The sequence below is a fragment of the Orbicella franksi genome, chromosome 10, assembly GCF_964199315.1.
Source record: "Orbicella franksi chromosome 10, jaOrbFran1.1, whole genome shotgun sequence".
In the NCBI taxonomy this organism is placed as follows: domain Eukaryota; kingdom Metazoa; phylum Cnidaria; class Anthozoa; order Scleractinia; family Merulinidae; genus Orbicella; species Orbicella franksi.
The window spans coordinates 27,387,851-27,459,939 of record NC_138154.1 but is presented as its reverse complement, the minus strand read 5'-3'; the positions used below and the strand labels follow the sequence as shown (position 1 = coordinate 27,459,939).

The window sequence follows — 72,089 nt, the reverse complement described above, 5'->3', positions numbered from 1 at the left end:
CGAGGTCACAAGCCTTATCGGCAAGAAACCCGCCGTCGCCATCAAAGAAAAAGCTGTTTACGCAAGGCCGTCGACACCTTACACGAGGCCTGTTGGAAAAAGCGAAAAAATCCTCCCCTCTCTTGTCCAAGTTCGTTATCTCTACCAGCCCGGCGAGCTTGAAGGGAGCGTGAAAAGAGCCACGGATCCAATCTGGTCTTTGAAAGTTTACAACGTTGAAAGATCTTTCATTAAACCGGATCAGCCCGTTCTCTACTATCTGCGCGACGGGCCCAAGCGCGGCTTCGTGCGCGAAGAGCTGCTGGTTGTTCCTCCGAACACTACTCTTCCTCCCGCTGACGTGAACTAGATGTGATATTCGTTTGGTTCGGTGTGTATCCCGTCGGGCAGCACCCACCGCTTGTCGTAATAAGCGCTCAGCCCCAGCTTCTCCTGCTCGTCAGTGACGATCTGGCCGTCCCGCATCCTGAAACCCCGCTTGGTCGCCATGTCCTTGCTGCCTTCCAACGCTTCCTTGAACCGCTGCCATGACACCTCGTTCTGCGTTTTCGACATCCCCTTTATGCTGAACTTCTGTTTTTCGCCACCCTCTCCGTCGTCGGCGTAATAACACTTCGAGCAAAGGGCGATCATCCGGAGGCCCTCGAACTCAAGCTTGAAGAGACCTGGGGTCCGGCCGCTCCACTTGTCCCAAGCCAGCCACTGATTTTTTTCCGCATCGAATTCTGCCTTCAGCTCTGGCCGGACGACGTCCTCGAGCCGCTCGCCCGAGATCGCCATGTAGTTGCTGTTCGTGTCCATCTGCATCAGCTCGAAATCTCTTCTGTCGACGTACTTGTCGAGAAAGTCGTAGTAGAATTCCAGCATCCGCAGCTTCGCCAGCTGGTAGACGGCGATTCCGATCTGGAACGGCCGCCTGATCGTGATCCGGGGCTTGCGGCTTTCCAGCTCCTAGGCCTCCCCGATCTCGTCGAGGTCTTCGAAATACGCGCTCCGCAGCGCTCTGTCGACAACCTTCTCGTCTTTCGTGTAGATCACGTTCGTTTGCCGCTCCAGCGCTTCGATCAGTTTCCCGTAAGCGCTGTGTCCGAGCAGTTTGAACACTTCGGCGAGCAGCGCCTTGCTTCTGTCCACGTCTCCTGTCCGGCGCGCCTCCGTCACCTGCTCCACGAACCAGGTGAAGATCTTGCCCGCGTCGTACTCGATTGTTCTGGAAACCTTCGTGACAACCGCCCCATGGTTCACGTACCACCGCAGCAGAGGGGCGTACACCAGCAGCCGTTCTGCGGACAGCGCCCCCACAAGCTTTTTTCCATCTCCGCGCTTTCTGCCCGTTCTCGCTAAGTACTCTTTCATGTGTTCCGGCACAGCTTCGGCGGGAACCCGCTTGTTGATGAAAAAGGGGCACATCTCCTCAATCTTTGGCCACAAGCGCTCTGGGATCTTGATGTCGACTTCGGCGAAGCCAAACCACTCCCCGGCTTTCAACCGGCGAATCAGAGCTTCGGCCGCTTCCGCTTGGCGGTCATCTGTGTAGTACTTGACCCTTTCCTTCCCGCATGGCATTTCTCTCAACATGGTCGAGAGATAGAGAGCGCTGGCGTCGTAACCGAGAATCTTTTTGCACAGACGCGGTTCTTCGAACTGATGCGACCTTATCCCTGTGACGCCCGCTTCGTGGTACCTTGTGAAAACCAGGCTCGGTCCGCCAACAACCGCCCTTTTTAGCATCGCGTAAGCCTCTCTGCCGGGGCAATAAAGGTCTGCGCCGCGCTCGATCGCTCCCCGGAGCAAATAATGCAAACTCACCCCTGGCAGGCTCACCGCGTCTTTCAGAATGTCGATTCCTCTCTCGGTGTAGAAGCTTTTCATCTTTTCGAGCGCCTCGAGGCCGTGCTCCACATCATGATTGCTGTAGTAGCGCAGCCAGCCTTTGAAGGTGCATATGCCCTTTTCTTTGAACAGCCACTGGCACCCCTCCCACTCTTCCCGCGTGAGAACGTAGCCGCCTTTCAGCTTTGAATACCATGCCTCGTATTCAGGGAGCCCGGGGTAATCGAGCTTTTCGGGCGCGTCGAACCATTCGTAGGGGAGCCAAGATTTCGCTGCCTCGCATCCGTAGGCTTTCACCCATTTGTCGTAGCTCGTCCCCGGGCCAAGGTAGTTTATGATATCGAGAAAACGGGCCCCCCAGGTGAGGAGAAACATGGTTTTGTTCCCCTTCTTGGCCACTTTGACTTTTTTGTTTACTTCGGCGAGAGTGCTGACGAAGTGGTTTTTGATCACATTCAGGTCGTACGATCCTGAGTTGAAGCCCACGACAGGGACCTGGTTGCACCATTCATTAATTTTTTGCTGCTGTTCTTTTGGCAGCAGGTGCATGTCTTCTGGCACAAACTCCGCTCTCACCTGGTCCTGGATATTTTTCTCGCGTCTCTCCAGTTCTTTCAGGAACTTGCGGACCAGCTCCACGGGGTTTCTTTCGCAGATGTGGGTGGGCTCTCTTTTTTCAAGAGAGTCCCCGACGTTCACGGAGATCGGCACGTGCGCGCTTTCTATCGTTAACGCGCCTGTCGGCTCTTTCCGATAATTTTTGTCGCCATACGCCTCGAAATCGTACAAGATCTCGTGCGGGTAAGTTTTCTTTTGCTTCCTCGGGAGTTCCCCTTTAAGAAACCCAACTTCGCAAGACCAGGCCTCGATAACTTTGTAACCGCTCTTACGCAGAAATGCGATACGGTTCACGGTGGCTTGGTACAGTTGTTCGGCTGTTTTACCGTTTGTAATGACCTCCTGTCGGTTTGGATAACATTTTGGGCATCCGTGGGAGGGGCATCCGTGGTACTGAAACACCGTCCTCGTTTTGTGGTGGTACCCGTCGACGGGAGAAGACTTCATTTTCCCGCCTTCTCGAGGAAGCCATCTCTCGCCCCCATGCCCGCACATTGCGTGGTGGATGTGAATTCCCCGTCGCTTTGCTTCCCGCTCCAGCCACAGCATCGCTTGTTTCGATGCTGAGCCCTTCGGGGGGTACATCACTTTCTCGAAGGCCGTCAGGGGCGCTTCCACTTTTGTCCCCGGGCAAGAGATCACCGTTTCTCCCGCGCTGCAGGTTTCATGGTGGCGCTTGAGATTGCAAGCTTGTGTGAATCTCTGCCCGCAATGGGTGCATGCATAGGTTTTTGCCAGCTTCGCGATGTTTTTTATCAAGAAAGCGTGGCCTTCGTTGACACCTATCGTCAAAACGTTTTTCAGTTTGGGGTTCGGGTTTTTTCTGAGATACCATACCACTTCACCGTCATCCAAACGCTGAGGCTCGTAGACACGAATTCCGAGCCAAGATGAGACGGGCGAGCCCTCATTCAGATGGGCTTCCACCTTGTCGAGCTCGTCCAGAGACGTTTTTCTGAAGTTCGGTGGAATGGCTTTGAGTTTGTAGAAACTCTGGGCCAGTCTTCTTGCTTTTGTGTACAACGATCTGTGCGCGCCCCTCGGTGCACAGCGAGGCATCGCCATAGGCACAGGTTGTCGTTGTACACGTCCAAACATACCATTTCATGGCTATGGGCAAGATTGCGCAGCCATTCAGGCAAAGGACCTGTTCCCACCAACGGCTGCCTGTCAAGCACAACCTTCACGTCAACGTTGAAAAAGTTTTCAAAAACCCACTTCGTGCTGGGCCTTTCAACTCTTTCATTGTCGACACGCATTTCTTCCTGGGTGATAAGCCATTTTTCCGCGTCTTCCAGTTTGTTAAACCACTATGAGCCCTTCGGGTTCGAGTAGTACACAATAATCGTTCCATCCTCAATGTTGCGCAACTGGTACGCGAAAACGTGCCTCAGATAGAACGACGTGCTTACTCTTTCGCGTATCTTCGCTATAAAGTCTTGCGTTAGGTTTCTCCCCAGACCTCTGATGAAGCGCCATCGAATGAAACGCCGGCCTGTTGTCTCTTCCCCTTCTTTCTCTGCGTCATCGAACAGATCCAGAATCTCTCTCTGGTAATCTGTCGCTTTTCGAACTCTCCGCGCAGGGAAGGGGTCGTACTCCCCCAGAAGCGCTTGCACTCCTCTTTGCCTTCTTTGGCGTGGAGGGGCTCTTGGCTCGTAAGGCTTCGGAAAAAGTAGCTTTTTCAGCCGCGCCTGCGTTTCTTGAGAAATTGGTTCATCCAGCACGTTCTGGACAACCTTTCTTACCGCTGGCGGGCTTTCTGCAAGAAGCTTATCGAAATAACGCAATACCGCGGGGTCAATTTTTGCGAGTTCTTCTTCTAGTCTTTCTTGAATGCTGGAAGACATGGTTCCTTGGAATATAACACCGGTTACATTTCTCTAACTGGTGTGTTTCTTTCTTGCAGCTCGAGCAAAACAAGCTGAAAAGCTTTTTTCACTTTTTCTTGTTTGCGGTAAAGACGCTGTTTTAGCGCGCCCCCGCCGCAGGGCTTGCAAAGACGGTAGTCACACGGTAGTCCGACTCCGCATTCTCTGCATGGCTCTGGCGCTCGCATTCCTTTCTTCAGCTGGTAGTTGTGCTGCCCGCAATACGCCCCGTAACAGCGCTTTCCGCAGCTTTCTTTCCGGCCCCGCATCAGCCACCCGCACTTGTTTGCGCTCGTTCCATCCCGGCTCTGGTGGAATAACCCCCGGCTCGCTTGTTTCTAATATTTCGCACTCCTTTGTTGTGAGTAGTATATAGGGAATTAACCAAATACTATTTCAAAGAGGGAGCTGCATTTAACCGTTTCGCAGCCCCCAGGCTCAACCGGCCCGAGCTTGTGAGGGCCGGACTTGATGGTGGGGGCTGCGATAAGGTTAAATAAAGCTCCCTCTGCGAAATGGTATTTGGTTAATTCCCTATATACCACTGTTTATTTCCCAAGTCCAGACCCGGCCGCTCAAAAATCTAACTGAATTCTGTTAAACAAGGGTTAGGAAGCATATAAATATAAAAATACCTTGCGCTTTTTATCTTCCTTCCCACAGCGACTTCGAACTTTCTGTGCTTTGTGCGAATCTCACACTTCATTATGCAAATTAGTTGTCACGCTAATTCAGATTGTTTTCATTCAAAACGCTCTCATGTTGTTTTAATTAATCATGCCACGTTTAAGATACAGGGATCCGACAAAAACTAGAACTCAGAAGCGTTTTAAATAGGTAGCATTGCTGAATTATTAGCAGTGATCCCTAGACGCTATGTGGAAAAGTCAGGAAAACGTGGCCGGAATATTTGCAAATTTACTCACGGTCCATTACTTCTACTAGTCTTGTTTATAGACCGGTCAGTTTGCAAAACTTTTCTAGTGTTTTTATTCTTTCTTTCCATTTTCCACTCATGTTTGTAAAGTAAAACGTACTATTTAGCCGATGTTAAAACTTGAAAATTGATATCAAATCTTTACAGAACGCTGTAATTGAAATCGACAACATCGTGACCTTCGTAATCTCAGCTGCATCGCACAAGCCACAAAGATTTTACCTCCTTATCTGCTCCAAACACTGCAAAGTCAACCAATGTGTATAGGTTCGCAAAGTGTGTTTTCGTTTTAGTAATACTCATTATCTTACACTGAAACCTTCCTTGCTCTTTGGTTATAATGGGATTGCGATGCATTTGGAAAAAACTTCAAAATGAGCATCGACTTGGTGACAATTATTGTTCTCCTAACTAAGTACTTCTTTATTTAACAACGTTTTCGTAACCAAATTACTCAGATCACTCTCATATGTTTTACTATACTCCAGAAGAGCGAGAATCAGGATGATCAAAAAGTCAACACAATGATGAGGGTGAGTTGTGTTGTGGTGAGGGTGTCCTGACCTAAAAGCTATGTGAACTCAGATGCCACTCAGGGGCAGCTAATTTGACCTTTTCTCTATGGAGCAGTGCCCCTATTACCTCTGAAGCTGCTTTCAACACATTACAGCCGGATAAAACACCAAATAACCCTAAAGTGTCTTAGCTGTCGTAAAGTCCATTTCAATCGCTTTCTTGAGAAATGACGTTAAAAACATGCCGTTTTGATGATATACATATAAGACAACATATAACATATAACATATTTTATATGAAGTCACAAGTTTGGAGCAAGTTTGCGCGTGACCAGGACAATTTTCTGTCTTGTTACAATTTTATACATAGGCAAGGTAACTAAAATCGCTGCGCAAGCTCCTTAAATTTGGATCCGACAGGCCGATGCCCCGGGGCTGGGGCCCGTTTCTCGAAGATCCCGAAAAGTTTTCGCACCCGAAAAGCCGTAGAAAAATCTCAAACCTTACAACTACAGAGCTGTTTTTTTTTTCACATATTCCTAATACAGTATGAAGAGAAGTTCCCTTCATACAAGAAGTTTCAGGCGTATATGCCTCTCTGTCTTTAAATACTGATTAACTAAAAATGGCTTTCCGGACCCCAAAAGTTTCTGGTGCTTTCGAGAAAGAGGCTCCTGGGCCGTTGCTCGTAGGGAATATGGTCTAAACGCTTATACAGGTACCACTAATACCTATTCTCGTCCCCAGATCAGCTGCATACTATTTTTAAATACCAGCGTCTTTCACTGTCATTACTGTTGGGTGTTACAACTACATTCTGAAACCATTTCCTTCACTTTTGTAACAAGATCTGCCTTGGTATCTCTAGGTTGAAATGGGAGATCGAAATGTGTACAGATCTCTTTAAGCATCTTCACCTTGAAAGTTGGTAGCCTCGCATCTCTTGCAAACGTGCACAGATTGTAAATATCGTACAAGATTGGGTGGGTCAAGCCTACTATCCCCAGGACAGCTTCCCTTGTTTCTCTCAAATGCTCCCCGTCTACACTAACTTGCAAGCGTACTCCTCTGCTAAATCGTCGTCCTCCTCTGTGTCTGTATCTAGTTCACCTCCACTCATCAACTCTATTCGCTTCAGACTTCCCTGTTTTACGCTTGCAGACAATCTCGAAAAGAAACCTTGAATTTAACACTTCGAGAACAACTCCGTTCTATCAAACATTCTCTCTCCATCCATTGTGGAAGCAGTCTGTGTATCCTTCGCAACCTGGGCTGGATCTTCTTTCTGGCCAGTGTCTTGCCCGATGTTAAACTTCTGTATCAAGTACGGCCTAGCCTTTTGAGAAAATCTCACACTTACGTGTTTCTTTTGAAGTGCCCATCCATTTGCAATCGTGAGGTACTTTTCAGGGATTCTGCCTCCGTCCTTCTTGCTCCGCTTGAACTTTCACTTTGCGAAGTCAATGTCTGGATGAAAAAACTGTCCCATATAAAAATCTAAAACTGAGGTAAACTATTTTGCAAAGAAAAACGATGAAATGTTTTAACGCATGTGTTATGTAACAAAAGGTATGTAAGAAAGTTACAATTTGTTGTACGCACCTGAATCGACTTGAACAAGAACACCATACATTTGATGGCTTTAGCCATTTCAAGATTCACTGAATATCGGCTCTTTGCCCTTTTCTGGCTCCTACCAGGACGCCCTCGATGTGCTGGATACTGACGGGCTGTTCTGGGTCGCCAGAACTTGCCATATGCGCGCCTGTGCTTGGCGCATACGGACATTTGCGCGACAAGCGACCCGTCTAAATCAAAAAGGCCAGCCCTCGCCAAGATAAGCTGTCCCTCTGTTATGGTCTCTCGTGACAAATGGATGGAAGCAAGGTGACTTTCTATGGAGTCACTGCATTGAAGTAAGCTAATGATACCCGATGTTCCTATTGAACCCCACAAAGGTCTGTACGCGTGCGCGATAAAAAGCACGACATTTTGTTTTGAGATAGGTATCCGTTTAATCTGATTTGTCAAACACGGTGGTAAAATTTAATCACGTAAGCTAGGCTTCAGCCAAAACTAACACTACACAACTAGCACTGAAATTTCCTGCCAAAAAAGCCCCTAAAATTAAATTACAAAATTGATGCTAGACGAGACCACCAAAATTAGTTATAAAATTGCCTATTCCTGTTGTTGGGCGGTCGCCTCAACGGGTAATAAAAAAAGCCAAAATTGATTTTTTTTTTTTGATATTGATTCTTGCCGCGCAAACCATTTCAACTTACTAAATATTTAACTTCGCTCATAAATGATACGGATATATTAATCCACGAAAACCTACAAAGTTAAGCCATGTCGCCTTTCAACTGTCAGTTGCCGAATAGAAGATAATAAACAGAATAGAAGCTCATTGAATTGAATGCATTGGTCACAAACTGTCCATTTCAGAGTTCATTGTAGAAGCCTTTCACACGTATTGAAAGCTGAATTTTACATGTTTAAGTATCAGAACCCTCAGGCCCAGTTCAGACGTCGTGCTTTTGCCGTGCCGAGCTAAATTCAGGAATTAAGTTCGACAAAAGCACGGCAGGAGCACAGCGTCTGAATCAAACTTTTGAATTAAGTTCGGCAAGCAATGGAGTTCGACAAGCCTTGCCGTGCTTCGCGACTCTGGCGCGGCAGCGATTCAAACGTTGTGCTTCTGCCGCGCTAAACAAAATTTATAAATATATTAATGTCTTCTGGCGAGGCTGCATTACCAGGGGGAGTTAGGAGGAGAATTGTTACAAGGCATCAGTATATCCTGAATTCGGTTCGACTCTGTCACGACCTCTGAATCAAAGTTGTTTTCCTGCCGTGCTACCGTCGAACCTAATTGAAATTTAGTTCGGCACGGCAGAAGCACGACGTCTGAACTGGGCCTAAGTGCATGCAAATATTGAATTACAAATATTTCTGTTTTAAATCGTCATTAGAAGAAAAGCTAGCTGCAAAAACATGAAAGAGTTTCCCGATTATATAGACCAAGTTTTACAGGCAATCAAATTTGCATAATACTTTGGAGCCGCCACATCATTTGCCAACGATTTCATAACGGCACGGTACGAGGGAACAAATAAGTCACCACTTTCAGCTACTTAAGCGGTTAGTAATTTTTATTTTTGTGTGATCGTTTTTATTTTAGACTTAAGGTGAAATGTAACAATGCTAAAGCGTTTTGAATGCGAACTTGCGTGACAGCCTAATTTGCATAATGATCTGTCTGATTTGCACAAAGCACAGAAAGTTCGAAGTCGCTGTGGGAAAGGAAGATAAAAAGCGCAAGATATTTTTATATTTATATGCTTCCTAATCCTTGTTTAGCAGAATTCAGTTGGAGTTTTGAGCGGCCGGGTCTGGACTTGGGAAATAAACGCCAGCGAAGACAAGCTACTTTCTCAGGTTTTCAGAAAGTGATAAAACGGGTGGTAATAGATAAATTTTCAGGATCCCCCAAAACAAAATGTATCAAAAGTAACGTGCATTTCTTATCCTTGAAGGATCACTCAATGTAGGGATAGTAACAATGTTTTGTTACGTTTGGTGGTCTTTGAGCAGCGAGCTCGTCAATTTAGGCAATTTTCCGTTCTTGGAACGCTCAAATTTAGGCGTTTCCCGGCTATGATTGTTTTGAGCCCTAAAAAAATTATTTTGACGTATTTGCAAAAACTTAAGTCTTTGCATTTACTTATGACCCAAGATAGTTCACTGAGAAAAGTTTGAGGGAAAACTTTTTTCCGACCGTAAATGCAGTGGACCGCTTTTAGAGAGACTGCCACTTAACTTCTGGTGTTCTCGGGTTTGTTTCGCTCATCGTTCGTGAGCTTTATAGCTGTTTTACCTACAACTTCTCTTGATCTGGCCTGATTCGCGTCTTTACAAGGATACAGGCTTGCTTCTTACACAGCCCTTCAGTATTTCCGTTTAATTTGCAGTATGAACATAATATTTACGCAAGTACTCCCTCAGGCTGAATTTTCCTTCTTTTGCTGCAGCCGGTAAAGGTCCCTACTAATAAAGTCTGGCTACCTTCAAGGTCATTAGTCTACATGCAAAACGAAGACAAATGCAAGAAAAAGGGGGGGAAAGCATACGAAAGGAAAGACAAAAGAGCATTGTCGTTTATTATTAGACTAAAATTAGTAAGGTAAAGGTTGAGTCTCCTTAAAAGCAAAGTGGCTCATCAGGCCGGAGCTTATTCCCGATTTCAGTAGAATGAAGGGACAAGGAGTATTCCTACTCCCTTCCTGGATGGGATGCTAGTCCATTGCAGGGTTAACCCCCAAGTATTAAATTCACCCGTGCCCATTTTTACACCTGGGCGGAGAGAGGCACTGTGAGAGTAAAGTGTCTGAGTTTGTCGTGCTGAAGTCAATTACTGCAGAGTCGTTTAATTGTTTTCGGTTTTTGCGTGTTTTTGTGGCAATCATTCAAGCAGTGTTAAGAGGCTCAGCCGACCGAGTGGCAACTATATCTTGCTTGAAGCCTCTCCCTTAACAAAAGATTTGTTCTGTTGTTGAGATCATGTCGTTTTAGTGGGGAGATATGCGATTATTGACCCAATATATCGTATAAGTATTTGCTATGAACTGTTAAAAGATTTTTATGATGATATCGGTCCTACTAGTAGGGCGGTTTCGGTTTTTGGGAGAAAACGAAAGCGGTCTGCTGTTTGGAGGGAACAAAATATGGCGGTTTGCGGAATGTGTGATCCCCTATAATACACCCTCTAGTGAAAGTCCCTGAATAAAGACGTCTGGTAAGTAATATATCAAACACGAAATACCATGTTTGACTACATTTCTAAACACCGAGAAGAGAGCTGATGATAAGACGCGTTAGCGGAGCATTTTTGACAAACTTCGAGGTGCTTGTAAATGTTGTGACACTGTCTTGGGTGTTTGATATATTACTTCTCAAACTCATACATGGACTTAATTAGCATAGATTTTAGCGATTTTACATCTCCGTTTACTAGCTCGTACTCCTTAATTAGTTTTTGTTTCGATTGAGGAGATATATCAAACACTCGGACAGTGTTTCATCGGCTATCCAAACACCTCGAATTTCATCAAACTACTCCGCTGTGCGTCGTATGTTCAACTCTCTTCTCGGTGTTTGGATATCCCGATGAAACACTGTCTCTCGTGTTGGATATATTACTACCAGATTTCACTGCATTTCAGGCAGAGCCAGTGAACGTGATCGGAAATATTATCTTTCTCCAAGCCAAGACAAGTGACGTCCCACCAAAAAGGCAGCCATCGATGAAATCCACGAAATTTTGCCTCCTTCAAAAATTGGGGAAGCAGCCATGTTAACTTTTGACAAAGGTCTTGTTTCTCTTTATCCACATCCCCAGAGTTGTCTTCATATGCAGAATACCCTTACAAGAACTAGCTTGTCTTACGCCTTTCTTATGTTTTCGTTTTGTAGCGGCTTTCTTTGCACCGGCTTTTATGTTTTAAGCTATCTGATGCGGGTGTCCTCCATGCTTCCAAAGACACATCTACATAGATCGCGTACGCAAAGCGGGAGCTGTAACCTGGGCACCAGCCCCTCTCAGCCAGATATCAAAAACATCCCCACCGCGTGCGAAGAGAAAAATTCAAATGGCCTAACAACAGAGAAGGCAAGTTCAGTCAAAAGCCCTATCCGCGGGCTAAGAATTACGATGACAACCGTGCCCTCTGCCTTACCCCCGGCCTTGATCAATTATCTCCCCCTGCCCCCCGCGAGGTAAAAATTGCTGCGCAAATCCTGGGGGCGAGAGACCCGCGAAAGGAGGATTTCGTGCGGCCATTTTTTTTCTCACGGTTTTCTTTCGCATCACGTATGACGTATTGAGCGAAGAGGGCTACTCGAAGTCTAGTTTTTCATGGAGGGGGAATGCATAATGAGCCTAAAAAGCAAACATAACATCAACTTCTTACTTCTGCAAGTTTACTACAAACATAAGAAATATAACATGATTCATTTATTTTTGTCACTGATAGTTACCTGAAGAGCCAAATGTAAAATTGAAAGAGGTAAGCATTCCACATAGTCTCCACTGATATGTGTAGCAAATGTTACTGTTTCTTTTAACAACATTTTTTTTTTCTTGTCAGGTCGGTACTGTTGTCCTTCTTTGTCCTGATGGAGCAGTTCAAAAGAGGAGATTTATCGTAGGGTCACAAATTACGGTGCTTAGTTAAACCTCTCTACTGATCTGCTCCATTTGTAGCTGGCGAACGCCCGTTTTTCACGTGAGATTCATAATTTTTGGAGCCCTCTGTTGTACTGGTTAGTTGTAGAACTGATCCTTCCGCTGTTTTGATTTACTGCGCCTTTCAATAACATGCGGACCCTGAAATTCAAAGCTCAACCGACAAATGCGTTTTTCGCTACCGTCAATCAAATGTTCGGTGGCTCCTCCCACCCTACGACTACTGCCGAGCACTGTTTCGTTGTCTGAACTGTGCTCAACGATTTGATTACGGGGCGTTCGGCAGTAGTAGGAAGCTGGGAGGAGCCGCCGAACACTTGATTGACGGTAACGAAAAACGCGTTTGTCGGTTGAGCTTTGAATTTTAGAGTTCGCATGTTATTGAAAGGTGCAGTAAATGTACCACCTAATGCACATAATAGACAATTTAGACGTGATACTCAAAAGTTAAAACCACTCTTTAGCGCTTAATAGTGAGTAAGTAAGTAAGTAAACACTTTATTTAGTGAGGGTAACACTAAATAGCTAAAAGATAATAATTTTGTGGGCCTCAAAGAATTAAAAAATGGAGATACAAATATCTAAAAACTATAGCTATATATATGTAAAAATCCAGAAAAATACATATTAAAACACTCAAATCAAGCTAAATATTATCAAAGTGGCTGTGAGCCACCGAACTTGGAAGTTATATTATGAAAGGATGTTATGAGGCATTGCTCATTAAGGAACTACTTGTGATGGCAGTCTAGCTTTCGAACAAGCCCATAAAGTCTTGTTCCATTCAGGAGTGTGTTGTAAAATTCGCAAAATGAAAAAGTTTAACGTTAACAAACTGTTTGTAACTCAGGCCTGCGTACACGTTTTACATCACATGTATCTGTGCACCTCTTCCTTGTGCTGTAGTCAAAAACGGCAAGATCATTTTGTTTGGTCAAAAGTGAAGTATAGACTGAACGAAACACTTGAGCCTGCAATACGCCTTCCGATAACTGATGTACTGATGTGCTAATTCATCCATCTTTTCCAGGAAAGATGTCCACAATTTTCCCAAGTTTCCATTTCCCTCTGGGTATGTTGTCCTCTGATATGAGTACGACGTCGCTTTGTTTCAATGGTATCTCTTCCTTGGTACGGGTCCACTTCTGGCGAACAGTTAAGCCCGTAACCAATTAGACCGAAAGTGACTTTGAATTCGCTGCTGGTACCTAAAGCACTCCGAGAGATAAACTTCTGCTTTCCTTGGAGGTGCATCAGGGGGACTTCCCAAATCTCTTCCTATGGCGTTGGTTAAAAAAACGTTGACGGAGAATGGCTAGAGTCGTATCCGGACCCGCATGGCAAGCTCTGACATGAAGGTCCATGATCAATTTCTCTATAACTGGGTCGCCATGTGGTATTATGATTTGATGCTTGGCTTCTTCTGGAATCTGTGCAAACTACAGACGTCCACCAACCACAAGTAGCTTCTTGGTTTGATCAAATTGTGGATCCAACTTAACAATGCGACTCTTCTGATTCACTTGTCCCTTAGTACACAGTTCCTAGATTTCCAGGGAGAAAACAATTCTTTGTCTGTTTCTCAGCCAAGTGAATTCAGATCCCTTTAATTCCTCGACAGACAGCTTCCCTTTCTTTGGCTCCCCACGTAAACGTGACCACTTTAGGATCCATGCAGTTACTCGTACCAAGCGTTTCCAGGTTTCATATCTTAATGCCAGTGCGGGAATGCTTTCTTAAACCGTTGCTAGACAAAAAATGTCATTTACACCAACAGATTCGTTCCTTGCTTCAATAACACACTCCTCTGGAACTGCTTTCAGCACTTCACTAACAGGCCAGTGACTGCGCGGCTGTTGCAACCAATGTGGACCTTTCCATCACAGCTTGCAGTCTCTGAGTTTAGATCCAGGAATTCCCCTTGTGACCAGGTCTGCAGGATTTTCACTTCCTGGACAAAATTTCCACGGGCTCGGTGCCACTCGTTGGTGAATATGTTGAACTCTGTTTGCAACAAATACTTTCCAATTAGAACTTGATCTCCTTATTCACACAAGTGTGATCTGACCATCTGACCAACCATATATTGCGTCCACCACAATTCGGAGAGCTTGAATAACATTTAAAAGCAAAGTTAGACACGGTATTCATGGACAACAGGATTAGTTTAATATTTAAATTAGGATTTACTACTTCAATTTTTATCAATTAGTATTTAGCATGGACTGTTTATTAGTAGTTTATTAGTATTAATTTTTAAATATTAGTATTACCTGATGATTTTTAACCGTGTATAAAGAAATGTTAAATAAAAAATAAAAAAATAAAAAAAATGATAAAAGTCAAGTAGCTTAGCTGTCATGCATTTATGCTGCAAAAAGCTTCTGTCTTGACAAACTGATTCGTTTCACCATAGTTAGTCTCCTCTACTAACTATGGTTTCACCGGTGCTACCCTGACGTGGCCATGACTAGGTTGGAGATTCTTTGGCCATCCTTATCCTCAGCACAGATGTAAACCGCTGTCCCATAAGCTCTTTCGATTCGCTGGCGTCATCAAATCCATGAAGCTCAACTTTATCAACTGAAGATAGATTTCGTAGCAACCACCTTGGAACGTTGATTTGGTCGAGGTTTGCTAGTTCCTGTTTCAGCTCTCCCAAGAGTTCGCGATGTCTGAGTCTAGTGGCTGATCCCAGTCTAGACCTCGAGTCCGCAATTCTTAAAATAGCAACTTTGAAATCATTAGAAATGGAGTTAACAAGCCCATGGGATCGAAGACTCTCAAGTACAAACTGATCAAGCTTCCCTTTGTCTAAGGGTCCTTCTCTGTCAAGATACTGGAAGCGTTTTTTAACATCAGAACGTCATCCTTTGTGTTCCATGAAGTACCCAGTGCTTTTAATGTGTGACATTTTTTCGGGCTTAGTGGTCGGCACAAATGTTGGCGCTCTGTCACGAAGAGGCGTGGTTTCCATAGCCTTTTGAGAATTTGAAGTCCATTTTGTCAATTGAAATCCCCTTTTTGAAAGGAAATTGCAAAGTTTATTCCTTACCTTTACTGTATTGTCATCTTCCGGGGCACCAGTAAGTACATCGTCGACCTACATGTTCTCACTCACTTCCTTAGCTACCGTAGGATGGTCTTACTCGTGTTCTTTCGCATGCTTTTGCACTGTGGCAATGGAGAGGAAAGGAGAAGGGGTATCTCCGAATGTCACTCGGGTCATGCAATAAACTTCCGGTGCTCGATGACGATGCAGATCTTTCCACAGGAATCTGTGACTGGTCTGATCTTTACGTTTGAGCTTGATTTGAAAAAAAACTTTCTTAATGTCTACCATTATCATACTGATCCGATGGCTCCTAAATCTGATTAGAATATGTCCGAGACCTGGCTGAAGTTTGGACCTTTAAGATGACATGCACAGTAGTTGGGGATTGTCCATCATACGTTTTGGCGCGACTATTGAACACCGGAACTTTATTGCATGACCCGAGTGACATTCGGAGATACCCCTTCTCCTTTCCTCTTCATTGCTACAGTGCAAAAGCATGCGAAAGAACACGAGGAAGACCATCCTACGGCAGCTAAGGAAGTGAGTGCGAACATGTTCGTCGACGATGTACTTACTGGTGCCCCGGAAGATGACAGTACAGTAACTTTGGAATGTACGCGCCCAGTAAAACAACGCACACTTGCAGAATTGGACATAGCAATTTAATCCGGCAGTATTACATCGAGACTTATGATCCGACTCTTCAAGCAACAGAAAAACACACACGCAACAACAACTCACCCCACACACACTCGCATATAATTTAAATGTTCTACAGTCTCTTGGGACGTCTCATTGCACGCCCATAATGTGTCCTGTATTTGTCGTCTCTGTCGGCTTCTAAACACACCATGAAAAAGTTAAACAGTTTGATACAGCAGTATATTTTGATTTATCTTATACTTTTACTGCATTCGCCATAGCTAAAGATGAATGTACATAAAAATGTATGATATCATATTTTAACCAAGGGCGCTTTACAACCCTTTGCCCTTCGAAAAATAAAAAGGATGGGAGAAGGCTCTTGAGTCGATGAGTAGATTTTGCCATTCGTCCCTTGACATGGATGATATATCATGCATAAAGTAATCTACGCGTGACATGCAGTTTGCCAGCTCTGTTGGAAAGGTTCTTTGTTCTCCTCGTGTCTCCTTTCCAGTCCTTCCCATCTTCGAAGGGAAAAGCACTCTGAGACGAAGTTGAAGTTTTCTTAATCCGAACCGGAAACTCCCAGCTCGTAATTTCTCGTTTTGTAAACTTCTTATTCAGTTCTTACTCAATAAAGAACACAAATTAAAGAGGTTGTCAATTACGAGATGCTCTGTCATCAAGGCGCCTCAGTAATTCATTCAATCAAATCATGGAAAAACCTTTTGCTCCGATATTAACCTGGCATCATTAAAAATGTTGAGTACAGGAAATAGTGGATATAATCGCACACAAGATATTATAACATGACCAGGGCCTTGGCCAGAAAAAAGTTATGACCGAGTTTGTTTGTTGGTTGGTTGGTTGGTTTGTTTGTTTATTTATTTGTTAGCAGTGTTTGACCTTTCCCCTTCCAAAAGAAAAAAAGAAAAACGGAAAACATGACTAAGGCAAGTGGTTCTGATGACTAACATTCGAATGACTACTATACGATGAAAAAATTATGACATAGGTTTTAGTCACCTACTATATATCATACTAGGAATTTAAACAATAAAGCATCGGTTGTTGCGTTATTTATTTAATTTATTTATTAATCTTTATTTAAACATGGTTTTAAAATTCGTCAGCTTAAAAACCTAATATATACTTAATAGCTAATATCTAATATAATGGGAATAATTAAACAAAAAAGCTGCTTTCCACGAATGCCGTGCCTTAGACATCTCATTTGAGTTGGCGTTTAAATTGCCTCAAGGAGTCTGCTTTCCTTAAGTCGCAAGAAAGGCTGTTCCAAAGAATGGCGCCACTATAGCTAAAGCTATTTTTATAATAGTTTGTGCGCGGCAATGAAACAGTTTGTTCGCAGATTCCCTCAGGTTATTTGCGGTTTCTCGCCTCTCGAATTTAGAACTTAGATATTCTGGAGCCAACCCGTGTAAAGTTATCCAACAGTTTCCGTTTCCCCAAACAATGTTGCAATTGTTATTGCTATTGCTATCGCTATTGCTATTGCTATTGCCATTGCTACTGCTATTGCTATTGCTATTGCTATTGCTATTGTTAATGTTAATGTTAATGTTAATGTTATTGTTATCGCTATTGCTATTATTATTATTATTATTATCATTGTTGTTGTTATCAATATTATTATTCTTATTTTTATTATTATTACTATTTATTAGAAAAACGCAATGGCGCTTCATAATGTATTACAAGTCACGAAGAGGTAAATCTACAGCTCGCCTTTCACGGTAACGGAGTGTAGTTTTTTTGCGAAAGAGTGCAGCTATAGCTGATCTGTATTCTGGGATGCGGATAGCGTATAATATAGGATTGACAAGGGAGTTTGCATAAATTAAAACCCAAAGTGCACCTGTTATATTAATACACTGAGAAAAGGACTTTTTAAATTTACCGCTATAAAGGAGAAAAGCGAACATAACAGCTGGCAGATTCAACAGAAGAGATGCAACAGTCACAATTAACAATGTCATGGTCAGTTTTCTTTCCCTACTGGCTGCACCATGGTGTTGAGGCTGCGCTCCACAACGGACTTTACTAACAATGGATGAGTAAGAAACACAAATGATCAAAAGTAGAGACAAGTTAAATGAAATCTTTAAGTAAAGATTAAGAACTCCATATTCAGATGTACCGAAATACCTAATATTTACCGAAGTAAATGATACCATAAAAACCCAAACAAAGGTAATTAATAGGCCATACACCCATTTTTTTAGCAGGCGATACCTCAAAGGCCGAAATGTCGCATACGCCCGCTCTAAAGCAATAATGGCTATGTTTAATAAAGACAAACCAGGTAACACAATAAGTAGTCTGGTTACTATGTAATCTACCAAATGTACATTTAGATGCCCCTTCCCCTTCCATACATTACAGATTACTCCAAACCGATAGAACAGAACATAGACGCCAGCTCCTCCAACCAACAAATCTGTAACTGCCAAATTTATCATCAAGTACGTGCTACGTTTGCGGAGATTGCGGTTCCTTATAAAAACAATTATCGTACAGAGGTTGAGTGTTACTATGGCAACAGACTCGGCTAAGCCTACGGTCATCCAGGTTATACACTCGGGTGAAGACATCTCAGAGCTCTGTCATTTTCTTGTTGCTGTTAGAAGTAATTACTCGTCTGCCTGTGGAAGGAAGTGACTTTGTTTTGTCAGGTTCTTTTACTTACTGTAGAAGACATGAAATTAACAGGAATTCAATGCTTACATCAATTAATGTGCAGGAAGTCATTTTGGATTTTCAAAAACAGTTTTCAATATGTCTGTTGTTGTTTCTAATTGGCCTTTTTTGTATGTTTTCAGCAATTTGTGTAATCCCCAAATATCGAAAGTTAATGCAAAAAGGCTTGGAGGACTTTTTGGAAGTCCAAACATATTTCCTTCGAGGTCCATGACATGGGACGACGACCTACCATAGTATAAAATGACGCCATCATTTTTTAAAGAGCTGCGATCTTAGTCCGTCATCAAGGATTTCATGATCTTTATGAAACGTTAGGAATTTGGAGTAACATAGTCAAAATCGACCAAATCGGCAAAAGTAGCTATGAAAACACCAAGATCCTTTACCGATGACATATTATACCAAAAGTTGTTGCCAACCAATTTTATGGAAAGGTCACCAAATCTGGAGTTTGATTTTGATGCTTTTAAAGTTTCAAATTTGGTGTGGGCCTCAAAAGGTCCCCCCTCGATCTGAATAGAGATGTCAGTCGAACTTCATTGCATAGAAAAATGCAAGTACAATCGTTTGAACAAGGCCACTGCCAGACAAAAATTGTAACCGAGGCTATATGAAGAAAACAAAATATTTATTTATTTCATTTTTTAATGAATAGCTTTTTACATCGCGTCGAATTAAGTTTAAGGACAAAAATTTTGTTCACTTAAATCAACAATCGCGTGTTCGAAATTCGTTTGATGACTCTGATAGGTTGAGAAAATTTCCGCACGTGTTTCGATTGATTGTTTTCTCAAATTTCAGTTACTGCGGAATAATATTGCTTCTGTCAAGCACCTAAACATCCTTCAAAATTTGAATGGGATGAAAAAGTAAACGTGTCGTAGGCTGTTCAAATCTGCACCAACACAACACAGTAAACACTTTTCTTAATAATGAAATGTTTCAATCAACGTTAAGTTCGCATTTAGTATAAAACTTTCTGATGGAGCAATTATCACAGCACTAGGAAATAAAACATCATCAAACTAAGCAGTAATCAATTTTATTTCTAAAACGCCTTCGAAAACAGTCACCAAAATAAATTTTATTAAATGTAGAAATGAATTCAACTAGGCAAAAAATCCGAATACCAGATAAGATTTGAACCCTCGACCCTCCGTGATCTAGCCGGACGCTCTAACCACTGAGCTGCTGGAGAAATAAATTGTGACCCAAAATAAAACTGACAGCTTATTTAGTTTGAGTTAAAACAGCGAAAACGTGGCAGCTAATACAAAACTGTAAACTGAATTCATCCAGAATATTGCACAACACTATCCACGGTTTTGAAATGTTCAACTGACTTTGAAGTAAAAACTAACGGTCGCGCGACGTCTCGACCGAACTTTGCAAACATATTTACTTCCGCGAACATAAACTCTATTGATAGCGGAGTTCCGGCGGGCCGCCAAGTGGAGCCCCATGCTCATGTAGGAAAGAAAAGGAAACCCATGAGTTAATTTTTTCATGGTTATCATGACTAGCGGTATTGCTCGTGGGCGCGTACGCATGACGGCGACGGCGACGGCGACGGCGACGACGAAGTCGCGCAACATGGCGGCCATACTCCAAATAATAGGTTGACAGAGACATGCAGCCTTGGTTTACCGTGTACTTCTTTGATATTGGACATCCATGTTATGATCAATTGACACCTGCCAAAACAAGGTATCCCCTGACCAGTGTCACGTGACCACATCGCGTGCTCAAGTTTATAGCTCATCGAGGTCACGTATTTTTTGAAGTTGACCGCTGACAAAGTGCGAGTTTTCGATTGGATCGAGGGCTCATGTCAGGTTAACTTGTTGAAAATAGGGCAGGATTAAATTTTCCGATTTATGCAATTGGAAAGAAGAAGCCTGAAAAAAATCAGGGCTTCAACGGGATTCGAACCCGTGACCTCCGCGAATACCGGTGCGATGCTCTACCAACTGAGCTATGAAGCCACACATTGGGAGCTAGGTCAAGTAATTGAGTTCATATGTTCCCGTGAGGAGTGAAATGATGTGAAGTACATATAATAATTTATATTTGAACTGCGGTTGTAGATGAAAGTGAAGAATGATCATCGCAATAAATTTTCCAATTTAAGCAACTGGAAAGAAGAAGCCTGAAAAAAATGATCGTTTCTATAACTCGATAGAAACACAGAACGAACTAGCACGAGCTGTTGACGTAATGATGGCGCAAGCAAAGAGAATTTACATTCTGATGATCAAACTAAACAAGTTGTTTCCCTTTTTTTCGTCGCGGTGTTTTCTAAAAGAAATAGAAAACATGTTCTCCGTGTTTCTATCGAGTTATAGAAACACTTGTGAAAGATTGGGAGAACTCGCAAAAGCTGTGGAAACACTCGCCTGCGGCTCTTGTTCCCAGGGCATTTCTCGTTCTCCCAAACTTCCACTCGTGTTTCTATTAAACAAATAGATTATGAGCTCGAGATTTCTAGCGCGTGATGGCTGACGAGGGCGCAGCCCGAGTCATTATCACACGATAGAAATCGAGAGCGAATAATCTAATTGTTTTAGTATAAATCTACTAGTCGTTCAAAACTTTATCTAAATCCTCTTTACAGACACTTCGAAAACGCCAAGAAGCGGCCGTCAGTTTGTTAACAATGGCACACTGCTACGCTACTCACTATCTATCACAGATTATAGTTCACCACTAAATTTTCTCCTATTCTTATTAGTTTAAATTGATCACGTTACGCGATAGTGTTCATCCGCGGAGAGACACTATGGGCGCTTTCCATTCGACCAAAATTTCCAAAATTTTCGAAACGAGGGCAAATAGTACGGAAATTTCCCGGGAAAGGTCCCAGGAAATCCGGAAATTGTTGAATTTCCGAAAAGCGAACCATTCAACCCAAAATTCTGGAAATTCCGGGATGAGAATCAAATGGAACGGAAATCTCCGGGAAAATATGTTCGAAAATTTGGGTATACCTCACGAGGTTGTCTTAATTTTTTTTCGGAAATTATGCAAATTCTCGATTTTCCATTCAGCGCTAGTTCTTTTGGCCGCGATCACAGCGAGATGGACATCTCAAGCAAGGATGACAGCGACGCGTATTCGAAAGTGGAAATACTTTAGAATCATTCCACTTATATGTCGATAAATACTAGCTGCAGCTAAATTCGTGAAGAAAACATTTTATAAAAATAATTCCCCCGTAGTGTACTTGTTTGTTTTGCGTAGGCTGGCTAGGAAATGTACAAAGATTTATAACGCGCGCAGAACCATTATACGACTCATTAAACCCTTTGTTTTGCGACTTTTTCACTGCCGTTGTGGTTTGTATAAGGTCCCTGCTGTTGTGGTCTATAAAAAGTCACGATGTCGACATATTAGTGTTCTGTTTGGTTCTACATTTGCGATTTAAACCTCGAAGTCATTGAAAAATTCCAAGCGAACAAAACTGTGCGGCTTGTCGTTTTCCACACTGGAAAAGTCTGTACCATTCGCCCATGGAAATTTCCGGAAATTCTTACCGGAATTTTTGGTCGAATGGAAAGCGCCCTATCAGCCCATGGTGCCCGTCCGAGGAAAATACCCGGATGGATAGTACTCCTCCGTGAAAATATTTCTGTAAACAAGCGGGCGTATAGAAAGTAAACAATTGAAATTGTATTAAAAGGGTTTTTGTTTGTTTTCTTTTTCAAATTTTACATTTGGCTTTCACGGCTTTCATCTAAAAAAAGTTGAAAAATTCAACATGATTTTTGAACTGGCGCGCGAAAGAAAATTTAGTGGTGAACAACAAAGACAATAGAGGGTTTATGTCTCGAAATATCGGTCTGATAGTTGCCCCTTGGAAATTTGATGTTCTTAAAACTAGCATATTTCGCTTCTCGGGCAAATATTTGTTTTAAGGACATCAAATTTCCCAGGGGCAACTATCAGCCGATAGTTCCTCGACAGAAACACTCTATTGTTTAAATAGATTTTGAGTAGGGTAGCCAATCAGAGAACGGTATTCGTGATAGAACGTTAGTAGAATTCTGCTAAAACTCGATAGAAACACGGTACATGTTTTCTATTTCTTAAATAGCATTGCGCATGTTTTTTTAACCAGCTGAGAGGATAAAACTATAATTGCTGCGGAGCGAGCGTAGCGAGCGAGCAGCAACATAATCAGGATTTAAGAAGAATATATAGAAGGGGGTACGAATTCTCGAATTCATCACTTTTTACCAGAATGCATTGCAGTTAACCAGACTGCACTGCGCCACTTTTACCGGAGTGCATTGCGCCTCGAACAACAAGAGGATGTCATACTCGTCGAGCCGTCGTCCTTTTTCGCGTGGATTCCACTGAGAAAGTTTGCTCTGATTTACCTGTAAAGCGATGTGAAGGAGATCGTGCTTGACTTTTACAACTCTTGCTATGCGGTATGTGAAAGTTTGTAAATCTGGACGATTAATTGTGGCATCTTAATCTTAGTATGTCATTTCTCAGCAGTCTCGCCTCCTTCGTCGAATTCTTAAATGAAGAGAAATCGTCGTTACTAAAGCCTGTAGAATAATTAAAACAAACGAAAACGGTGGAACACGCTGATTTCATATATGCTGCAATCTATTCCTTTTCATCGAAACATGAATTTAAGCTAAAGCTTGAGCAGTTTCACACATCGCGATGAACACGTTCTCGACACAGTCTGTCAAGTTCTAGAGATATTTAATGCGTACCAGTGCAGAATTTATAAGTTAGATTTCTGCTCCTACAATTTCCACATCTTTCGATTTTCGCGATCTGGTAAAGGGGAGGCTGATGTGTATCGTTTTATGTCCAAACATACTTCAGATAACAATGTGCTTTTTTGTCTCGATCCTTTGTCACACCTCGCCATCGATGCGTCATCATGCTTGAAGTTGATGCATACAAGGACAGATTTTAAGTGACACCACGATTTGACACTACTTTGAGAAATAACAGTTAATTCAAGTCTTGAAACGCGCAGATAGATGAATCACGGTATTAAATATGTCACTATCAACAGAATGTGCCGCAGCATTACTATATTTTAGATACCCTAGTCATAAATTATCAGAAAAATGCTTAGAAAGTGTTCCTTACCTTGTAAATATATAGGAAATTTCAATTCCTGATTAGTGGTTTTAGTGGCAACCCCGGCAGTAGAAAACAGTCACTCTGCGAAAAGAAAATGCTGGTTAAGTAGAAAAAAATTAACCTTTTGACACCACGTAACACGATTTTAAACGATGATGCGATTTTAGAATGTATTGTCGCGTTTTTACTTCAGACAGTGGTTGATAATGCTTTCATTGACTTTATTCAATTTGGTTTAACTAGTCTCAACGTTTTAGCAGCTTAAACGAGTTCTATTAACGAGACAACAGATTCGAGAGGCAAAAGTCCAATTTTGCAGCTGTTTCTCTATTTCTATAAAGAATTGCATAAAATACTTAGTCCTACTAACCTGAGTGTCAGGCCTTTCCTAGCAAGAGGGTAGGTGTAGAGGGGAATTGCAGGGAAAGGCCTGACACAAACGTTTTAATTGGCTTATGTCGAACATCCTAAATCTGGATGTTACGCTGATTGGATAATACACAATGCAACAAACATCAGACTACTGGAAGTGAAAGCTTTTTGATTGGTGGTAAATTCTTTTCTGTCGGGATATTCATCAGGCTTGTTACTTCATCGTCAAGCTCAGAGTATTGGTCAGAAAACAGAACTCTCTTTGTTGAGGGTCTTCGCTGAGCTCCTTCAGCTTCATTTTCACAAGTGCTTTTTTTTTGCCGCTTCGCCTTTGGAGTCACTCCAGTTGGGGATCGCTGGTCAAACAAAATATATTTACATATATACAGCGTATTGAAGTATCACCGATTTCAATTCCAGCCGGTCGAGTTACTAAGAGGTAAAACTGTTTCGCTGTTTCATGTTGCCTGAGTTAACCTTACGGCACATTGTTCACTATATAAAGCGGTGTTCTATTGGTAGAAATAATGTAGCATTCTTCCCCTAGGACTGGCTCTCGAAGGAGTTCATGGAGCGCTTTCGTTCGTCTGGTCGATTGCCCTACCACCTGCCAATGCCTCCCGTATCCCCGTGAACATTCACTATTTTCCTAGTGCATATTTTGCAAACAGACCTTTTGCCGTCCACACTATCTTGAATGACAACAATTCTCAACTCGAGCAATAATTCCAAAGAATGACAGGTTTTTCACACACAAAAAAAAAACATTAGAAAACTCTTTGTTAGAAGTTTCAGAAAACAGCGGTACTCTGGCGACACACTTTCCATACTCTGTGTGAAAATTTTTAAGGCAAATTGTGCAAATATTGTGGGAAACCATTACAAAATCGGAAAAATTAAAACTGGATTATTTGCTCAAATTCCCGCTGTTGTGATCTGTGATGCATGGAGTAGACATGACAGCCGGAAATGATTCTGATTGGTTAATACGTACGCTGACGCTTGTCACGCTATGAGGAGGTGGAAGACTGCAGTAAAGACTCTTGTGTCAGGTTTTTCTTTGCCAGATGCTTCCACCTCCTACCCCGCGAGCAAGAAAACCCTGACTGACTCAGGCTGAGTCCCACCAACAGATCACACGGGGCGCGGCATTTTACAGTGAAACCTCTATTAAGCGGACCCCAATTAAGCGGACACCCCCTATTAAGCGGACACTTAGCCTGGTCCCAAAATTAACGTCCGATTTTCCCTTTATAATCAACCCCTATTAAGCAGACGAGGACACTAAAATATATCGTATTTGGCTAATTTCCATTGTTAAAAACCTCTAATAAGCGGACACCGAACTGAATTAACAATGTGGCATTGGACTACGTCCTGGAAATAGTCGATTAAATAGACAATCACATGAACCCGTATTATCGTTGCCGTATCCAAAGGGCATTTTTACAAACAAATTAAAGTTGATAATGAAAGCTGATTAACCTGAACTCTGGATAGCCTCATTAACAACCTGGAACTTAATAACAGTACAGAGGAACCGTTGAATGGTCTTGAATTTTAATTGTTACCAAACATTGCGCAACTGTTATAAACCTTTATTAAGCGGACACCTTCTATTAAGCAGACACTTGGGAAGGTCTCGAGGGTGTCCGCTTAATGGAGGTTTCACTGTAATTATTTCGTGTTTTCAGATATCGGACAGTTTACAGCGACGTGAAAACAAAATTTGTTCCTCACTGATATATGTTACCACTGCCTGCTTAGCACTGGACCAGTTCCCTTCCGCATGTTATTCAAAAAAAAGTGGAAGCGAATAAACTGAAGAGTGGAAGACTTCCTTCGGTTTTGAAGAGCGAATGTTACCAACGGTCAAACATTTGACGCCAACATTCGAAAAAGTAATTTCTCTTATATTCTTTAGTACACCTTCACCTGAGACAAATTGCAGCACACTTCGTTTGGTTGAATATCGATTTATCTTACGCAAAACCGATAATAACTCAGTTTTGTCAAAAGGCTTCGCGTAATCTAGGCCAATAAAAAAAGTTCCAAATCTTGCAGAGCCGACATCAAAATATATGTTAGCAGCAATTTGAGCAATCCTTGTCCATCATTTGTTTCCTACACGAAATAAATGGTCAAAAATCAGGGTTTTAAAAGACAAAAGCTTGTTCCTTCCGATCCCCACAGTAATTTTGGGGGAAATAATTCAGACTGATGTAATGGAATTTTTCTGGTGGATATAATGGTATAATTTAGACTTCGCCAAAAATCTTCAATTCTGTCGCAGTATGCCTTAAATCTTATATTAATAAAACTTCAAAACCTCTAACCTGCGTTTAGTTGAGTCAGAGATAGTCATGATACACTAGGTCGTTTAAGGCTCGGACAGTTTTGATGAGAGGATCTTCTTTTCCCCTTTTTTCGTTGAAAAATCAGACTTTAACTGCCTCATGAAATCATTAACTTTGGACCGCAGTCAAACCGCCGCGTGAATGCACACGAGAAGTCACAATCATCGGTAATTAAGAAAGGTACTTAGACCACAAACTATTATGGGCCGTTAAATGTCCTTAAGGCATGTTTAGGTTTTAATAAACATTGGCAGCTTTCACACTAGAGATGGATAACCCGTCTTAGACGGGTTATCCGTCCCTAGTGAGAAAACGGCCAATGTGATAAAACATATCCAGAGCTAATAAAATTTCTTGACCAACTAAATCGGTAGACTTTACAAGTTTCAGTTTATAAATGATGACGGAAAACCCAGAGCCGTTGGGTGATAAATAGGTCTAACTTCCTGTTTCTAACCTAATTGAGAACATGCAGCTGGCAGCTGATATTAAACCTACTCTGAAAAATTTTTCGACTTTCGCAGCATCATTTAAATCTAATTCAATGTTGTCATATTTATCTCCTGCTTTTGCAAACCTGTCCTAAATACTTGATTAGAGGCCAGAGATCAGTCTTCATATTTTGCCCATTAATTCGTAACAACTCGTTATATGTTGTTTCTAACTTTCGAAAAGCTCCCATATTCATGATTAAGTTGTGAGGTGCTTTTAGCTATTTAGTGTTCTTTGAATATAATTACCACGTTAAAATAAATTTGTTGCCTATGTTTTTCTTCTTACTGAAGCACCTTCAAAACGGGTTGAAACCTTCAATGAAGTGATTTAACTCGGTCCATTTATATTTACCTACTAAACAATGCAACAAATTTGCGAAACTTTTATTTTAGCTACGACTTCCTTTCTCCTGTTTCTTGGAAAGATTTCAAAATCTCGAATGTTTAATCCTTTGAAATTCTTTTCAGTCAAGCCCCAATTGTCTCAATTGACACTCACAATATGAATCACCATGAAAACATTTTTCCAGCCTTGTTTAGGAGATTATTTACCAAGCAAGCAATGCAACTAATTTAAATAATGTTGTCTCTAGCTACGACTTCCTTACACCTGCTCTAAGGTATGTTCTAAACTTTTTTTCCTGTTACATAATTAGCCGTTTTATGTAAGTCTTTTCATTCTGTCACATGATTATGATAAGCCCGTGTGTCATTAGAACTCTTTGGAATACCCCGAATTTCCAAGCAGTCTCGTCTCGAGCATTGTTCAAGGTCGTTAAATGATTCCTACAAAGCTTTTTAACTGGTTTGTAGTATCCAGGAGCTCAGCTTTTAGACTCTTGTCAACTGGCTGCCTGGCTCCGCTAGCCCCTACGGTTATTCCAGGCAGTTAGTACTCTAATTTTTACTTATAATATTTTCATTGAAATTGTAATATTTTTTCTTTAGCAAGAGTGGGTGCAAATAAAGATTGATTACTGTTGATTACTGTACAGTCGTAATGTAGAGTGCTTGAAAATTAGTCTGCATTGTCCCGCAAACTCAAATATATGCAGAGACACCTCTGGGACTTTCCAAGATTTACATAAGTTTAAAAACTCGTGAGTTTAGCTGGACATCATTCATTAGTAGTGTATGTGTGGTCAAGGAAAAAAACGTTTGCCAACCGGAGTAGTTAACAGTTCCCTTGGAATTATTTGTTTAATTTGTTTCTTATGACCTTCCTTACTAATTTCGCTGTCATTTCTGTAGAACGACTGCGTGGAACATTTAGTTCATTTTAACCCGTTTGGTGAAGACATTGGTTTATAGACAGGTTGTTTTGTCCAAGGTTATGTCGTTTCTCGACCGATTTTTTTCAGTCATATGCTCAAGAGAATTAAACGAATCTTTTCTAGGAGCCCGGTGTAATATCTAAGGTAGTCATTTTCCAAGACTCAAAAGCAGGAAACCATTTTTTTGTATCAAAAAGGGTAAATGAAAATCGTTTGTTTAGCACACAAGCTTGACACGGAGAATCTCTTGATAGGTTGTTTGGTAACAGGGATCAGTATTCTGGATTATTTATGCATGGAACTTTAGTTGGATAATTGAACTGTATGAAAATTCCGGCGGGCCCAGGCTCCCCCTTTTTCCTAACGGCCACAATTGGACTCCTTCGGAATCCTTTTATCTGCATTTCGTGGCAGCTGATGGTGTGATTCCTACACTTGCTTTTAAGTGTTTTTCATTGAGCGATGATATCCAAGGGAACTGGGGTTTCTGTTTAATCAAGAATCAAGACTTTCAGACAATTCTAAGATAACCAGTTTTTATGATAGTGAAAATTTCCTGTAGTTAAATCGGTTGATGTATTTACAAAATAACGAAATCATACGTAGTCTAGAGTCCAAAGCACGATCCAAGGCTCTTCCAATTTTATTTGGTTGCTTGTTTGCCGTATTTTCCGTTTAGACTGTTTAGCAATTTGTTGAGCACAACAGTAAGCTGATATCTTGCGATATCAAGACGCTGACCCGATATGGCCTGTTTTATGGCTGACAATGGATGTGGTGAAAACCTTTTTTGACCAACTGTAGCGGCATATCAGGCTGGTTTGGTCTTGCCATGGTTATTTTAATTTGCTCAACTGCGTCTCTTCAAAGTCGCCTAATATGCCGCCGATGTACTACATTTGTTACTAAGTTATGGATTTAATCTAACAATTGCCTTGGTGATGGGCCATTCAAATTTCAAATCGTTGAACTTGTCCAAATTGTAGTGATCCTCATTGTTGGCCAGCACGATGCGGCATTCCTTTTCTGTGCTAGAAAAGCTTTTTAGTCGAGTCGTTTAATAAGAAACTTGCTAGATCTGCTAGCAGTTTTATGTGGTGTATGGTTTGATCATGTGCTAGGTGGATAGAAGCACAGAGATGACCATAACATTTTGTTTCTAACGGACGAAACCAGGATAAAGGTAGGTAAATTCTCTGAAGTCATTTTCTGCGAGAGTATTGTAATAATACGGAGTCAGTATAAGCTAATGCACCTTCAAGTCATTTTCAAGTAACTGTTGCGCCTGCCTCTCCGGCTAAGATAAGTTCAATGCATTAGCTCTCCTTGTTCCCTACATCAGTCAATGTGGGAGGCCTAATGAGCAACTCGCTATACTGAGAGATCTGCTCGGGATCAGTGGAGTGAACAGAATATAGATCACCGAACAGAGAAAGTTATCACTAGCTAATGAATGTTATTCATGATTTGATCTCTAACATTTTACCTTGTTTATTTACCCTATAGATTTATTTATAACCTCAGCTAGAAGTTGTTGAAAAGATAACTAAGTTGTTAAAGAGCTCACTCCAGCAACACGTGACCTTATTGCCCAACAAAGGTCTTTTGCCGTCACGAGTGTTTTCATTTAAAGCCTCGCAGCCTGAGACGAGCGCGGTTCTTAAAATGAAAAGCGTTTTTCTGTCGCTTATTTCAGACCGAAGGGTGAAAAAAATTTAAGAAGTGAATTTTGAGTTTCTTGAGTTGTGATTGTATGACGAACTTTTTGTAAAGAGGCGATGAAATGTGTAGGGGAATAACAAAATTAGCCGCTGTGGTAAGTTGGGTTTTACAATAACTTTTTTTGTGCGATTTTTCAAAAGTTTCATTTTAGTCAGACTGAAAGTTTAGTCCGAATTACAGCGATGTCACGAGCTCTGTCATGATCACCTTGGTTTACAAAAAGCGAGGCCAACATAGAAAATAATTAGAAAGAAATGTCAGTGTTTCTTAATCCGCGCTCTCTTCACTTCTATTCGAGATTTCCTGCATCAGTTCGCATCAACTATTTTCCGATAAAGTAGAAATATATAAAAAATATTCGAACGACTTATCGTGGATCTATAAATCAGCTATGTCTTGCCGAATTAAAAAATGTATGGCCGAATCAAATCAATATTCGGGAAATGTACAGAATTTCGAAGGAAAGACTCTTTGAAATGTTCTAAGTGTACTTGATGTTTATTAAAGTGCCACTGAAACGAAATTTTCGTACTCTCTTTTATTATCCCAATCTATAGTTTCAAACGTGCTTAAAGTAATGGTGAACTTTATTTCTGTCAAATCCTAACGGAAAGTGGTTTTTTTAGCTGTTGAAATCGATTGTTTGGAGCAAAACTGTGTCCGGGCTCTGGAACCGAGTTTAAGGACCTTGTGACGTCACTGGTTGTATTCACGCAAGAAGCGCTATAGATTCTCTCTTGTTTTCACTTGATTTATGCAAGTCTATTTTTCATATTGTCGATACCTACTAGTTTTCTACCTTGTAATTTCTGTCCAGCCTTGACAGGAAATACACATCATAAACGTTAGAAGGTGCCAGAGAGTGTAGATTCACCAAAATAAATGCTACAGATTAGAGCAGCTCAGTATACTTTTCGAACATCTTAAGTACTCGATTGGAGATTTCGAAGACGAGTGTGGCAACTTTTATATCACGTCCTGAAGGCTAAACACGATATTTCGTCGTCTGTTTTCAGCCTGGTTCTGAAATTTGGATTCTCACGTTTATCTAAGGTCTATTAACAAGATATGTATAAGAACAGTGTATCGTTTTGCTATCGCCTAGAATGAAGTTAATAAACACTATATATGTAACAATCATATTATGAGCTCGAGATTTCTATGAGGTGATAGCTGAAGGTGCCTAAGGCCGAATCAACTATCACCTCGTAGAAATCGAGAGCGAATAATCTAATTGTTTTTGTACAATTCTAACTAAATTTCCTTCAAATAAAGATTTTTTAATAATTTCCCAACGTAGCATTAAACTTAATGCTTTAGTAGAACGGATAGACTTGTCACAAGTCGACCTTTTCTTAATCCTTGACTTATTTATCTCTCTCAAGCGAAGCGAGAGGCTATCTTCGAGCGACGGTGAAACCAACAGGCTAGGAAAGAATTATTGGAAAGGACTTTTAGAAAGTCTATAGAATGGACTGGAATGTTATTTAAAGCTTACATTTGTGCACGCGTGCTCGTCAGCTCATTGAAAGTTTTAAGGTTTTATGTCAAAGCCACATCATGCGAGTCAGTTTCCTTTCTTTACGGTTAACGCTCTTGAGAATTTAATCATCCAGTATTATTTCTAAATCTTCCTCAAAACATCACAGAAACTAGGAAAGGTTGCCATCATTTCGACGACCTCCAGCCACTGCATTCTAATTAACAATTAGATTATGAGCTCGAGATCTACTAATCGTTCAAAATTTTATATAAATCCTCTTCACAGACTCCTGGAAAACGCAAAGAAGCGGCAGTCATCTTTTTTACAAGCTCATACAGCTACGCTACTTACTATCTACAACATAGTGAGAAGCGTAGCCAATCAGAAAACGCCATTCTGTCATGACAGAACGCTAGTAGATTTATACTAATGGCTGATACTATACGAGTAGCTCAGCCAACAGACTGCAGAATTTGGATTAGTATACTAGTAGAATTCTACTAATATGGGAGAACATCAAGCTTTACCAGAAGATTTACAAAAACAACGTATTATTTCCCCAGGTCACGTTGTGGTGGGAATAAAGACACTCTGGTATGTACACCTCAATTATATTTGTGAAATTCCTACCTTTGAATATACCTGAAGGATGAGAAAGGTACGCTTTACAGGCGGAACCTCCCTGTGCAGGTCATTATAGGAAGTGCTCTCCCACCCGCCACCCACCCCTCCCCCTCCCCCTCACCTCTCTCCCTCCTTAGGAGCTTAAGCTCGGGAAATTCGTCAATTTGAAAAGCGAAATGACTTTTGGAATCAGTTAGTATTTTAAGAGAAATACAGAATACTATCAAGAGGTTTGAAAACTCTGGGAAGATTTTACACTGCGGGGAATTGAAGTTATGCCGTGTTTTTGGTAAGAAGGCAGAGTTTTTCTCACAGTTAACATTTCACAAAGACCAGAGAAAGTGCGAGCACTTGCTTCTTCTGGTTTTGCCCGTAAGTAGAGTTATTGTATTGTTGCTATTTGGCTAGTGCTCCTTCATAGAACTGTATTCTATGGATTCGAGGTAATGCACTTTAAATTTCACCACGCTGTTTTAAGCTTCTTGTTCTTGATATTCCCGTCGCCGTCGCCGTACCCTGTGATCAGGTGCCGGCGTCTTTTAATACAGGGAGGGAAGGAAGGTTAGATAGCAATTTACCGTTGCCGTTATTGTTGTTTCCCAAAGATTCCAAATAGCCTTGGGCCACTGCATTAACGACAGACCTTCTAAGTCTTTTTGCGGCTTTGCTGTTGTTATTTTGCAATCTTGCGACAAAAGCAACGGGCTATACAGTGTGCGATTGTAAGAAAGCCGTCTCCCATCTAAATCGTGTTTGTGAGAACACTGACTACAAAAGTCCAATAGAAAGCTTTATATTTCCCCCAAATTTAATTAAGAAAGAGTCAGACTTGAAACAAGGGAATTGCTGTTTTGGGTTACTTAGTAGCGGAAGATTCCGGATGAGTTGCATACTTAGTGTATAAACATTAATCGCAAATTCAGGCCATCAGCGAATGACAAACATGAGTGAATCGTTCTCAGAGAGATTCAAAATGTCAGATTTAAATGGCGCCTGACAGTAGGTCATTTCCAAGTTGTCTTTTGCCTTTGTGTGAAAACGATTTTTTGAGTGAAACAATTCATATTTAAATGTGTTTCAACGTTTCGCTCGTTTTTGCAACTCGGAATGGCCTGTAGAAATAATTTATATCCAGGAGCAGAGGCTCCCTTGCTCGTCTTTATTGTCGTACCCTGAATGACACAGAAAACAGTGGCAAATACAATAGCATTTGTAACATAAAAGTAAATTGCAACTTGATGTGACAATAATATGATAATAGAGAAGTTCTTGAAAAGAAGAATCAATGATATTTAGGACACTCATATGCGTAATGCCGGAGATGATACATTACAAACCGGACATAGAAAATGGACAGCGGAAGTGAAGTATCAATAAAGTTTGAAGCGAATCCGAAAAAACTAAAAGCATGCAGTCAATTTCATTAAGTCATCGTTGCCGAGAGCATTAATTGTCTGTAAGTGAAGATTGCGATTGAGTCACGAAAAAAGTTCATCTGCTGGGATTATTCATGACATGGCAGTTGTAATAGATATATGTCAAATGTTTGCTTGGAAAACGAATTATAAAGTTCCATCAGGAACTGTCATATTGCATCTGTCTAGCGGTTTGTTTGAGATGTGGGTTATTTCAGTTGTAATATAATTTTATAACCAGCTACAATTAGTGATCCCTGTTTTCAGTATTGCGTGTTTTCTATATTTTCAAGAACTGAACGGAACATTCTCACGATGGTTAGTCTGTGGATTTCATTCTGAAGGTAAGTCTAAGGTTAGTATATTAAGGTAACTATAACTTACTATAGAGAGAGGATTCTGACTAATGTGATCAAACTGAAAGAAAACCTTGCCCAGTAAATGTCCGAAGGGAATATGTTCTTTAAACAAGCTGCGTCACGGTTTTCACATCTTGAAAAGTTTAGCCTAGATTTTTCACGTTCGTCGTTTTTAATCCGAGTCAATCTTCTCCATCCTTAACCATCCTTGTTCCTCTATGGTTCATTACTAGCTCTTTGGTGTTTTTCTACTTCAGTTAACTATTATTTTCGGGTTCCTTCAATTAAAAAGTAATTTTAATTTTGTACGTTACAAAATGCTTCAAAGTACAGTGACTGAGCTCTTTTAACAGAATAGCTTCATATCGCTTACTGTCGCTTTCGGGAAGCAAGGAGCAGTGTTAAGAGCGCTCGTCTCCCACGTAGCCCGTAGCTCGTAGCCCGGGTTTGATTTCAGCCCCGTGGGTTGAGTTTGTTATTGGTTCTTGCCTTGCTCCGAGGGTTTTTTCTCCACAAAGACTAACATAGGATAGAGGACCTGCATGAAAACCAGCCAGGACCAATGTGGCTTCCTCTCTGAATATTGTAATCTTAATATAATTTTATTTTACTTTGACTACAACATGAATTAGTGAGTGACTAGATTTGTAAGGATTCTGGCCTTGCAATTTTCACAAAGCAAAAACAAAGGCGGAAAAAAGTCTTGCTTTGTTGCATGAGTTTTTTGGTATCTTAACCTTACGCCCTCATTTTTAGGTGATCTTTTTTTTTGGAAAACATCACAAGGAGCATAATGACTACAAATATCAGCAACAACAACAGTACTTCAAACTCCAGCTACGACAAGATGATATCTCACTTTCCTGCCTCAGAATGCATTCCGTGGCTTGTTGTGCTCATCCCTGAATGTCTGGCCATAGTTATCCTTAACATCATCACCATTATTGTATTTGTAAAGCAGCTACAGAGCACATACTTGATCATCCATCTGGCAATAGTCGATCTCTTAGCTGGCGCAGTTTCAGGACCTTTGAATGTCTACTATGAAATGCTCGACTGCGTTTTCGAGGATAACTTTCCGTATTTCCCCTGGCTAGATTATTTAATTAACAGCGTACGATTGTTTTTCCCGTCGGCCTCCCAATCAATCTAGCTGTTATCTCCGTAGAACGGTTACACGCGACTGTTCTTCCATTCAGACATCGCCTCCTTAAGAAATGGATTTATGGGGTAATGATCGCTGCCATTTGGATAGCGACAATATCGAGGGAGTATATCCTAGTGCGTGTTCAGTTCTACCCAGAAAACCTTGATTTCAACACAGTATTAGCGGGCTACTTCTCACATTATTTCGTTTCTCTTTTTGTTATTTGTGTTTCTTGTGCCTGCATCTTCATAAAAGTTCGCTGCAGTCGTCATCGTCATCATCACGGTGCAGCCAGCCTGAGAGAAAGAAAACTAACGACTACCTTACTTATCATTACACTTTTGTCCTTATTGAGTTGGTTGCCATTTCCTATTTTTTTTCATGATTTTATCTACTGTTCGTTTAGACTCTTGGAACGCATTTCATCACTTTGCCATGACAGGGCTAATTTTATATTTGGCCAACTCGCTAGTTAATCCAAAAATATACTCTCTCCGGATGTCCGAATTCAAGGCATGTGTGGTAAGAATGTTCCGCCGGGCTCCAAATCGTGACAACGCAGCCGATTTGTCATTTAACAATCGTTAACACAAACTCTTCAGTGGTATTTGTATGTTGTTGTAAATCAGTTGAAAAGAGTGAAGTCGTTCCAAGAAAATCAGATCCTTTTTTAATACCAATGACGGTATATAATCGGATGTCAATGGTTTTTCTTAATCTCTTGATTATCTTCAAAGTTCAACTGATTGTCTGAAAAATGTGTGTACAAGATGAAAGTTTAAAATGTTAGTAACAAAATTCATGCGTTTCTAATTCAGTTTCAGAACTTCCTAAATTAAGTCAGATTAAAAGTATATTTCTTCTTTTTGGGATAAGTTCCAAAGTTGGTATTCTACCGTAAGTAATGCGAGTTTACTTCTCTCCGAGCCAGAAGTCTTGTTTGGAATTACTCGTCCCTGTACGCACCATTTGACTCTCAACCACCTCATAATGCTGGGCAAATATTTTCTATATATCAACGCGATAAATAATACTATGTTCGTCAGTTCAGCGACTTCATCTCATTAGTGCCTGAAAAAATCGAGAAAAAAATATATATTGCTACCACACTGAATGGTGAAAGAGAATTTCAACAGAAGTGAAAATTCTTTCTCACCCATTAAGGCGTGTCTGTTAGTACTTTATTGCGAGGTTTTTTTTTTGTTTTTTTGTTTTTGTAAGTAAAAACAGTGTACTGTAAGTCCTTAAGTAACGTAATGTGTATATTGTACTGTATTGTACTGTAATTACAGTGTATTGTAAGTCGTTAGGCAACGTAATGTGCCAGTAGGTTATGCCATATTAAGTAATTAATGCATATTGTAAGTAAGCAAGTAATGTAATGCGAAGTATTGTAAGCAGGTTTTTGAATGTATTGTAAGTGATATTTGTAAGTTAGTAAAAGCATTAAAAAAAGTATATTCCAGTTTCGGAAAACTTTTCTTGCATATTGCATCTGTTGTTAGAATTACTCTATCAGAATCTAAATTTGCAAATTTCACTACGCTTTTTAGTAATTAGCAATTTGATGTAAAACACATCAAAACTGAGGGTAAAGATAGTAAAATTCCTTGCCTTTCGTTTTCGTTGAAACTACGTTTTCTTCTAATAAAATTCTTATGAAAAAGATTGATATTTTTAGCCCGTAAAAAATAATCTTCCACATTTTGTTTGGTCAAAATCCATATAATTTTGTGATTTTATTTTACAGAGGAAGGTTAAGGCCCTGTTCACACTACGCAGGACCGTAATTGTTGTCGAGAATGGTGCAACCTATCGCTTCAGAGTCATGCTGCTTAAACCCTTGAAAATGTTAAATAAAATCCACCATTTTTAAACAAAACAAACTCCACCCAGCATGCCTGTGTTGTAGAGTACGTGACCTCGAATTCTGGAACGCGGTCAGACGCCTTGCATTCGAACAGCAAAGATTCAGAAAAGTTGAACTGGTGATTTTTGATCAATGGTAAGCGCCCGTAGTACCATGTGATTCCGAATGAGTTGTAATTTAGTGGAAACATTAGTTGCAAATTCAGGCCATCAGCGAATGACAAGCATGTGTGGTTCGTTCTTAATAAAACTTGAAAATTGCAGGTTTGATTGGTGCTTGACAATTTGAGCAAGTAGAAATTAATTTATATCCAGGAGTTAATATAAGCTCCTTTTCTCGTTTTTATCATCGTATCCAGAATTACACAAAGAAATCCGAGAACGATTTGTACGCGTAATGCTGGAGACTGTACATTATAAAGGCTTGTGCATCAAAACGAACCGGATATGAAAAATGAACAGCGGTAAAGAATTATCAATAGAACGCAATATTATCACACAAATCAAACTAAAAGCGTGCAGTCATCTTTATCAATCATCGCTGCCGAGAACACTGCTTTGCAGTAAGTAAAGATTCTGAATGAGTCTGAGCGAAAAACTAAGTCTGGCAGTTGCTAGTTTTAATCAACCTCTACCAAATGTTTGCTTTGGAGAAAGAAAGTTCCATTAGGAACTGTTATATTGCATCCGTCTAGCGGTTTGTTTTAGATGCATATATGGGTTATTTCAGTTGTAATATAATTTCAAAACCGACTGCAAAGTGGTTTATTGAGTTATATTTTCAAGTATTGTGCGGAACATTCTCGATCTCAAGGTGATTTGTCTGCGAGAAACGTTTTCCCACTTAAAGACGTTCGCGCAAAAAATTTCTACTCGATAACCTGTTTTTTTTAAACTTCTACTGCGGACAGATAATGATATACCTGTTTCAGAAATGAAATAAAAATTGGGGTTCACCGTCTTCGTTTCAGAGATCAAGCGTGTGGAAAACTAGTCTGATTTTGATAAATTGGTGCGCGTAATTCAGCATGGTCTCCGGGGTTTTTAGGTTAAAATATCAAAGATAAGTCAACAGTGGCAAACTATCCTAATAATATTTCGTATCAGTGAATCTGTGGCTTTAATAATTCCAAATATTTCCATCATTTTCACAAACCTTAACCCTTCAAGAGGCATTTGAAACCGACGCACAGCTAAACGAAGAGGTCAAATAAACGGAATTTGATGGTGCGTTTTGCAAGAAATTCAAACTTCTACTCAATAGATTTTCTTCCTTTTTTCGCAGAACGTTGAAAATCGGTAGAGAAAATGGCCCATTAAAAGAAAAATAGGGGTCACCGAACGTCGAAGATCGTTAAATCCACGCAAAGTTGTAGCAGTGGCCATTTGTCCTATTATTGTTCACTTACCACTTAGCGCGCGCGCTCGATGCATGACGTGGCGTGTGAATCTCGTGAGCAGCAAGAATGCGCAGAAACAGTTAGCGCGAACGAATGATTTTGGCCTTGGCGATCTTCACAAAACTAAAATAAAAGTAAAAAACAAACAAACAAACAAACAAACAAACAAAAAAACACAAGTCTGGGTTCTTTGCGGCATGGACCTGTGATGTCTTAATTTTCAGCCCTCATTTTTAGGTGATCTGGTTTTTGGAAGGCGTTAGAAGGAGAGGAACAAAATGACTACAAATATCCGCAACAGCAACAGTACTTCAAACTCCAGCTACGACAAGACGATGGCTCACCTCCCTGCCTCAGAATGCATTCCATGGCTTGTTGCGCTCATCCCTGAATGTCTGGCCATAGTTATCCTCAACATCGTCACTATAATTGTATTTATAAAGCAGCGTCAGCTACAGCGCCGAGGTACATACTTTGTCATTCATCTGGCCATGGCCATGGTGGATCTCTTAGCTGGGGCAGTTTAAGGACCTTTGAATGTCTATTATGAAATGCTCGACTTTATTTTCAAGGATAACTTTCCGTATAACACTTTGCCAGGTTTTCTAATTCTTGGCGTACGATGGTTTTTCCCGTTGGCCTCCCTAATCAATCTAGCTGTAATCTCCCTAGAACGGTTACACGCGATCTTTCTTCAATTCAGATATCGCGCCCTTAAGAAATGGGTTTATGGAGTAATGATCACTGCCATTTGGGTGACGACTATATCGAGGGAATGTCTCCGACTACGTTTTCAGTTCTACCCAGCAAAATTCGACTTTAACATGGCATTAGCGGTGTACTATTTACATCAATTTGTTTCTCTTTTTGTTATTTGTGTCTCTTGTGCCTGCATCTTCATAAAAGTTCGCTGCAGTCGTCATCGTCATCATCATGGTGCAGCCAGTCTGAGAGAAAGAAAACTAACGACTACCTTACTTATTACCGCGCTTGTGTCCTTATTGAGTTGGATGCCATTTCCTATTGTTTACATCATTATAAGTCTTCGTGACTCTTGGAACTCATTTTACTACTTTCACGTGACTGCGTTAATTTTATTTTTGGCCAACTCGCTGTTTAACCCCATAATATACTCTTTGCGGTTGCCCGAATTCAAGGCATTTGTAGTAAGAATGTTCTTCAAGGCTCCAAATCGTGACAACGCAGCTGCCGATTTGCCTCTTAACAATCGTTAACACAAACTCTTTAGTGGTATTTGTATGTGTTGTAAATTACTTAAAAGATTGAAGACAAGAAAACAAAAACATCTTTTTTAATACCAATGTGACGGTAAAGTCTGCATACGAGCCAAGTGGTTCATCAGCTGCAGGCCGGAGTTTATCCCGGTTTCTGTAGCATGAAGCGACTAGGAGTATTTCTACTTCCCCCTGAATGGGATGCTAGTTCATCGCAGGGTTACTCGCACCATTAAGTTCGCCGGTACCCATTTATACACCTGGGTGTAGAGGGGCACTGCGAGAGTAAAGTGTCTTGCTCAAGAACACAACACAATGTCCTCGACCAAGGCTCGAACCCAGACCGCTCGATCCACAGACGAGCGCACTAACCATGTGACGGTAATAGGATGTTACTGGTCTCTCGGTCATTTTAAGAATCATTTCTGAGTCATCGCCTATCTTACGTAACCAATATAAATTCACTAGCATCAGTGTAGCACCAGAAATATACTGTAAGACTGCCAGGTTGTATTTTGTCTCCATTATTAAAAGGAATTAACCCAGCTTGTACTAAAAGCTAATTTTCTTCGTTTGGATATCAATGTTGTAACTGTGTGGGGGTCAACTGCGCTAGCCCCGCCAAAGTTGGATTAGCCGCGATCTATTTCAGTCTGAAAGTCAGTTACGCAATCAAAATCATTTTATTGGGTTCGAATTCTTTTAAATCAAAGCGAGAGGCCTACGTCATGTAATCAAAATATATAAATATATATAATAATATATAAAATGTAAATAACTACACAAACAAGATATAAAATAGATAAATTAGATAATTAAATAGTTCATATAGCTCCAATAATAGACCATTTCTTTTGATATCTGGCGAAAAGTATCCCTATATGACTAGTATTAAAGCTATTATTTTTGTTTTCGGATTAAATCGTTTATAGCCGAGAAATTCACAGTTATGTGAACGTGCCCATACATTCTAAGTAACTGCGTTCCCATAAAAGTTCTATAATTTAACAAATATTCTTTTTGTAGCTTGAGTATTAAAGCTATAAATCAGAAATTTAACAAACGTCGTTGACTTTAAAACTGTCTTTTTTTCTCTGTTTTTGGATTGATTTGTTTATAGCTGAGCAATTCGCAATTTTGTCAAGCTTCTCTATGCGCATTTGTTAAAGTCTAAATAACTGGATCATGTTTTCTTTCCACGCTATTACAGCTCAGTTGTTAAGACGCAGGAGTTCAGTATTGGTTTACCATTCGAATCCGGTACAGAGAGTTTTTTTCCCCTTTTTCTTTTATTTTTGCTAAGGATGAACAGCGGTTGGGTATATCATTTTCCAAAACTTCGCCGCACTTTATCTTTCAATTCGATAGCGCGAGGTTGCCATGCATGAAATAATCGTTTGGAAATTTATAGCTGACAAAAAGAACAGCTGGGAAACAAAGTGGATTGGTACAAATTGCACTATCAAATATTGCATTATTAAAGCATCGAATACAAGAAAATTTCTCCCGCTAAAAATTTGTGTTTGTCTAGCGCAGTATCCAAATTGCTGATATTAGCAAATCTGCCTTATAACCAAAATATAATGTCTTGACAAGAAACTAATTCTATACGGCTACTTAATTAGACGCGGGATCGTACTAGCCGTCCAGTTAAATGGATTTTTAAGCTTTCTGACTATCCCCTGACACACACAGTCCGATGATCACCTCGTATTTACGTTTCCTGGCGGGAGCTATGTATGGAATAATGATTTCAAAATCGAAACTTCTGACTTCTATCGATGCAATATTGCTTCTGTCAGGGAAAGATAATCTGGTTAACTTTCAGATCAGGTGCTTGACAATATTCCACACTCGAGAATTGCACCCCCAAAGAATACGAACAATATAAACTACCCATCACTAAAGAAACTTCCAAATTATTGTTTTATCCTGTTTGTCCTATTGCCTTGGTTAGATGGATAAATAAACAAGTAAATAAATAAATAGATAAATGAAGACAGAAAGAAAAAAAGAAAGAAAGAAAGAGAGAAAGAGAGAAAGAGAGATAGAGAGATAGTGAGAAAGAGAGAAAGAGAGAAAGAGAGAAAGAGAGAAAGAGAGAAAGAGAGAAAGAGAGAAAGAGAGAAAGAGAGAAAGAGAGAAAGAGAGAAAGAGAGAAAGAGAGAAAGAGAGAAAGAGAGAAAGAGAGAAAGAGAGAAAGAGAGAAAGAGAGAAAGAGAGAAAGAGAGAAAGAGAGAAAGAGAGAAAGAGAGAAAGAGAGAAAGAGAGAAAGAGAGAAAGAGAGAAAGAGAGAAAGAGAGAAAGAGAGAAAGAGAGAAAGAGAGAAAGAGAGAAAGAGAGAAAGAGAGAAAGAGAGAAAGAGAGAAAGAGAGAAAGAGAGAAAGAGAGAAAGAGAGAAAGAGAGAAAGAGAGAAAGAGAGAAAGAGAGAAAGAGAGAAAGAGAGAAAGAGAGAAAGAGAGAAAGAGAGAAAGAGAGAAAGAGAGAAAGAGAGAAAGAGAGAAAGAGAGAGAGAGAGAGAAAGAGAGAAAGAGAGAAAGAGAGAGAGAGAGAGAGAGAAAGGAAGGAAGGAAGGAAGGAAGGAAGGAAGGAAGGAAGGAAGGAAGGGAGGGGAGGACGGAAGGAAGGAAGGAAGGAAGGAAGGGAGGGAGGACGGAAGGAAGGAAGAAAAGTTATACGTACCTTTCGTGGCATTGTTCTGGCCTTGAGTGTTATCCGACTGATCCGGCAATCAAGTGGACAGTCCGTATTCTTTACATTCTTGTCATTCGTGTGCTTGCTTGATTCGATTGCTCTTTAACATTGAATCCAACAACGGAAAGACAAACAGTTCGGTAGATTTCAGATTTTATTTTGATTGGTGAAAGTATTTGTGTTTTAACAGAATACTTAAAGAGGACACTTGAATGGACAATTTACCCAAGTGTGTTTAAAAGTTCCAGATAGAAATAAGAACAAACGTTGACGTTAAATTTAATTAGACAACCAAAGATATGATTAAAAAAAAAAAAAGGAAAAAAGATGAGAACCGCGCTTTCTCCTGTGGAAACAGAATAAACTTGAAAGTAAAAGAAGATAAACTTGTTTAACGCTATCACAAGTGGTGAATTTTTAGGTTTCATCGATAGCGATTTTGGTGATGGGAATGTCTGTATGATAACAATCGTCGGTCAAATGGCAAGGTAAACAACTGATTTAGAGCGGCGGTGGCATCAATCGTTTGCTCCTGTCCGCTTAAAGCCGACGGCTGATGGTCGTTGATGATAATGGTCTTTTCCCAAGTTTTGTAATCTCCATCTCACGGTATTTCCACTAATACTGATTACAAACAGCAACCGTGGATACCGCTAATTAGAACGATTGCCATTTTGTCTTGAAACGCAACAAGCCATGCGATCGAAATCTTAAATATGCCTGGAAAGATCGTGTGCTTTTCTTTTCAAAAATAAGTGGGTTGAGATGGGTGTAGAAGCCGTTGAGATGGACTAATAAGACGCGCCCGGTAAGCTTTAAAATGATACCAAATTGGTGTCAATTGAAAAGTCACGTGACGAGTTATTCCCTTCTGGAAGAGCCAGTACAAGTGTGTATGTTATTAAAGCACGATGTTCGGGTGGAATTTTTCCAAAGCAATTGCGTTGAGATGGGTGTAAAAGCCGTTGAGATGGACTAATAACACGGTAAGCTTTAAAATGATACCAAGTTGCTGTCAATTAAAAAGTCACGTGACGAGTTATTCACTTCCGGAAGAGCCAGTACAGGTATGTATGTTATTAAAGCACGATGTTCAGGTGAAATTTTTCGATGGTAGTTGCGTTGAGATGAGTTTAGAAGCCGTTGAGACGGGCTAATAACACGGTAAGCTTTAAAATAATACCAAGTTGCTGTCAATTGAAAAGTCACGTGACGAGTTATTCACTTCCGGAAAAGCCAGTACAAGTGTGTATCTTATTAAAGCACAATATTCGGGTGAAATTTTTCGATGGTAGTTGCGTTGAGATGGGTGTAGAAGCCGTATCATTTCAAAATTCGCTCATCACTTCCGGTGCCGCGAAAAAAGTACTTTTCTCGATCTCCTCGAGAGATAATTGTAGTTGCTGGATTTTAAAGCAATTCTAAAGAACATCATATTTTCGCGGAATTCAAGGATGCGTTTTGCCAGAAAATGAAAAACAAAAAAATTATGCGGTAAAAAGAGTGGTCAAAGAAGCACAATTTCCATTCTCATTTTTTATTTTTCATGCATGCTTAAATTTCTTCAAAACGGCTTTTGAATTGTTTTTGTACAGAAAACACGGAAAAAAAGGTTTAAGCAATTTAGTTAAAATGCATTTTTTTCTGTTCCTGGTCACGTGACAGTGGGCGTGGTCCGATAACGTCATGAACTGGATCATATTTGCTCCCTATGGGCATCGTCCAAATTTGGTCCAAATTGAAGCATACATGTGCAGAGTTATAGCAAATTGATTTTTCCCTAGCAACGGCATCAAAAGATACTATAATGGGCCCTTAAAGAGATTTCATTAACGTTTGTTGTCGTTAATTACAATTGTGAGATGAGAGAATAATTTGACTAAGTCCCTGATGCAGAGCAATAAAAAATAGTGAACCACCCCAAATTTCTTAGCCCTCCCTCCAATCTCGTTTCCAGAGTCTTCGCTCCCCTTGACCAGCGGTCGGAAAACGAGAGCTCTGGGAGCAACCATTTCAGGCGTGCGCCTCCCGTGCGCCATAGATGCAGACTGCGCAGTGAAACTGGATGGGCAGAATTCGCTTATTAACCGCGCGGCCATGGGCCGAGCGCGGTTCTAGGTTTACCCGTGGTTTATTTTTTTTTTTTTTTGTCGGTGACCAGACGCAGACCTCCGCTCGGCCAAACTTTGAGTCACGGAACGTGTGATGTTTTTCCGCCAGAAGGTGTTAAAACATAAATACACGGACAATTTTACGGATATTGTTTTCTTTTTTGTGGGTAAAATATATTTTCTTTTTTTTTTATCAAAGCGTTGGATTTAAAGGGAATAATAAATACGGTGAAAAAAGGTATTACGTCAGCCATGGAATGCGCTGACGTTGCAGCTTTCACTTTCGCTACGTGACAAATAAGATCGTGTTTACTTTGCAAGTTTATTTCGGCAGAAGCGACGGTCATTAATTTATTTGTAATTTTGCCAGTATTTCTTGCGGTTTTAGGCAAATAAAGTAAATCCTTTGACTGTTTCATCGCAGCGAGTTCATAGATCGGAAGGAAAATTAAATATTTGCAAGCCAAGCAAAGAACGTGTCAGAACGTGCAAAGATTACGTCATTGATAGGAAATAACCACCGTACTAAAGATAGCCGTAGATAACGCAATTCTTGAATTATGTGACTCGTGTGACTTCTTTGCTAACCCTTGACTCAAGGGGAAAAAACAGTTAAATTTAATCGTGACTTTAAAGAAAGAAAGCGGTTTGTAGTATCTTCATGCCCATACATATCCCGAAGAAAGTTCCAGATTAAGACTATTACGTCATCGGAGATGTCACAACGACTACGACTGATGGTGCGATAATAGAGTTTGTGTTGATCAAGTGCTGTGATGTCTACAGTAATCAATGGATCATCAAAGATTGCTTTGGAATATGCACTGCGTTGCGACTGTAGTACTAAGAAAACAGTTAAATTTTAAAAGCGCGGTTATAAGATCTAACAGATCTTCTTGTTTCAAAATGGTTGCGAACAGTCTTGCGAACAATGGTTGCTCAGAGCTCTCGTTCGTTTTCCGACCGCTGGTCAAGGGGAATGAAGACTCTGGGAACGAGATTGCCCTCCCTCCAGCTCTGTGAGCTCTGTACTTTATGACTCACTGACTAGTTCCAACTTACAGCATGGAAACGAGGCTAGAGAGATGATCCCTTATAACTTCTGATGCATTCTGGGACGGGCAAATTCAGAAATGTCTTACTGTGAAGAAGGCAGTGCCTCTTATAGTTGGAATGTTGGCGACAGGTGGATAAAATATTCACTACAGTCACTTGTTTGATGCAGATGTAAAGCTGCAAGGTTTGTGTGAATAGTTAAGACATAATTTAACTTAGATGAACGCTTTCTTCCAAGCTAAATGGCTAGTTAGGCTGACAAATTTCACTTCCGCAATGAAGTGAAATTCCTTTCCCTTTAATTTTCCCTTCGTCCACTGTCTCTTGGGCGGCCAAAAATATTTTGGGGTTTCCAATTTCTTTTGGATCAAACCCGTCGAAGTCTTTCGTCATTTTATTGCAGAATTAATCGTTGATCCGTTAATTGTTAACGGTGATCTAAATAAGACTTCATCAGCTTACATTGTCACGAGAAATTCATTGTTAAGACTGAGAAAAAACTAAGCATTATACAGACTCGACTGTAAACACAGGGTAAAATGAAGACTGAGGGAAACTGTAGACTATACAGACCGCAGACAAGGGGTAAAATGCAGACTGAGGGTAAACTACAGACTATACAGACTAGAGATAAGATAAAATGCACACTTACAGTAAAAGCTCTGTAAAGGTAAACTACAGACTATACAGACTGTAGACAAGGAGTAAAATGCAGACTGAGGGTAAACTAGACTATACAGACTGTAGACAAGGAGTAAAATACAGACTGAGGGTAAACTGGAGACTCTACAGACTGTAGACAAGGAGTAAAATACAGACTGAGGGTAAACTGGAGACTATACAGACTGTAGACAAGGAGTAAAATGCAGACTGAGGGTAAACTGCAGACCATACAGACTGTAGACAAGGAGTAAAATACAGACTGAGGGTAAAGTACAGACTATACAGACTGTAGACAAGGAGTAAAATACAGACTGAGGGTAAAGTGGAGACTATACAGACTGTAGACAAGGAGTAAAATACAGATTGAGGGTAAACTGGAGACTATACAGACTGTAGACAAGGAGTAAAATACAGACTGAGGGTTAACTGTAGACTTTACAGACTGTAGACAAGGAGTAAAATGCAGACTGAGGGTAAACTAGACTATACAGACTGTAGACAAGGAGTAAAATACAGACTGAGGGTAAACTGGAGACTCTACAGACTGTAGACAAGGAGTAAAATACAGACTGAGGGTTAACTGTAGACTTTACAGACTGTAGACAAGGAGTAAAATGCAGACTGAGGGTAAACTAGACTATACAGACTGTAGACAAGGAGTAAAATACAGACTGAGGGTAAACTGGAGACTCTACAGACTGTAGACAAGGAGTAAAATACAGACTGAGGGTAAACTACAGACTATAGACGGGATTACATGTACGTCTTTACAGCTCATTTTTGACTTGCCAAATTTTAGGCTCAGGTCTTTATAAGTAATGAAACTTTAACTAGAGATGGCTTACGATAGGTCAACCGTGAATTTGTTTATTTCAAGAACGGGTTTAGTGCACCCTTAACAGGATTTGCATGTCAGCCACAAGAATGTACAAATTTTCAACAAGAATTAAGTTAGTTCGTATAGTGTGATCGTCCGGGTGAGTGTAGTTCTGAAAAGAACTGTTGTTGGTTCTCACCCGGACGATCACACTATACGAACTACTGATACTCCTGGGTTCAAACCATTTACTAAGAATTAAGTTCTCGCTAGAAATACTACCGAGATTTTGTTTGTTTACCAGCAGGACTCTCACTGGGATCCTGCAGGAGAGTTTTTCTTTGCGGGATCCTGGAGAGGACAGTTTTCTTGGTGGGACTCTTGCCAAGATGTGGGCTGGGAATTTTTCTTGGGATGGATCCTGCCAGGAAAAGTTGCCACCTTGGCAGGAGAAGGGATTCTTGGGGGGATCCCAGTGGGATCCCGCCAGGATTCAGGCATCTATTTCAAATGCAAGCCAGGGTAGTTTTAAAGTAGTGTTCAAATATATATCAGAGTGTTTGTTATTTATCCACAGACCGTGCAAGCTCAATATGTGACTGTTGATTCAATGGGTGATTCCAGAAAATATCCATACCCTACCACGCTCGGCATTAACATTTTAACCTCCCCTTGCCTTTGGAAATTCCAAAATGTTCTACCCCACCTCCCCCCATGCCCTCCAAATTCCAAAATCATTAACCTCTCCTCCTCCTCATTGGAATTTCCAATCTTTTTCAGACCCTTTGGTATTCCTGTTTGACTGCCTAAAACTTCCACCAAACGGGCAAATAGCTCTTTCCCCCACCAAGAATCTACTCACAATTTTTGGTCAAGCAAATAAGCAACTCAAGTTTGTTAACATTATTTTAATAAAGTACACCGTAAGTGTTATTTATCAGTTGCTTACCACTAAATAAAACTTTTTGTTTTCAGTTCATTAGTTTCATATTTTCAGTAGAGTAGATCATAAATTATTGTTACCAGTGGAAGAAAAAAGTAAAGTTCACAATTTGCTGGCCGTAACCAACCATATTGAAAATTGCGTTCATCGAGTAACTGCTGACCACTAGTAATGCAGCCTACAAATCTGTCAGGCACTCCATTTGGAAATGAGAGACTAGGGCGAGTTTTGCTCACAGAACAAGATCGTCGATCAACAATTTTAGATCCATAAGAGACTTGTTTTATATTTTATTTGACAAATTGAGATCAGTTTTTTTATGTGTCTGTCCTCTTATTGATGATAAATTGTGTCATAACATTGTCAAAGGGGCTGTGGAACCGCAGTAAACTTTGACAATGTTAGGATGAAATTTATCATCAATAAGAGGACAGACGCATAAAAAACTGAGGTCAATTTGTTTTTTAAAATAACAAGATTCCAAAATGGTCTTGAAAATGCAGGGAATGAATGAGAGGAAATCCGTCTGTACTCTTATTGATGATAAAAATGAGCCAATCAGCACGTTAGGAATTAGACAGTTATTGTAAAATAGTCTGTCCACTAATTCATCAACTTTAAAGCCTCTTCGATGGGGAGCTCGCTGCACAACCCATCCGCTCACTTTTCCGCATGATCGCTAACACCTGCCTGATCGATCTTGATCCTGCTTCTGCGGTGAGTTACAAACTGGAAAAATTATCAGATCAGCAATTTCAAGTGAAGCTTTCGACGTCTTTCCCCTCTGGAAATTCAGAGTTCAAACCCCCTCATGCCTTCAGAATTCCAGTCCAAGAACCACCCCCCCCCCCCCCCCCCGACTCCCCTGGAATTCCAAGATGCTGCCCATGGACTATGGTATGGATATTTTCTGGAATCACCTGATAGAGGAATGTGTTTAGGTATGGGGCATTCCCTGTAGTCCTAAATATGCTTGAGTAAAGCTATTTTAAATTGTAGAAATAAACTTCACTTGTAATGTAATGTCAAATGTGACATTACATTTTGTACTCTTGGTGTACGATGTCACTTTCCAAACGGCCATTGGAGCCTGACCATGATCTTACCAAAATAGCCAAGTGCATGGAAAGGTCACAGAAACCCAAATATTATTTTTATTTTTCTCCAGCTTCCTAGTGGTCTGGAATCCTAAATCCTTGAATCTGATTGGCTAATTACACTCACTCTAGCAGTCCGGATGTTCCCATCCAAACCCCAAGTTATGGAGTTCTCCTGAATTTGGCTACAATTGTCAATCTTTTGCCTTTTTTACACTTCCATTGATGATTAATTAACGCAAGTTTATCCCTACTCACTAAATGTCAAGGAAAGTCACAGGAAGTAAATTCAATTGAGTGTTTTGAAGTTGTGAGAGTTTGTTTGGTTCTTTGTAGCTTGGCAGCTGTAATAGTGTGCAAGCCCGTGTTTCTCTCACCATGAAATTTTAAAAAATGAGTCAATTTCAGTTGAGTTGACCTCTCTGATCATTACTGTATTTAAGAGAATTTCTGTGGAATAGACTTAATGAATTTTCTCACTTTCTGCTATTCAATTTACGTCTGATTTCAAGTGATTTTAATAGCAATGACTGACAGAAATAATTGTTTTTGTAGTAAAACTTCACTTTGCATGGAATTTCACAGCGGAAAAACAATTTTGGAGAACTTAACTGGTGAAATAAATGCAACCAATGTAAAATAATTTGAAATAAATCTCTTCTTTGATACATCTCTTTTTATCTAGTATCTGAGTTACTCACTCATTGCAAAGAGTTTTTACAAATCGCTAGTGGATCTGGCGCAGAAGCCGATTCAATGACAAAGTTGCGTAGACAAGGCCATTTGTGATTAAAACCAATTTACCGCAGCAAAGAAAAGTAAAAACATTATTTGCCGGCTTAAGGTCAGTCGATATGGTGAAAAACTGTGACTTTAGGCTTGATCACATTTTCAAGACATCTGTCACAGTTTTTCACTATACGAACCTCCCAGCCAGCAAATAACACAATTATAAATTAAATTCTCTGGTTGAAATCACAATACTGTTGCCATGATGAGTTCATACCATGGTTAATTGATCTGACGTTATTGCTCTCAGTGGTGTTTTTATGGTTACTCCATATGTTGCTTTACAGTGATGTGGAAGTGATTTCTGGGACGAGGTGACCACTAGTCACCAGCCCTATTTTCAGCTTTATGAGTCACTTATGTGAGGGAACAAAGACCACGGAAATAAAAAAAGAACACACAAACAACACCCTTTGTTGAGGCAATTTAAGTTTATTTTTACATAAATATTTTTTCAGGACTTACTGTAAGAGAATTTCCCATAAAAACTCTATACTTGCTATTGAATCACATACATGTACTGAGCTTAGCTTGTGCAGCCTTGGGATAAGTAACAAACATTCAGGTATATTAAACAATTTTTTGTAACTAGAACTGAAAAAAGATGAATTAAAATTAAGTGCCACTGGATGTATATGAAAAATAGTGTTAGAAAAAAGTACTCAGTCTGCACGATCTGCGTGGTCTGCAGTCTGCAGTCGACATGGTCTGCATTAATTTCGCGTGGCCGCATTCATCTTCAGTTAAAATTATAGGCAAATTTGAATACGTCAAGTATCTTTCTTGAATGGACTCAGATCTCAAGCAAACACCACAACTGTGGTTATTGTATTTATTTATTTTTTGACAATATTTAGTTAGGGATGCCCAGTTCAGCAATGCTTGTTTGACTGGGGCCGTGGGTCACTTATTATTAGTGCAGCCTCTGTTGCTAAGAATTTGCCAGTAAGGAAAATAAAATTATGATCATGTGTGATCATTTTGCTTTTGTTTGACAAAACCGAACATTGGTGGCTGAACAAATAATTCTTTTTTTTTTTTTAATATATATATGCAAGCCTGGAAAAATGCACAGAGCTTATTTTTATTATGGTAATTGCAAGAACCTGTAAGCCACAATGCGTTGCAGATCTAGTTAAAGTCCTGTTAGCAAAATCTCACCATGATGTTTGTTTCAATGCCATGTGTGAAATGCATTTATGCTGAAATGCAAAATCCATTAAGCCAACACAGGCTACTCACCGCAGAGTTCTTGTCCAGTTGAATTAGGCACTGGAAGAAATGTACATGTAAGGTGGACAAGTTCACAGTTGTCAATCCAAAAGCTGACACTACATGTATTGAGATTTTTTGTATTAATTAGTTTAAAATTTAATTTCAATGAACACAACAACTGCAATTGAACACAACATTTCTAGATGATTTGTTGTTGTATTAATAATTATGTATTTTATGGAAAAGTGAATATATAATTATGTTATTGACAAAACTGACAAGTTCAAATGAGGCCTGAAATAACTGAAATTAATGTCAAAATCTTTTGAAATCCATGCTTTCGCAGATCCATGGCATTGTCACGGATAAGAAAAGAATATTCAGCGGAAGGCTTACATGTAAACTGTATTCAATGGAAATGATTCAACGATTAAATGTAATTGAGTTTATGTTTATTTTCAATTTAAAGTTACAAAATTTTTATGATCTCCTGACATCTTTTCATTAGCTCAAAAGTAAATTTGTAGCTTCCATGAATTAATGGAAATCTGGTCGGGGGTGGAGGGTCTTTAATCTTTGAAATCCAGGTGGTAAAACATGATTTCAATGATTTTATGTTTCTACCATTATTAATATATATGTTTTCCATACAGGCCAGTAAAATTCTTTATATTTAAAAATTGTTTTAAGTGACCTGGTTTAGAAGATGGTTGCTTTCTTGTAAGAGTTATGTGGTTCATTTGTTCAATTTTTAGAAATTTATTACTTTTGACTGTGAAGTTCGTTCAAACTTTGAAGCAGCTTAATTACAGTATAAAAGTGTTTAATTGACATAGTCTGCATGTGCATGCCTGAGCCTGGCGTGCTGTTATAAATGGCAGAAAACTAAAGTCAGTTAGTTAAAGTTTTCCTTTTCTGTTTACTCTTTCAAAGACAAAACATATCAGACCTTGCAGTATTTTTGGTTTGGAGAAGACTAAGCTGAAGGAGAACCTTAAGACAGCTAGTGACACAAAACACGTAAAAAAAAAAAACATCAGAAAACAGTGGCAATTGATTAGATTTACATTATAATGATGCTGAGTAATTCACAGGAATTAGGGTTATACAATGTATGTGTTACATAATATGTACAATACAAGTACTGTACATAATTCACACACAAGAGTGAAGATAGCAAATATAATTAGTCTCCACATGTATAACAGTGATAGTGGTTTATCTTTCACAAAACTCACTCCTGGCTTGTGTTGGTAACTGGCAGATAGATCAAATCAAACCATGACAACACGAACTCCATGCTCTACTTTTATTGAACAGTTTTTATTGGTTTTTCATGTCCTTTGATCAAGACCATTTGCAAATCCAGGGATGCCCAAACAGGCAAGGAAGGGTGGGGGGTGGGGAATAGGGATGGGGGTGCTGTGATGGACCCTTTCCTGTTCAAATCAAACACCTCAATCTTATAACCTATGAGTTCAGCCTCTTGCACCTTCAGTGTAAGCAGCAGTGATAAATAAACAATGGCCTCTGTTTGGTGCAAAAATATGCACAGATATTCATCTGTGGACATTATCTGTTCTGAGAATCAAACAGTTTTCTGTGAATATGGCTTGAGGAAAACTCTGAGCGTCAAGGAACAGATAATGTCCAAGGACAAATATCCCTTTATATTTTCATGCCAAAATGGAGGCTTTTGGGGCATTTGTGTTTATTATATATCCTTCAAAATTAATATATTTTGCGACAAGCGTAGTTTTGAAAATTGGAGAATATCACTTTGATACATGTATTTCCCAGTTTTAGCTGGGTCATATTCAGTTACGTGACGCGTTTAGACCAACCGAGTGAAAATATTTGATGGATTATAAAATAATGTCAATAACTGTTTGCATATAAATATATCAAGAAATAAATTAGTCCTCTAGTTAAGATATGCATGTAGGTTCATAATATTTCACCTTGTGTACACAAGATTGCAAAGAACAGATTACAGATATAGCTCTTAGTATCTGGTGATTGAAAGGTTTGGACATTGTTTTTTTTTTTTTTAACTTAAATGCATCAAAGTACATAATTATGCCTTACTGATTGTCTAGTACCATTGATTTACAGTGGGATGAAATATTTTTCTTTGTAATCTCAAGTGACTATAGGGGGTGTCATTACATGTATTTGACTCAAAATGGACTATTTCATTTTTGTTGTTTTCCAGATCTGTGAAGACATTGTGGAGATTATTTAGAGTATAATTAATTGGTAAGTCAAGATGATGGTCTCTGATGAGGAGAAGAGATGGCTTGTAGTTGGGATTGCCATTAACAAAGTAGCAGCCCCAGTATTGAGAGATTTCATAAAACAAGGAATGGACACTCATTATACAAACCTGGACAACTACTGCAGTGGTCTGGCCACACCTTGTACCCTAAAGGCACTGACTTACCATCAGGTCAGTACTGATCCATGCTTTGAACACTTGAAATTCCAGAACGTCAACAATAATCGTCAGTTGTATGGCATGAAAAAGAAAGACCTACACAAGTACAACTACAACATCAACAGTTCAGTCGACTTGGCCAAGCTGTTCCTGCCAGATCATCTTGCTAAGTTTTCAGGCTTTGACGAGTCACTGGACATGAGTGCAATCCTTCGTCTGCTGGGATTTAACAACCCAGCACCAATTTTCCACTCTCCAAATCCAGGGTTGTCTATTCAGAGTTCAGCTGATGATGTCAGGGAAAATGTCAGGAACACATGGGGCCACTGTAATGTTACTGACTGGACTGAAGTCTTCTTCAGTGATTGTTTCTCCCAGCTGGCAACATTGGTGAGAAGTCTGGGACTGACTGGTGGTGTGGAAAAGACCACTGTAGATCAGCTTTCTGATTGGCAATCAAAAGGTACTTATGAAAGATAGATTCTGGTTTGTCTTTGTTCTGATTTAACTAGTTCGACAAATACTATGAAGTTGACTAATCTATATCTTAGTGTGGATGGTATCCGGTCACTTCGTTCCATGGTCACTTCGTTCCATCAAAGAGTCACTTCGTTCCATCAAAGAGTCACTTTGTTCCAAAGAATAGTCACTTCGTTCTAAGGGGAAACTAAGCAAGTAAACTGCTAATCATTTTTACAAACTAAGCAAGTAAACTTCTAATCTTACAAAGCTACTAAACACCTTAAGCGGATAGAGTCCTTGGACTGTCTGGTATCCGATCCTTTTGTCGTTTCCATTTCATTTTGTTATATCTCGACATCGTTTTTATACACATGCAAAGTCGACTCGATATACATCTTGAATCGATTCGATACAAACTTCTAGTTCACTTATAAAAGTAATGAAAGGGTTTTAATCTTCGCATTGCATCTGACAGCGATCAAAAGAATTGTATTACTCAGTTACCCGCGGACAAAACTTCTTGAGGGTAGTAGCTTAGTTTACCTTTGGAACGAAGTGACTATTTGGTGGAACGAAGTGACTCTTTGATGGAACGAAGTGACCAATGGATGGAGCGAAGTGACTTGGAACGAAGTGACTGTGGAACAAAGTGACTGTATAATGCAGATCAATTATGTAAAGATCTGTTATTGATATGTGAATGTATTGGCAGTGACTGTAACATCATTCATGACTGATCCACACGGTTTACAGTCACTTCGTTCCAGGTCACTTCGTTCCATCCGTTGGAATAACAGATCTTTACATAATTGATCTACATTAGGCTAGATATTGTTTATGCTTTTCCGTTGTTTCTGAGGAATCCAAATAATTATCCATCAGCGAAAAGAGGAATACACGGAAGATACAGAGATGCCATAAAACTTCAAACTCTGTGGTGCACATTGTAGAAAACTCAGCCACTTTTCCCTGCAAATTGCAAAGAAGTGATAATAATTATTTTTAGTGGAAAGACATGAAACTTTGATAAGTGTGGTTCCAGGATTGAGGGAGATTTCTGATTTTAAGGTGCTCCTTCAAAACAACTCACAGGCTCCCTGCCACTCTTCATCCTCAACAGTTGTCACGTTCTTGAAAAAAAAGGACAAGCCTGTGAGCAAACTCTCTTGACACCTCTTAGAATCAATCACCCCTAGTCCAAGAACTGGCAAGAGATCAATCTTGCTCAATCCATTCACCACCTACTACCCTAGTAGCTGACAGGAGAGCATCCTCCATCCCTCCATAACCTACTACAAGAAGTTCCGGGGGAGCTAATTCCAATCCTCCACCACTTACTCTAAGAGCTACCCAGAGAACCTGCTTTTTTACATCCCCCACCACGTACTCTATTACAGCCAAGAGAGCTTCCACTTTCCCCCACCACCTACTTGTAAGAGTCCATCCCTTTGTGAGTTTTGAACCACCTACTCTAAGAGCTGCAAGTAGACGAGCTTGTTCCATCCCTCCACCTTCTAATCTAAGAGCCGCTGAGGGAGCTTTGTCCATCCCATCCACTAGATATCTCTATCCTTCCACCATCTACTCTAAATGAAGGTAGAGGAACTTGATTCACCCCTACACCACCTACTCTAAGAGCTGCCCAAAGAGGTGGCTCCTTCTCTGTACCATTTTCTCTAAGACCTGACAGGAGACATTGCCTCATTCCTCAAAAGAAAAAAAACAGGAAAAATCTGTCTGTAAAAAAGTTACAAATATTTCGCTTTTTCTGCTCTCGTGTGACTGACGTTTTCTTCGAACGTGGATGGACAAGACTAATGAAAATGAACGATTTATTCCATAAACGCAACAAAATTTATAACAATATTCATCTGCTCTTTGACCCGAACGTCCAGCTCACGTTTCTTCGTTTACAACATGTCATCACTCGGACCTAGTCTCCACTCGGTAAATAAGCAACGCGCCTTACACAAAATGAACACAAAATCTCAGTTCGGAACATCCTCCCGCCCGATGCAGGGAGTGCATCACTACATGTAACTTGTCAACCAAGTTCAATAGAGTTCAACTAAAATGTTCAACAAGGTCTCATAAAGTTCAATTAAGTTCAGCAGCTAAGTCAGCATCAGAGCTTTCAAACAGGTGTAACCGCTGTACTGGACGACGGGTAAGACTTCCAGATGAGGTCCGCAGGGTAACGGACCGGACAAGACCGTCACGGCCTGTGTGGGTGTCTTCCACTCGTGCACGTGACCACTGACCCCGAGCTACGCGATCCTCACTTACTAGGACCAAGTCACCTTTGCAGATTTCACGACCAATCTTGTACCATTTCTTGAGAGGTGTCAGGGATTTTAGGTACTCTGCATGCCAACGCTTCCAAAATCCATTTACAAGCTTCTGGTGATACTGAAAACGTTTGGTGAGGGCTCTTGAGGTCTGTTCTGAAACATGAGTGTCTTTAGTCGGACACGCTTGAAGATTCCTGCCAATCAAAATCTGTGCAGGGGTAATCACACTGTAGTCATCAGGGTCTGCACCAAGGTAAGTAAGAGGACGACTGTTCAGCTGTGCTTCAATTTCAGCTAAAATAGTAGTTAACTGCTCGGCATCCAACATTGCTTTGGCAAATAGTTTCTTCAGTGGCGTCTTGACACTCTTTACAAGACGTTCATAAAAGCCACCCCACCATGGGGCTTTTTCCACAATGAACTTCCACTGAATCTTCTTTTCAGACAAAGCACTTTGGGTCTGGTCTGATTCCAATACTCTCCAACATCGCTGTAGCTCCTTGTTAGCAGCCTTAAAAGTTTTTGCATTATCTGACCAAATAATGCTGCACATTCCTCTTCTTGCAATCATCCGTCTAAGAGCAAGGAGAAATCGCTCAGTTGTCATATCACATACCAACTCCAAGTGTATTGCACGGGTAACTGCACATGTAAATAGACAGATATAGACTTTTTCACCACTGTCTTTCAAATACAAAGGACCAGCAAAGTCTAGACCCACGTTAGTGAACGGTGGTGCAGGCTTAATTCTGTCTTCAGGAAGTGGTGCCATCTGCTGACCAAAGGGTTTTGTTTGGTAATGGCGACAAATTAGACAGTTCCTTAGTGTCTGACGGACGGTCGATCGTCCCTTGATCACCCAAAATCTCTGTCGCAAAAGTGACAAAGTGTGTTCAACTCCAGCATGTAGTTCATGGCTGTGAATATCATCAATTAACAACTTAACAACAGGATGGTTAGAAGGCAGGATAATAGGATGTTTCTCCTCTTCTGGCAACAGTGACTTGTGAATTCTTCCTCCAACACGAAGAAAATGACTAGTCGGACACATAAACGGGTTTAAATTGGCAAGGTTGCTGTCCTTCACTGGACCATGCTGTTTACATGACGCAATTTCTTCAGGAAAACCTGCTTCTTGTACATGAGATATCAACCATTCTTCTGCATTTTGTATCTCTAAACCAGTTAAAGGGCTGTCAATTCTTTCCTCTTCTTTCACTCTTGAGTTGCTAACGAATCTTCTGATCCAAGCAACAGTTCTTAGCAAGCGACTATACTTGCTGAATCTTGTGAAGTCAATAAACGGCTCTTTGGGTTGCACAACACAACTGACACTAGCTTTACTCTTCCTCTCTGGGTTAACAACTTCACTGGAGGGTTTTGACCTTAAATCCTCGGGCCAATCTTTTTCGGACTCTTGCAACCAAGAGGGTCCTTTCCACCACAAATGACTCTCTCGTAACTGACTTGCAGATAAACCTCGGGTAGGTAGATCAGCTGGGTTCTGCGGTCCTGGACAATACCTCCAAACACTGGGATCCAGCAACGACTGAATTTCAATAACACGATTAGCAACAAATGGTTTCCACTGTGAGGCTGCTCCTCTAATCCAGTGTAACGTTGAAGAATTGTCTGTCCAACAAACAATGCGGCTAATGGGACAATCTATTGCACCTTTGACATAGGTGCAAAGTCTAGCAGTAATTACAGCAACCATCAACTCTAAGCGTGGTAGGGTAATCTTCCTTACAGGAGCCACTCGGGTCTTGGACATCACAAGACTGGTAGATACCCTTCCATCTTCACAAACAACTCTCAGATAAACTGCAGAGGCATAAGCAACTTCTGACGCATCACCAAATGCGTGTAGCTCTACTTTGGGGTTCTGACCTAATGGCAAATCAGTGTAACATCTAGAAATTTGAAGGTGTCCAAGTTCAGAAATCTCTTGAACCCACTGATTCCATTTCGATGAGACTTCCATGGGAATTTCCTCATCCCATCCAACACCCTTGGTCCACAAGCTTTGAAGAATTAATTTTGACCTCACTGAAAAGGGTGCGATTAGACCAATCGGATCAAATATCTTTGCTGCTAAAGACGCCACCTTTCTTTTAGTGTACACTGTCTTTGATCTCGACTTAACAATGTCCACATCAATTGTAAAGACAAGGTTGTCAGTAAGTGTATTCCACTTTAATCCTAATGCTTTTGTGATTGGATGTGCTTCTGCTAGATCACTTTCCAGGCTGACAAGACTAACTGCTGCTCTGTCCCTCTCTGGTATGGCCTCCATAAGCTCAGATGAATTGCTTGACCATTTTGTCAAATTAAAGGCAGCTTTCTGCATAAGCTCAGTAGCACTTCGCTGTAATTTCAGCGTTTCCTGCACATTGTCTCTCCCTGAGGCAAAGTCATCAACATAAGTGTTCCTCAAGATTTCATTTGATGCAACAGGGAATGTTTCTTTACACCTTTTCACATGCTCTTGAATAGTGCCAATGGCAAGAAACGGACTGGAAACAACTCCAAATGTGACCCTTGTCATTCTGTAAATCTTAGGCGTGGCCTTGGGGTCCAAATCTCTCCACAGATACCGGTGTGAATCTCTGTCTTCTTCTTTTAACCGAATCTGCAAGAACATCTTCTCTATGTCACCCATGATACCAACATAATTCTTTCGAAAACGCAGAAGAATTCCGACCAAATCTGGCTGTAATGCTGGGCCTGGCTCTAAGCAGCTGTTCAGAGAGACACCATTGCTATCTTTCGCTGATGCATCAAACACAACTCTTGTCTTGGTTGTCTGCTTGTCTTCCCTGATGATCGCATGATGAGGGAGATAGAACACCGGACGCCCATCTGTTGGTGTAATTTCATCACAAGGTACTTCTTCAGCAACACCGTTCTCAACATACTTGTTAATCGCTTCTCTGTACGATGCAGCTTTCACTGGCTCATGGAGCAGCTTCTTTTCTAGATTGTACAACCTACTTTCCGCTTGCCGGTAATTATCTTTCAATGAAATGCAATCTTCCTTCCATGGTAAGGATACTTCATAGCGACCATCATCGTATGTTAGTGTCTCTTTAAACTTCTTCAAGACCACATCTTCTGCATGAGTAGTAGAAATTGAACTTTCAGCAAGTCTGACACCAATGGACTCCAAATCCCAGAACTTTTGAAGTGTTTCATTCAATTGTTCTTCAACACTAATTTGAACATTCATAGACACAGTGCATTCTTGGCCATGACCACCTGTTGGCCCACAGAAGACCCAACCCAAAGTTGTGCGAACTGCAACTGGCTCACGGGAACCCCCTCTTACGATGTCTCTTGTCACAAAGGAATAATAGAAATCCAAGCCAATAAGCACATCAATCTCTTGTTCCTCTCTAGGGAATTCTTCAGGAAATGCTATGTTTCGAAGGTGACACCATCTTGTTGGATGAATATCCACAGCTTCAGCTGGCCGGCATATTACTGGTGTAGTAAGTGCCTCAATACATTGAGGCTGTCCAGATTTGTCAATAGGTGCCACAGTAAACGCAGTTCTCTTCCGCAAAGTGCTCTTGGTGGCCTCTCCACCAAATCCAGAAACAGCAATTTTGACACTCTTCCCATCAAGACCAAGCTCATCAATTACACTCTGCCGAACAAACGACGTTTGAGAAACAGGATCAAAGAAACATCTCACAACTTTTGAACACCCATTTGATCCACACAAAATAGCTGGTATGGTCTGCAGGATCACTTTTCCACCTGAGCTCACTGCAACAGAATTTGCCACAACTGAGGATGGCAAAGCAGGACCTGACGACGAGGGTAGTAATTCCGGGGCTGATTCCACCTTGACTTCTTCCAAGGGAGGACGAGCTGAGTCCTGATGCAGGAGACTGTGATGTCTACCTTGGCAATGCTTGCATGGAGGTTTCTGGCACACTTCGGCTCTATGACCAGGTTCAAGGCATCGGAAACACAGGCCTTTAGACGTTGCTTTTCTGAATCTTTCTTTCACAGGTAATGACAGAAAAGTGACACATGACTTCAAACCATGGTTTTTGTAGCAAATGACACACTTGCCCTCTTGCGTTGCCGCACATAATGCAGAGGTGGATAATTTTTGTGACCGGTTAAACTTGAAACGGTTTTCACGATTTCCAAGATTTTCCTTTGCCGGAGCTTTGGAATCAAGAGAAGGAGGCTGTGAAGACTCTTTAGCTCTTATCAATTGCTCCAAGAAAGTAAACAGTATTTTCACTTCCACACAGTCCTGTTTAGCTTTCTCCTCATTAAGCTCCAATTCCCATTTTTCCACAACTTTTTTTGGCAGCTTGTCAACTATTAGAGGCACAAGAACTGGAGCCAAAGTTTCAGAATTAAACTTTTCACCAAAGGACTCAACAGAGCGAACGTGACCTATCACTTCATCGTAGAATTTACGCATGGAGGTTGCATCATCAGAGCTCAAACGTGGCAAATGGATCAAGGATCTTACATGTGCATCAAGTATTAACCTTGCATGCCCGAATCTTTCCTTCAAGATTTCCAAAACTGGCTTGTAATTCGCTTGTACCACTGCAAAACCTTTCACCGCTTCAGCAGCCGAACCCTTTAGCGATCTCATCAAGTACTCTAATTTTTGGACATCTGCCAACGACGGATTGTCAACCACTGAACCTTTTATCGACTGATAATAGGGTTGCCAGCTCAAAACATTTCCGTCAAAGGTTGGTAGATTAATCTTGGGTAGCTTAACTTGTACTTGAGAGGACGACTGGGATACGGGTGGATTGCTTCCTAACAATTGTACTTCGGGAACTTGTTTACTTGCCAAATAACTTGTCATTTTGGCCATGCTTTCAATTACACGCGCTTCGTATTCATTATGGCTCTCACATTCCGCCTCGATCTCTTCATCCTCTAACATTGTGCACATCGTGGCTTGCACTTCCTGCAAGTCACTCCACTTACTTGCGACATTATCTTTCAACACTTGAATTCGTGCATAATTATCTTGTTGTGACAGGGCTTCGTCGATTAACTTCAACGTGTCTGTGACAGATTTTCTCAGGAATTTTCTCTTTTTCTTGATAGCTTCTAAATCTTTCGACATTTTGAAAGACCACAAATTTTACTAACCTCATATAATCGCAACAATTACAGGTCTGCACATTCACAGAAGTTCCTCTCGTTCAAAGTGCTGACGCAATACACATGTGGTTTGTTTGGCGCCAAATCGCCGATATGCGAAAACCAACTTCTTCGCAGTAATAAACGGATCCAACTCTCCTTTTGCTCGACCAATCGTCGAAACTGTTTCTCCAAATCCAATATCCGGCTCGAAGGACCATGAAAATGAACGATTTATTCCATAAACGCAACAAAATTTATAACAATATTCATCTGCTCTTTGACCCGAACGTCCAGCTCACGTTTCTTCGTTTACAACATGTCATCACTCGGACCTAGTCTCCACTCGGTAAATAAGCAACGCGCCTTACACAAAATGAACACAAAATCTCAGTTCGGAACAACTAATATTTACTCTTTTTCTGTACCTATTCTACCTCTAAGAAGGACATCAGCTGCAAAAGTTTACTTAATTTACAGTCAAACCTGTATTAAGCGGTCACCGTCGGGAATGAGCCAACTGACCGCTTAATAGAGGTTGACCGCTTAATAGAGGTTTCCCAAAACGTAGTATAAAATATGGTAAAAATGGAACTGTAGCATGTATACAGTATATTGTCTGACTCTCGGTTTACAACAAGAATTTGTAAGCTCGGTAATGAAATGTGAAGGTGAATTAATCAACATGACACGAGCGTGGGACAAAGGAAAATTCTGAGTCCCCGAGAGGAATCGAACCCATGACCTCCCGAGCACCGGGCGGGCGCACTATCCACTGAGCTACGAGAACTCATGGAGAGCAAGGTCATTAAACTGAGTTCATATATGACAGGTGCCCTGCATACTGCTAGGATCGACACTATCGAAGTCATCGTGAGTAGTGATAAGTTAATAAAGATGGTGAATTTTTAAGCTCGGTAATGAAATGTGAAGGTGAATTAATCAACATGACAGGAGCGTGGGACAGAGGAAAATTCTGAGTCCCCGAGAGGAATCGAACCTACGACCTCCCGAACACCCGCCCGGTCATGGGTTCGATTCCTCTCGGGGACTCAGAATTTTCCTTTGTCCCACGCCCGTGTCATGTTGATTAATTCACCTTCACATTTCACACAACAGTATATCATGTTGTGTTTGATGAGCGGTTGGAAGAAACTGGACATGGTTCGCGTATCATCATGTCAAAATATCCTGAAATATCGCATTGTAATTGACTACGTGACCTCTTAATAGAGGTGAAATACGATCAAATTCGCCAGTTGGGAATTCTAAATGGTGACCGCGTCCGCTTAACAGAGGTGACCGCTTAATAGAGGTCAAATTTACAGTAAATAATGGGACTACTTTTTGGGAATTTGATAAGTGTCCGTTTGATAGAGGGTGACCGCTTAGAAGAGGGCCGCTTGATAGGGGTTTGACTGTACTTAGTTCGGTTGAATTGAGTATATTTACCTGATCTAAATTTCATTAGAATAGTAGCTTGTTTTCTGACCGATAGCTGTAAATTTACATCATCTTAAAATAACAAAAGGTCTTAAAAGTGCCTTATCTAAAAAACGAGCAAGGTAACTCCCCATTTGATCTTTACCTTACTTCATGGCAAGATTTAAAAAAATCTGTCGGTGGGAACATTTTGGACGCGAACGTCCTTAGGTGACCTGTCCTAGTGACTTGCATATGTCATCAGTAAAGTACTGATGAATCTTTTCTTAGGTTGCCAGCTGTGTATGGGACATGCTGTGGACAAAGATCTACTATCCTTGGTCCAAAGAGAAGTAAAAGGAATCATTGCAGACTTGGCAGGGCATGATGCACAACTAGATGGAGTGGAAACGAAGCTTGAAAAGGAAGAGGAGACTAGAAGAGAAGAGATTGACAAAATCTTGGAGAGGCTAGTGTCCATGAAGAAAATGCTGAGTGAAGAATTATTGAGAAGAGTTGAAGGAGTGGAACAACGAGTTGAGGGAGTGGAGCAAAGAGTCGAGGGAGCAGAACAAGGTCTTGTTGAAACAAATATCAAAGTCGAACTTCAAGGAAAAAGAGTTGAGGGAGCGGAACAAGGTCTTGCTGAAACAAATATCGAAGTCAAAGTACAAGGAAAAAGAGTCGAGGGAGCAGAACAAGGTCTTGCTGCAGCAAACGTCAAAGTAGAAGAACTGGGGCAAGATATGGCACAACTGCAGGATAGTCTCACCAAAACAGATGACAAAGTAGAGCAGCTGGCGCATGAAATTAAGAGTGAGAGAATGGAAGATGTCAAACCAGGTTAGTAAAAGAGACCAAATATGATGTAGTTTTTGTGATACATATAACTGTACTGTTCTCTGAATAACGTTTTTAGATTTTTCTTCATACTAGAAATTTCTTATACATCATATCAGGAGTAATAAAAATTGAAAGGTCTATTGATCATCCTCGAGGCAGACAAGAAATAAAAGTCAAAAAATGAAATAAAAAGAAAGTCCAAGAAAAATAACTGAAGGAAAATTAAATAATAATAGAGTGGCCGTCTTGCATTTAATTTCTTCGTCGATTTTTTCCCCACTATTTTAATGAACGAATGAGGGCAGGTAAACGACATTTCAAAGTCAGGCGTACTTTATTTTCAAGTCTGAAAAACTAATGGTTAGATGGTGCTATTTATACTTTAAATGTGCGAGAGTATATTTAGGTTAAAGATCTTAGTAATAACTGATGCGTTCGACGATGTCAATACTTGAAGCTGTAAAATAAATACTTTGGTCCAAATTGAGCCCGGGTGGGGGTACTCCTATGTGAAATGGTCGATCGTGCTCGTCGGAAAATTTGAAACAAATCCCTAAAAAAGACCCACCCAGGCGGGTCTCGAGCTCTGTTTGACCCCTTAAAGATACCATTTGACAGCGCAGCAGACAGCCTTGTGTTTTATTATTTCTTCGAGATCGTTTCTACAAGATACTTTGACAGCTACAAATAGTGGTGTTTTGTCCTCGAATTTAGTTACTAGCAGGTCCTTGAATTAAATTCGTCCGAATTAAATTCGACGATTGTGCGACGTATAAACAGGCCTAACCTCCCTTACTGTACTTCCACTGGCACGTCAGTGTGACCGGGGCCTGGTTACCATTGCCTCTCAGTTGTCAGTCATGGATAGAAGATGTTTGTCCATAGAAGTCTGAATGCGGTCCGCATCTAAAAATAATCGAAAACGATAAAAGTAAAAATAGAACTGTAACCAGGATAAGACATATTGGAATAAAAACGTTCTCTGGTTGGTTTCCAGAAGAAATGGAGTTGCCTTTATTGATATATTTCGGAAGCCAACCCATACTGACCGTTATTTGGATTTCTCTTCCCATCATGCAAAAGAACACAAAATCAGCACGGCCTCGACCCTCTTGTTCCGGGCATCCAACCTCCCTAGCAGCTTTGAAGGAAAAACAATCGCGTTAGAAGCTAATGGTTACCCACCGGCTGTTATTTCTAACATTCTCAATAAGAAGCCACCCCCATCTACAGTTCCTCCACCAGAAGAACTGGTTTCTATGTTCTTCAAATGGGCTGATCCATCTAATATGTACCAGGGTTTTGCATGTCTCCCTTACATCAGCGGCCTAACCGAGCCCCTCAGTCACAAGATTACTCCGCAAGAATGATATCCGAGTTGTCAACAAACCACTTAAAACCCTTCAACAAGAATTCCCGTCACCAAAGTTCAGACAACCCTCAGATTTTCAATGTAATGTTGTTTACAAAATTCCAGACTGCCCTTGGAATTACATAGGAGAAACCGGAAGATGCTTCCAAACCCGAAAAAAGGAACATCAACGAAACTTGAAGAACTATTCAAATGGCTCTAATGTTGCCAACCATGCGTGGCAAAACAATCACTCCATTGATTTCGACAATGCTTGTGTCATTGACAAAGGCAATTACCGCGTTCGAAAAACACTAGAATCTTGGCACACAGCAAAAACCGTCGACGCGGAAAACAACTCAAAACCGTTGCCTAGGCAATACTCGATTTTATTGCAATCAGGCCTCATTTACATTTTTATCTTCTAGCTTTTTTCACGCTTGTTTTTATTCTCAATTTTTCGCACCCCATTCGTATATATTTTCGCTTGCGCGCCACATTTTTCATTCGTTAAAGGCTATAGACTGATAGCCGTAAGCTTATGTTTTTAATATATTTTTAACCAGAGAACGTTTTTATTCCAATACGAAAAAGATAAAGTTGCCAAAGCTTTCAAATAGCTTACAAACGTTTAAAGCTGGCTATTTTTCTGCGTGCCATTTACGCGTAGTTAAAAAGCCTACTCTAAACCGACAATTTTGGCTTTTTTTCGTTTTCAATCCAAACGGCTTATACCTGTACATGTAGGATACCGTTTACTGCAGTGTAACTTAACTGCTGCCGTCACGTGCGTCGAGGTCATAATTGTTTGTTTATATTTTCTCCAATCAGATGCTGCTGCAGTCGAAACTTTCGATGTTAAACACTGTCGAAGTAAACTGGCAGAGCATTACAAAAGGACCGCCACAGTGCCCACCTCTGCCTGGTCTAAAAAATCCCCCGTGGACATTCACCAGATCTACACTCGACTGTCCTGGCTGAAAGAGGAACAAACCCCAGCTGGGCCATCACGTTCTGAACTGAAACATTATACTGACGTGTTCACTCCAAGCAAGAACGGTGTTGTACCAAAGAGGATACTCGTGCAAGGGCAGACGGGTATTGGGAAGAGCACTTTCGTCAAGAAACTGGCTGTGGACTGGGCTGAACTTGATCACGAGATAACGGGACACGAACGGAAAGATGCAATGAAGAGTTTCCAAGATGATGAAGACAAGAGAGAAACAGAACAAGATGACGAAGCCTCGTCAAGTGAAGATGGTGGCGAAGACACATCAAGTGACGAGTATGAAGACACATCAAGTGATGAGAATGAAGACACATCAAGTGACGAGTACGACGACACGTCATTTGACGAGTGTGAAGATACGTCTAGTGACGAGTATGAAGATACGTCAAGTGATGAGAAGTACATCAGTGAGGACATGAGTGAAAGTCAGAAAGATGCCTTAAAAAAGTTCCAGCTCGTTCTTGTTGTTAATCTCAAGGAAGTGTCCAAATGCCAGAGCTTCCAAGACGTCATAAGTCAGTCCTCCATTTTTTCGGAGGAAGAGACAGCCTTGACCGAGGGCATCTTACGTTACATCACCAAAAACCAAGACAAAGTACTGCTGGTGTTTGATGGCTACGACGAATATCGCTGCGGAAGCAACTCTGAAATCTACGAGATATTCAGAGGAAAGAAACTGAGAAACTGTTGTGTCCTGATAACGACTCGAATTTCCAAAGCTGACGAGCTACGAACGTTTAAAGACATGCATGCTGAGATCACCGGGTTTTGTGAAGAGGACATAAAGGCCTTTATGAGGAGAATGCTTGGTGGCGAAGCAGAAGCAAGAGAGCTGAGTCGTCATCTTGATTGGCAATACCTGGAAGACTTAGCGAAAGTTCCGCTTCTTCTTCTCTTCTTTTGCACCCTGTGGAAAAAGGGCAAGTCGAAGAGCTTTCCTGAAAGCAAAACAAAATTGTATTTGGCGATCGTCCAGTACGTTTTGGATTACAATCAAGGGAAAGATTCGCCTACTCACTTTGGCAAAGTACACGATTTCGAAGATGTTCTTGCTGAAATCGGAAAGGTGGCGTTGGAATGTCTTTTGAAGGACGATCATGTGTTCGAGTATGATCAATTGTCCGCTGCCGTTCGTTGTGATGGGAGTCAGATTATTGGCCTACTTCAAGTTACCGAGTACGCAGAAAATCTTCGACCAGCAGGGATGGTATCCTTTATCCACAAGAGCATTCAAGAATTTTTGGCAGCGTGGTTCATCTCTTACAGATGTGTCCCTGAAGGAAATCTCGGTGGAATTGAACAGCACACACGTACCTTGGAGAATTGTAAAGCCTGGGAAAATGTTTTCCAGTTCGTTTGCGGTTTGTCTGACGATGGAGCAGGGAACGTTTTTCAGCACTTAGCATCAGTCAGGATCTCTGATCCAACACTGGATTTATCAAAGACAATACCAGATGTAGGAAGCGAGACAGACGAGCCACTGTGTGACGTCACTGACAGGCATGAGAGGTTCAGTGACTTGGTTGACGATTCTTTTAAAGAAGTTCAATCAAAAGGTGCACTGGCGAGATATTGGTTAGATTGCAAAGCTGGGATCATCCTGATTTCCCTTGCGAGACCATTTTCTGAACATATACCAAAGATGAGAATTGTAAATGAAGATTCTTCCTGTAAAGCTTTATTTTTACACGATGCTCCTTTTTACAGATTACGTCGTAATGGTTACAGGGAATGGATGTCAAGGCTATGTGAGGTTCTGGAGTTTTTCGATTGCTCAAATGACCTACTGAGAATAACCGAGAACTCTGCTGCTCTCTTGATTGAAGATTTTTTAACGCAGTTTAAGACTGTAGGATGCGCGAAGTGTCGTTTTGATTGTGTCGTTCGTGTCCATAATGGGAAAGCTCAGTTTTACGTAACAGGGTTATGGCTGCGCTGTGATGACCATACGAGACTGTTTACTGAGACTATTACCATTTCTGCCCCATCTTGCTCCGAAAGTTCGTGTTCAAAACAGTCATGTTTGAAATTCTTAAGATCTCTTTACTGTAATGGAATTGTGAACGCGCAGACATTGAAAGACCTTGGTGCAGTTGTCAGAAACTGTAAACATTTGAAAACCATTGAATTTCGTAAATGCAGAGACGGTATGTGTGAACTGCTGGAACAAGTACCAAATCCCTGCACGTGCTGTGTGAACATTGGTAGTCTACTGTCACAGTGCTCATTGACATCAGTGGAAGCAGAAAAACTAGCTGGTGTGTTACCACGATTTATCAACATCACCGCTCTTTACCTTCGGTTACGTGACTGCTGTGCTGCAGCAGTAAACAAACTTGTTTCTAGTATCTCACGCAAAACTCTTAAGAAACTGAGTCTGCATAATATAAGCCTGACCCCAGCAGCAGCCGCGCCCCTCGGTCGGTCACTTCCTGAAATGTCGTCTTTAGAAACACTCGAGTTAACTGGGGCGGATGGAAGCATTTTGCAAGAGGAGGAAATGGAGGCGCTGTTTGGAGGAATGAACGGAACATTCCCAGCTTTACAATGGCTTGATCTTAAGAATTTCAACGCAAGGGGTAGCCTTGCTCCACTCACCAAGCGCGTTCAGTTCTTTCCAAACTTGACAAGGTTAGTTCTTTGGAGCTTAAATATGGATGAACGTGACTTACATTGTCTGCTGGAGAGCTTAAGATCCATTTCTAATCTGAAGGACCTGAACCTAACATGGAATCCACTGGGTTCCCGGGACGAGGTACGATCTATTGTGCAACAAGCACTGCCTCGGGTTCGTCTTTCGTATTAATTATATTAGGTTCATTTACTCAGTGAATTCTGGCAGGACTGATTGTCTTCAGTGTCACGTGACTTAAACTTCTCGTCCCTGTACCACGTGCAAACTGACACTACTTGAGGTCATAGAGCAACATCTGACAATAACAGGCGATACCATTGTTTCTCGAGCTACTCGTGTAAACACCGTAACCTACTTTCAGAATGTAATTCTCGACAATTTTTAATTGTTACCTAAATCGGACATTCAGTGAAATAAGTGAATCTTTTTTGGTAGCGCGTAAATGGCTTTCTATCAATTAGGAAGTCACGATTTTTGTTGTTTAATTTTTGGACTCTCACAGTATTGTAGCGGAGAATTTTATATTGAATTGAATTAACAAATTATTTGATACCCTCTATAGATAAGATAAAAAAGGTGCTTACAGCTAATTCGCCTGAAAATGTATCGCGTAAATCAGGAAAAAAAGTGATAATGAAATGTTTAGTCGAGCTTAGTTGAGAAATACGTGCCTCATAGTTCCAAGATGAACAGTAATTTTGTAAACAGTGTAAAAACGTGTACTTTATGTTCGAACATGAAAGTAAAAAAATTGCAAAGTTTCTGGCTTTTTTTTTTTCTTTGTTGTTGTTTTCTTTCTCCTGGTAGCATTTTAGAAAATAGCCCTTGAAGGCTGGTTTTCGTATAAACTTTACGATCACTGCCAAAGAGGTTCAGCGATATGGAAACCACTCTGCAGCGAGACAGACTTCAGTTTTATTTCGATGATCGTAGCGATCTGTGGAAATCCGTTTAGTGAGGTTCACCCTACTTTTTTTGTAGTGATCGATCACATGGAAAGCAGCCTTTAACTGCTGCATGAAGGAAAACCTGCGTGATATCCGTGTAGGTGTGATTAATCCAACTACGCAAAATCTTGCGAGACTGAAATCAGGTGTGTGAAAACGTTTGCCTATTGTAAGGCAAGAACCAAACCAAGTTCGAGGGCCGTACTGTAAGTTACGGACCGAGATTTTTTTCCCCATCGACACTTCAAATTTCTGTCGCACCTCGAAAGCAAAGCGAGTCAATTTGAAATCGTTGTTAAGTGACTCTTAAAAGTCGTTAGCAGATATTAATACACAATTTCAGAAGTAAAAAAAACAATAAACTGTACCTTGCTAAAAAATGTTAAGAACACGTAGCGATAAATCACGAAACACTTTGGCGACAAAAACAGCTTTAAATTTTAGCGGACCGTACAGTAGAATACGGCCCGTTAAAATGACCAATCCCAGCGCGTACTAACTGAGAGATATAATAAAAGGTTGAACTGAACGCGGTGGATAAATTGTTTATCACGACTAGTTTGATGTATATCTCAATGAAGTTCGGTTAATTCACTGGGGAGGCACGGCACGTTCTTCTGTCAAACTATACTGCAGTGTAATTGGGATCAGCGGCATCAAGCTAAATTGTAATTCAGTTCGACCCATAAGAAGTCAGACCTTTGACCAGACCCTAATAAAAGTCAAAGCTTGTAGTGTTCTACATTTTAGTTTTTCATACAAACTAAGTCTTTAAGTTATACAGACAATTCTGTGGAAAGGGGAAAGCCCAATTGCATGGTTACCAAGATGTGTGGATCCCTCGGGAGTGTGCGACTCAAAGGAACGGCTGAAATTCGGTGCATTCTACAATATTTTATCGGTAACAATGTTAACTTGGTGGACGTTAAATATTCCAGGAATTCAATTACATACCAGAGAAACAGTGACCGATTCCTCGCAATACTTTCCTCTATTTATCGGTAAATGACTTAGTCTGAACAGGCAGTTTGTGTTTCTTAAGCATTTTGTTTTTCAATGGGCTTTCTCTTTTAATGGGTTTTCTGAACACGGGAGGAAGGAGCGGCACAGTCGCGAGTAAAATGGCCGACTTTTCCTCAGTTTTGCGAATTGAAACCAATTTGACATGAAATGAGCCAATTTAACATGAAATTTTACAGGGATCTCTGTAGAGCGCAAGCCCGTAGTACGGAACGGGGCCTGATTTTCAAACTTCGTCTATATTTATTTCTTATTTGTAAGCGCCAAACTGTAACAGGGTTTTGAATTGAGAGTATTTTTATCTTAAAAAACATTCTAGTTTGATTTTTACCGTAAATGGGTAAACTCTTAGAGGAATTGTGAGGAAAATTTTGAGAGAGCAAGAGGCGGTGAAAGACTGGGGACATATCTGTTGCAGTCCGTCGAGCCTCATCAGTTTAAAAAGGTTTAAAATCGAGAAGAAGTAATTTAAACTGCAAACAGGGGTGGAGAGCGAGGGGGTTGGTCTATGAAAAGTTATTGTTTAAAATACCGTTTTTCCGTGGCCCACCCCAGAATTATTGTAAAAAAAAAAAAAAAGAATGGGCGGCTCACCCCTTGAGTGGCACAGAAAAACTTAGTGGCCTACCCCCCAGACAAAATCAGTAATGTGGATAGTTAGTAGGCGCCCATATGAAAGTGTCAGCTATCTCATTGCAAGCAGCAATTCCAGAAGGAGGTTAAGAAGAGGAACCCTCAAAACCAACTGACCGTCAAGCAATTAATCGTTAATAAGACTACAGGAATTAAAAGAGAAATCTGAGAAGCTGAAGAGTAGTATCCAGAAATGCTTCGATGAAAACTGTTTGGGAGTAATTGCAGAATTGTAAAGTAACGTTGACCAGACTTTGATAAGGACCGAAGCCTAGGAGGAAAAATACATAAGAATGTATCCTTTTGCAAAAGATACGTTTGTATCTAAAACAAAAAAAAGAAGTCGTTAACTATTAATCAACTATCGTCGGGGCTGTTATGAAACTTGAGAATCTCCGCTCCCCCTGCCACCCCCCTGTGAGAGTTAATATTTAATGACGATTATAATGAACACTCGAAACGTAATCGGAGCATCATATTTACAAAGCGGCAGACAAGATAATATTTGAAATGTGTACCACCTTTGCTTCTAAACGACGCAAAAAATAACAGTCTTGTTCCCAGGGCTTTTGCAGACACTGGGAACGAGTTTCAGGTAAATGACAGTACATTTATTAATGGTTATGTTATTGCGGATACAGTGATATTTTGTGCGTGTTCGGCCAGTGCTTGTCCCGTTTGGTGAATTCATGAACCATTTGTCTAGGCACTCTCAGTAGCAAGGTAATTTTTCAACATTTTATTTTATTTGCAGCTGACTCTGTACATCACTTACAGTCACTTTATACATTGTGGAGGTCCTTTTATCAGGGATATCGGGTTACGGGAAATTTAAGTGAAAAAATCAACGGGATACAGCCAATCGAGGCACAAGTGCATAATTTAAACGTCCATTAAAGGAATTGAGTTTCCAAGAAAAAAAAAGCAACACATTTAGCACTCTTGAACACTATGACACTTGACACGCTGCTGCCGTTTTTGCAATAGAGGATGCATCATTTTCTTCAGAGACAAAAATAACAAAGCCAATAATTACTCGGCCCGATAACTAGTTTGTGTGCTGTCGACTGTGCCAAAAGTAGCTAGAGGTAACAACTTCTGCAGTGAAATAATGTTTTTTTCAATGAAAGAGATGCCATTAACAGGTGGTCTGAAAGTGGGTTTGAATTGAGGCAGAATGGCCTTTGACTACATAACCTTGCATTGTAC

The 72,089-nt window shown here is 40.6% G+C and overlaps 3 protein-coding genes and 1 pseudogene across 3 annotated transcripts in view; 2 read left to right on the top strand and 2 right to left on the bottom strand.

The window, feature by feature from the left end:
* Positions 1–17,422: 17,422 nt before the first annotated feature.
* Positions 17,423–25,423, bottom strand: LOC145500919 (histamine H2 receptor-like). Its single transcript, XM_081480471.1, has 2 exons — positions 23,567–25,423; positions 17,423–18,433 (listed from the first exon to the last, which is right to left on the bottom strand). Exon 2 carries the CDS (start codon positions 18,337–18,339, stop codon positions 17,440–17,442), a length of 900 nt encoding a protein of 299 aa, XP_081336597.1. The 5' UTR covers positions 18,340–18,433; positions 23,567–25,423; the 3' UTR covers positions 17,423–17,439.
* Positions 25,424–34,454: 9,031 nt separating this feature from the next.
* On the top strand, positions 34,455–35,461 carry LOC145500924 (uncharacterized; annotated as a pseudogene).
* Positions 35,462–52,946: 17,485 nt separating this feature from the next.
* Positions 52,947–71,516, top strand: LOC145500896 (uncharacterized). The gene is made up of 3 exons (XM_081480431.1): positions 52,947–53,597; positions 62,734–63,285; positions 65,468–71,516. Exons 1-3 carry the CDS (start codon positions 52,967–52,969, stop codon positions 68,449–68,451), a joined length of 4,167 nt encoding a protein of 1,388 aa, XP_081336557.1. The 5' UTR covers positions 52,947–52,966; the 3' UTR covers positions 68,452–71,516.
* An 88-nt stretch (positions 71,517–71,604) lies between these two features.
* Positions 71,605–72,089, bottom strand: part of LOC145500922 (gamma-secretase subunit Aph-1-like) — a 7,101-nt gene continuing 6,616 nt past the window's right edge. The window contains exon 6 of the mRNA XM_081480476.1: positions 71,605–72,089. This exon is cut by the window's right edge and continues 923 nt beyond it. The gene's annotated coding sequence lies outside the window, so the exon portion shown is untranslated.

What these genes read in the sequence shown, in the direction of transcription:
- LOC145500919 (XM_081480471.1), bottom strand. Translation starts at nt 18,339, where the DNA reads ATGTCTTCACCCGAGTGTATAACCTGGATGACCGTAGGCTTAGCCGAG.
- LOC145500896 (XM_081480431.1), top strand. Translation starts at nt 52,967, where the DNA reads ATGATGGTCTCTGATGAGGAGAAGAGATGGCTTGTAGTTGGGATTGCC. An exon ending in TTCTGATTGGCAATCAAAAG is followed by an intron (nt 53,598 to 62,733) that starts GTACTTATGAAA and finishes ATCTTTTCTTAG; the next exon opens with GTTGCCAGCTGTGTATGGGA. An exon ending in AATGGAAGATGTCAAACCAG is followed by an intron (nt 63,286 to 65,467) that starts GTTAGTAAAAGA and finishes TTCTCCAATCAG; the next exon opens with ATGCTGCTGCAGTCGAAACT.